Consider the following 72089-nt stretch of genomic DNA (forward strand, 5'->3'; position numbering starts at 1 on the left):
AACACCCCACCACCTTATCTATACATAACCACGCCATATGTCCTCCAACTGTACTAACAATGGCAAAACAGCCAACAAATAATTTAAGGGACCACTTAGTCACCAAAAAAATATTTAGGACCTTATGGATTACAAGTTTACAAAACGAGATTTACTGGTCAATTTTCATTTTTTTTAAAGCAAAATAGAAATAAAAGTAACAAAAAAATTAACACTAATGGAGCACCCATATGAAAAAAAAAAAAAAGAGAGTAAATTTTTAAGGGGTTATTATATGACAATAGTGTGAGGAAAGATAAGATGCAATTTTTTTGAAAAATTTAATTATTAATATTTATAATTTTTTTATTATTTTTTTAACATTCCAATTGATGTATATTTTCCCATTTTTTAATTTCTGCCTTTTCGTTACGGTTATCAGGGCCCTGATGATTAACTATCCTCATGTGATTCCACGATTTCAAGCAACGATGGTGAGGGGTTTGGGGGTAAGGTGAAATAACTTTCATTTCATATTTCATTTTTTATATTTTATTTATAAGTTTTAATTCGAACCTGCATTGATAATTTGGATTGTCTATTTTATAGGTCTGACGATGAAGATTATTCATACAAAAAATTAATTTCATCTGACAATTATAAACATAGAAACAAATTATATTTTATTTTATAAAATAGACGATTAAATTTAATTATATTTATCATTTATTTTATAAAACAAAATGCGACGTATTCTTGTATTTATAATTGTCTAATGAAATTATTATTTTTCATAAATAATCTTTATTGTGAAATCTACGAGATAAATGGTTCAAATCATTAATACCAGTACAAATTGAAGATCAAAAAAGATTGGTAGCTCGAATTCTGTGGCTCGAACATGTCCTGACTTTTATACCCACCCACATATCTTTGTGCACCTCCGTTTGTTATTCATCTCAGTTTTACGTTTCATTTCAAATAAAAAAAAAAAAGAAGATAAGCAGAGGAGAGAGAGAGAGAGAGAGAGAGAGAGAGAGAAAGAGAAGACCCATATTGCGACCCATATCGTCGATTTCTGTGTGTGCCAATGAGGCTGGTGCTGGTTCTGTGTGTGTCGACGGTGCTTCCGCTACTACTCTATGTGCTTCCGCTGCTGCTCTGTGTGCCGACAGAGGAGAGCGAACCATGACGGGGGACAAACGACGAACTGAGACAGCGAACGACGGATGACGATTTACAGATTTGAACAACTCGTGAACCTACCGCAGCAGCCTAATCATCATTATCTCTGAGGTAAACCTAAAATCGAAAAACTAGGGTTGGATTTTGAATGTTTCGGGTTCAATTTCTGTACAAAATTGTCGATTGTGACTGTTTGTGGTTGGATTTTGCTTTCAATTTGTGTTATGGTTTGGGATTTGGCTTCAATTTGTGATGTGTTTGCTGCCTTGGTGTGTCATTATCTCTAACGTAAACCTAAAATCGAAAAAGTAGGGTTAGCTTTTGACTGTTTGGGGTTCAATTTCTATAGAAATTAGTCGATTGTGACTGTTTGGGGTTGGATTTTGCTTTCAATTTGTGTTATGGTTTCGGATTTGCCTTTAATTTGTGATGTGTTTGTTGTCCTTGGTTTGGGATTTGCCTTTAATTTTGCTTTCCTTTTATGGCAGTGACATTGTGAAAAGCAGAGTACCACTATTTTACCATTTGATTCACCATTTGGGATTTGATTCTCATTCCTTATTTGATTTACCATTTGCCAATCATTTGATTCACCCAAGTTCAATACAAACCAGAAATGAAATGAGAGAGAGAATATTGATAAATACCAAATAATGTGGGGGGAGTAATCTATTAAGCTAGAATTTGTTTCCTTTAATAACTGAAATATAGAGAGATAAATAGACATACAAATACTTTGCTTGACTCATGCAACTTTGCCCTCTCTCATGTTTGTTAGGATTTCAACAATGTTTGCTTATATTTGCTTTGCTTCTTAATGATAATAATCTTTGCTTTTATGGGCACATCCGATCCAAACCATTCATCAGGAATGTGGAGGCTTATAAATGCTTACTATGCTTGGATTGTTTGTCAATGTAGAAATTCTGGGCAGGATTGCTGCATAATGATTATATTGACTGTGGTTGTGGTTGTTATGAAATACAAAGATATTCCATGAACAATATTAAACTAATTTTCACTTCTATAACTCCAAATATTCAAGGATTGTAGAGTGTATGAAACCTCAATTATCTTATGTTATGGATTTCCTAACTGGAAAAACAGGAAAATGTTTTATGTTTTTATAATAATTTTTTTATCCTTTACATATTTAATTCTTCTCTTTGTTTTAGAGAACTATGGCTTCTTCTTCTACTAATAATAACAACATAAGATTAAAACCAAGATTGTGTGCTTGTGGGAGAACTGCGGCGATGTATATTGTACGCACGAATGACAATGGAAACCAAGAACGTTTGTTCTTTGTTTGCCCATTGAAATATGTAAGTATCTATTATATAATTAGATCTATCTCTGTGATTTGATTAACTAATTGTTATTTCTGTGATTTGATTAACTAATTGTTGTGCATTGTAGAGTCATAAGGAACACTGTAATTACTTCAAATTCGTAAATAAGGATGATGATAACACTAGCTCCACAATCCGTTCCAATGTTGGACCTCGGAAAGCTGTAAGAACAGAAGAATTAAACGATCTACTGACAAGGCTTTGTGAGATGGACATAAGGCTTTAAAGGATGGAGAAGAAGTGGAAGACAATGATTGTTGTCATTGTTTTTTTTTTTTTTTTGTGTTTTGGCACTTTATCATGTAAATGACTTTCTTTTGTATCTTTTTGTGTCTTTTTGTACTTTAATCTCTGTACTCAATGTAGCACGCAATGTTCTCTCAACCCCATCTTGCAATTTCCTGTCTGTGTCTTTGTTTATTTATAGTCTTCCTGTATTTCATCCCTTTGATGGACCATCAAGAAGTAAAATTTCCTATCTTTGTGGAATATTTGGATTGTATGCATTTCTTTTTTCCATTTTGAACCACTAATTGAGCATAGCCTATAAAAGTTCAGAATTTTACAAATTGGTGAAGAGAAACAATTCTGGAAGGTAATTTTTTTATAATAAAAAATAAAAAATCTTTGAAAACCAAGTGTTGGTGTTGTTGTTGTTGTTGAAGAAGGGATATAGGTTGTAAGTGGAGCATAAATGCACACAGTTTTGTATTGCAGTCAATCTGAAAACCAAGTTATTTCATATACCAAAGCCCCAAATGCTGAAATTCAAGAAATTGCACGTCTGGATTGGATCCTTCTTTGTTAAAACTTAAAAATCAACAGATAAAACCTCTTCTTACCGTAGATATATTCCTGATAAATGAATCATCAGTAATATATAATATTCCAAATTCATATCTTTATAAGAAGCAAGCAACAAAGAATTACTAAATGAAATTGATTAGAGAGAAAAGTGAGGCAATACTTAACTTAGATGTGTAGATGAAGAAAGTGATTGGAGAGACATTTATGGGTACTGAATGGATTTTCCCAAACAAATTCAATTTTTTTGACTAGCCATTTTCACAATGAATTACCCCATTTCACAATAATCTATCCAACTGACTTAATGTAATAACCCCGACCTCCAATTAATGCTAAACCATGATTATTTATGCCTAACAGTAATTTAGAAGGAATCTAGAATTATATGTATTGCATTATTTTTGTGTTTCTATCTGTTTGCGATAAAATGATCTGTTCATGCCTTTGACTTTAACTGCGAATTGAAAGCCTTATCGACGACCGATTCAGAAATTGATTAGTGTGTTATACTAGTTAGATTTTATGTGATTTTATGGTAGGCTTAATTAAAATTTGATTTGGTTTGATTAAATTAGATTAAATAACATTAAATTACATTAGTTAAGTTTATTACCAAATTACCATTGAGTGGCCCATTACCTAAGGCAACCTTGAGATTGATTCATACATTTGCTGCATCTTTTCATCATCCATTGAGAGACCAAATCGTGGGAGAGAGTAGGAGATAGGGGAAAAACTTAGTTTCAACAAGATTTTGCTTGGAAATTGGAGGACTTGTAGAAGAATTGCATAATTGAGCCTTTATACTTGGAATTGAAGACCTAAAGGTAGAGAATTCATCCTTTTAATTAGGAATGTGAGTTGTTCTTGCTAGGTTCATGGTGAAATTGGTATTTAAAGTCAAGATTTAGCTCTAAGTGTGGTTTTGAGAGTCCGTCTATGCATGCATGCATAAATTTCCATGCTTTGAGTTTGAATTCTAAGATTTCTTCCATGCATGTGTTATTTTCACTCACATTATGGTCATTCATCTTGTTGTCCATCAAATTATCAAGTTTGATGATGTTTTGGAGGGTTTTGATTCAATGAGATTCTTGCATGTTGTATTAATGGCATGTTCTTAGAGGTCATGTTGATTTTGCACAAATTGGGTTGCTCTTGGGCCATGATTTCTTGAAATGATTTTTAATACATGTTGTTTTATGAGTTATTTTTTGTTTTCTCAAATATTGGCCAAGAAAAATGAGTTTTAAAGGCTTAAAGGTTGAGTTTCATGCTTGGAGGTCAATCTGGATTTTCCAGAAATTTGACCCACGCTCGAGCGGGTACTTTCACGCTCAAGCGTGAATCCTGAGTACATGCACTTCCGCTCAAGCGTCTATAGTTACGCTTGAGCGTGAAATGCGTATACCCAGAAGTTTGTGTGTTTTGCAGTCCGCTCGAGCGGGGGAATCCACGCTCGAGCGAGACTCTAAGTCTCACGCTCGAGCGGGGGTCGAGCGCCCGTCGAGCGTGAAAATCTTACATCTAGTACTTTTGTCGATTTTACAGTCCGCTCAAGCGTATAAGTTCATGCTCGAGCGGAGCTTCAACATCTGCATGTCCACTTGAGCGGGGTAATCCACGCTCGAGCATGAACCTTATCTTCAGCAAAATTTAGGAAATGGTTTTCAAGGCATGTTTGCATCCTCATTCCATCCTAGGCATTCGTAGGCCATGTTTAAGGCCCTTTAATGAGGATTAAAGGTTAGAAACACACTAAGAGCCATCGACGTAAGTTTTGTACAATTAGAACGTGTGTTTCAAGTGTGTATTTGTTATGTGTTATGTAGGTCACGTGCCGCGTTCTGTCTGAGTAATCTGCTCCGTCTATTTGTCTCAAGGCCAACTGTGAGTAATAACTTAGTAAAATTATGTTCAACTGTACTTATTTTCTGTGTGACAAAATGAGATTTGTTTTCTGAAATGATAGGTTCTGTACAATGAATGATTGTCCAATTTCTGATATCTATTCATGACATCCTTAGCATCATGTGATATCTGTTAGCTGTTACCCGGTATCGGAGGTTCCTTTATGGAACTTATTTCTGTCTATACTCTGTTACCCGTACCGGAGGCCCTGTCACGGGGGCTCAGCTTCTGTTCTGTTGCCCGGATCCGGAGGTTCCTTTATGAAACTGGTTATTCGTAACCTCACGTGTATACGTTCTGTTCTATTCTGTTAATGCTAATGGATGTATCACGTAAACTTAATCATGACTTATGATTTCTGTCTGTATATGATCTGGACAAATGATGAATTTGATACAAATCTGAATTATGATTTCTGAATCTGTACGCACTCATTCATTGAAACCCTTTACTCTATTATTATTCACTGGGCTTTCGCTCACAGTTTATATTATGTATATAGGTGAGCCGGCACATGACCAGGGCTAGAGTTGACGGCCTTCTGTTCTGTTTTTGTCAGCCAATTGTTGTGCCTCCCGAGGAGGTTCTGAACGAAGCCTAATGCCACGGCTGTTTTTGTATACATGCTAGTCTTTGTGTATGCTCTGTAAAGTCAGGTCTTGGGAAGTACATTCTGTAAATACCTTATAAATATTGTGTATCTGGACTAGCATGTTTAAGTATATCTATATATAAGTTTTGAAATGTTCTGTCCCATGTACGTTATCACAGCTCATTGGACCTTGTCTATTTTGTATTATTGCTTCCGCAGCCTCATATTATTTGCTAATCTGAGGCCTTTGGTAATCCACGGATTACTGGCCAGTTACGGTGCTAAACTTACAAGGACGGGTTTGGGTCGTGACACTTAAAAACAAATTCAATTTTTTGACTAGTCCCTTTCACAATAGAATTATCCCCATCATCCAAATGGACCCTTACAGGCTTCACATCACTTATGAATGCATTATCCTCTGTATTAAACTTAACACATCATATCCCAAGTAAAATGTTGTCAAACATTGCCACAAAATGAGCCAACAAAAACATTGCCACAAAATGAACCCTACTGTCATTTTTCACAAAAATAACCAAACAAAAAATGAACTCTTTTCAAACATTGGCAGAACATCGAGCCAACACAAACATTGCCACAAAATGTATCCAAACGAAATAAAACCAAACTATCCAAAGTTCACATATACAAATGCCATATAATTACTAGTACGAAACTAAAAAAAAAAAATGGGACATTTGGCCCCCATCTATATTCAAGTCAACAAATTTTGATGCTACTGTCGAACTTTGACTGTTTATATTGTTGACCATTCCTGATTGAGTATGAGATATGCTTCCAATATTGTCCGCCATTTGCATTGTGCTAACCCGTGCCTATAAAAATAAAGTAAATATTATTTGGCACTGTCCACAAACATTTTCAGCAATCTAAAATTTAATTGATCAATAAAATATGTATACTCATATATTAAACACGTACTAGTACATACATACTGTCTTGTATGCCATCCATGCAAGGAAAATAGTAAGGTTCATCTTGCGGCACCTTAACATCATTTAGTAACAAAATTTCATTAGTAATTTCAAGCATTAAAATAAAAACCCACAACAAAGAAAGTTCAATATACAAAGTCCTGTGAACACATACTGGTATATATATATTGTCTTGTGTGCCATCCATAGAAGGAAAATAGTAAGATTGATTTTGCAGCCCCTTATGATCAAATAGTAACACACTTCATTAAAATAAATATCCACAAAAACCATACAAACACAACCTTTATATTTTAACACGTACTGGTTCATCCATAGTATGTTGCACGCCACCTGTACAAGGAAAGTTTAACTTACGAGGTTTACCTTGACACACCTTGTGACCCTAAAGTAATAAACATTGGTGAATGTGTTAAGATTAACAAATTCTGAAATTAACATATGTAGTGGGAAATAAAATATTTACCTGTACAGGAGTAGCCTTCTTATTATTTCGTTTCAACCACTTCACTATTGTATCAACTTTGTTAACCTTCCGTTTCATACATGGATGGCCTCGTCGGCGAGCAACCAAAGGATAAAGTACCTTGCGAGTGATGCTTTCTTTTATAGTATTGTGAGCAAACGAACTTTTCGGTGAAGTATGGGAAGGTGGTAAAGTACTTGTAGAAGTTGGTACAGTATTAGTACATGGCAAATTACTCGTACTACTCGATTGAACTGGTCTCACTCTATCCTTGATTTCTATCAACCCAAGTTGAATCACTTCGTGTTTACCATCATCATTGGTAGTAAGTTCTAGGATCTCATCCAATGTCTTGTGATAGTTATCATGTAACTTTGGATTTAGAGCAGCCCCAAATATAGTATATGTGGTTGGAATGCATGTATATTCTCTTTCCACGTCTTTTCTCCATCTCGGAATAATGTATTTATTTGGCACCTCATATATGGACCTCTCAATGAACACACAAAGTGAATGGGCATACATAATACCTCTAAACTCAAACAACCGACACATACATTAGAGGTCACATTCAGTTGAATTACAGTGCACAACAAATTCCACTTTCTTCATCCCCTCACCCAGAAGAACAGCCTCCTTCACATGATAGGTACAAATTGCTCTCTCCTTATTGATAAGATTTGCACGACAATACACTAGACGCTTCAATTCTACTTGAACTTCTTTAAATTTTGAATTAGTGTAAGCTGCACGAAATTGCTTCTCAAAACGATACACCGTTAAGCAATCATGCAATTTGTTACAGGACTTAAAAATCTACTCTTGTCTTATTCTCTACCTTACTTCTCAAGGCATTGTCATATTGCTCAACAAATTACTTTAAGCTTGTCTTGGAGTTCACATATCCATCAAAAAATACATTTATGCTCTTACTTCGTTGTGTAGTTGACATACCACCCCAAAATATGTCTTTCACATAGGCAGGAATCTATCTATGTCGCTCACGGTATAATACCCCTAACCACTCATTATCATTCAAATTGAATTTTGCAATCATTGCTTTCCAGTATTCATCAAATTCATCTTATGTAAATGAATCATAAACTGCATTACTCAAAGTAGCCTTGATGGATTCATATTGCGAATATCCTCTCAATTTCTCTGGAATTTTTTTCATTACGGGCCATAAACACCAACGATGTCGAGCATGTGGGAAGACAATTTCTATGGCATTTTGCATAACTCTGCACTGGTCAGTTATTATAGCTTTTGGGGGAGCATCTGACATGCAACTTAACCATTCTTTGAATAGCCAAACAAATGTCTCACTGTTCTCATTACATAATAACCCATGACCAAACAAAATTGACTGTCCATGGTGATTAACTCTTACAAACGGAGCAAACGACATATCATATTTGTTTGTCAAATAGGTTGTGTCAAAGGAGACAACATCCCCAAATGCTTTATAAGCAGCCCTACTCCTTGCATCTGCCCAAACCAAGTTTCGCATGCGACCATCTTCATCAAGGTCAATTGCCGAATAGAAGTTCGAATTTTGTTGTTGCATTTTATGAAAATAAAGTGTAATTGATTTCGCGTCTCCTACTCCAAGTCTCAATCTTCTAGCATTCTGAATATAATTTCTTGCATCTCGTTCATCAAATGTTAATGCCTTATATCCCTCGGCTTCAACAACTATGGAATGAAAATTCCTAGCCACCCCAATCCCTGCTGCATCATTAACTTTTAGTCTCCTCTTCACCGGAGTAAGAATCCTCTTATTCATTGCAAAATATCGTGAGTCAGTAGGAATCAAATCATAAGTGTGCTCAAGCGCAACTGTGGTTAACTTATAGCTTCCATCCTTTTGTAGATTGGCTCTTACCCTTGTTTTACAATCAATTTTTGATGACAAAGATGGTTCTAGGGGATTTACTTCTGATCTTTTTGTTCTATTCCGTGCCTTAGTACATTCAATTCCAAAGTACTTCACTCCCCCATCCGTTGTTACATTTTGTGTTCTATAAGCTATAACAAATCCGAGTTGTTTCGCATATTTTGCATAAAATGCGTACACTTCTTGCTTTGAGGTAAAATACATCGCCTTCTTTGATTCTTCAACTTCACTACTCTCATTAAATTCAAGATTGTTACCATGTTCTTTAATTTCCTCACTCACATTGAATGAATTATTGTTTGACTCAATATCCATTGTAGCTTCAAAGTGAAATAAAATAGATATTTAGAGAGAAACTCAATCTAAGTTTAACAGTACAAATACAAAGCTTCAAAGTGAAATAAAATAGATATTTAGAGAGAAACTCAATTTAAGTTTAACAGTACAAATACAAATTCTTCAAACCAACAATAACATGAAGAAACTCAATTCACTGGTACACATGATCATGATACATTTACTTGAAACAGTAAACAAAGCAAGTTCAATTCAAATTCAACATCATGTTGTCCCTGTTCATTTTCAAATGTGGGGTCTGTTTTAAATCAATGTCAATGTTTAAATGTGGGTCTGTTTTAAATCAATGTCCAAAACACTTCCTTCCAAAAAACTTAAAAACAAGCCAAATTCCACAAAATCCACTCAAACATCAACATATGTTTGTAAGCACACATGATCAAATAGCTAGAGGCATAATTCCTTACAGGCAGAATCCCTCACAGCAGAGTACCTCCAATGCCTAAAAACTTGTTCATAAAAATTGCCCATATTGTTCCTTACAATACTCAATACTTGTTCATAAACTACCAATCAAAACATAAACATAAACGGTGATCAATTCAAAACGTAAACAACTTTAAACAAAATCAAATCAAATACTTGTTCATTTTTTCTGAGCAATACTTGTTCTCAAATAAAAATCAAATACTTGTTCTCAATACTTGTTCATTTTGTTCTGAGCAAAATCAAATCAAACACTAATAAAACCTAAATTTAAAACAAAACCAACTAAGAGCATGGATAATACACCCACCTGTAAGAGCAGCCACACCCTTCAGACACACAGCAGCAACGTCGCACCCTTTGGACACACAGCAGCAGCGTCGCCACGCACAGCAGCAGTGGCAACCCATTGGCACACAAAGCAGCAGCGGAAGCACCGTCGGCACACACAGAACCAGCACGACCCTCATCGGCGGCAACACCAACCTCGTTTGCACACAGAAATTCGCGATATGGCTTTCCTCTCCCTCTCTCTCTACTCTGTTTATCTTTTTTATTTTATTTTATTTGAAATGAAATGTAAAACTGAAATGAATAACAAACGGGGGTGTACAAAGATATGTGGGTGGGTATAAAAGTCGGGCTATGTTCGAGTCACAGAATTCGAGCTATTAATTTTTTTTTGTAAAAAGATATAGAGATGTGAAATATGAAAAGGACCTTATTCCGAAAGTCTGAGTGATTTTTTGAAAAGTTGATAAAAAATTGGCTTCTTGACTTGGCTAAAAAAGTTAATTTTTTTGTGACTTCTTTTGGATAAAAAAAATTAAAAAGTCATAAAAAAAATTAACTTTTTCCCAAATTTCCAAATTGCCCCCGGATCTGAACCTTTGAGAAATTGATTAATCTAGCTGTCGAGATTGACTGTTAGAAAGGTGATCATACCCATTCTTTAGAGCATTTATAACCCAACATTTTCAATTAAATATATTTTTTTATTCAAAAAATAAATATAAAGTATCTCATTATTTATACAAACTTTAATCTTCTTTAAAAATTTCCTCCTAAAATATTTTATCAAAAAGTCAATCACTTTATTTGGTTTTAATTTTTAAAAATTTATTTGTTAGAAAATTTAACTTTTTCATTTTTCGTATTGTTTTGTTCTTACTATTTTTTTAAAAATATTATAAGCAATTTTTTTTTAATTATTAAACACATCTAACGTAAATATACTTAAAAAGTATAATATTTATAAAAAAATATTTAAAAAATTCACTAAATATCAAAAATATAAAAAAAATTACGAAAATTTAGTACATTTTTCATATTTTTGTGTATTTATTAATTTTTTAAAATATTTTTTTCACAAATATTTTACTGTTTAGATACATTTAAGTAATGTACATCTAACAAAGTAAAAAAAAAAATTGCTTGAAATTTTAAAAATATTCACTAAAAATAAAAAATACGAAAAACAAAAAATTCAATTTTCAAAAACTGAAACCAAACATACTAAATAATTTTTGTTCATAAACAAATATTTAATTTCTATTTTTTATTAAATATATTTAATATTACATTCATCGTAAAAGTATAATTTCACTTGATACTAATTTTATAAAAATTAAATTTACATAATATTAAAAGTTTTTTTTGGTAATATAATTAAAAATATTAAATGAATGGGTAAATCACACTAACACTCATGAGGTTTCTATTTAATAAAGATTCTTCCCTAATGTTTGAAAAATTACACTTACTTCATGTCAGATTAAAATAACATATTTGACCCTTAATTTTTTTACATATAAAAAAATAAAATAATATTGATATTTTATTCATTTTTTTTCTTGAAATAACAATAATCTTTTTTGGTTTAACTCACACAAAAAAATAATTTTTTTATTTTTAAGTTTTTATTTTTAATTTTTTTATTGATTTGTTTAATATTTTAAATAATTTTTTAGATACACCTAATGTAGATATACTTAAGAAGTATAATATTTTGTGTTTTTTTTTTAAATTCGCCAAATGTACAAAAAAAAAATACAAAAATATAAAAATTCAATAATGTAGTAATAAATGTGAATAACGGTGTTTGGTAATACTGTAATAAATGTGAGTGAATAGACGAGAAAGAAAAATGATGGTAGAAATAAACATGAAAAATTCTATTTGTATATAAAAATTTATTATAAAAATATTGTGATAGCGATGTTGTTGTAAATACAAATCGTGTTTATGAATATTTTATTTTAAAGTGAAAGGTCATCATTAAGCAATATCGTTGTGTTTGAAAATTTTATATAAAATTTATTTTTGTATATTATCACTAAATAAAAAAATATATATGTAGAATTTAATGATAAAAAATTTTAAAATGTAATCACGATGACATGAAGAATAAATAGTAGAAAAAATAGCAAAATAATTATTTAAAAATTTTTAAAATATGACATCAACTCTTTAGGAGATAATTTATAATGAAATTATAAATCTTAGCGAAAGAAATGTAATTTTTGAAATGTAAAAGGAAAATTTGTATAACACAGGAAAAGGCAGGGGGGTGTTATTGTAATTTACCCTAAATGAGTAATGTGTGAGAGGTTTGGAAGTGAAAACCCTGTAAAAATAAAGAAATGGCGGATGTGTTAGAGATGCATTTAATTGAAGAATTATAGAGCTCACAAATTTGAGAAGAGCTTCTCTCTCTCTGCCTGTCTCTCCAATTTGGATCTTCTGATTTTCTTTCAACGTTCAAGATTCGTCCATCTGAGCTGATGATCAGCTGATCTTCTCTGATTTAAAAATTCTTTGTTTTTGGGGGAGTTATGTCTTCAACAGACATGGAAGGGAAGCTTCTTCCGATTTCTAGGCATTTCTTCAAGGTCATGGTGCCTGGTTTTCTCACGAAGCTTGTATGTCCTGTCTCTCTCTTTCTATTTTGCTTTTTCGGAGCAAGTTCACCTTTGCATTACTTAATAAAATTTCACACAAGTGTTATGGAAGTACCCTAGTTTGTAGAATGTTTTGGAATTTGATGCTTACTTTAATAATGAAATCACCTAGTTGACTTGCAAGCGGCTGTATTTGGTTCATGGATTTAGGGAGTTATTTGAAAAGAGAAAGGAAAAATGTAAGTGAAATGTGTCACTCACGTTTCACACACTTTTTTTTTCTTTCCCTTTTTAAATTGTTTCCTAAATCCATTAGGGTCTATATTTCTTTGATGATATAAGGTAGTGCTAAATTTTTAGTCAAAAGTTTAGCTAACCATTGTAGAGCTCAAGATTGAGTTTTTTTTTTTTTTTGGTGACAACAATAGCAAGCCAAAAAAAGTGATTTGAAATTAAATTTTGCACAATTGTAGAAAGGTTTGCTATAGAGGTAAATTGATAATTTTAAAGTGAAGAATTTAATAGAGGTGAATATTTTGTTAAGATCCTTTTACAAGTGGAATTCTTTGTAAAAGAATTTGAAATACTCTATTGTCCATGTTTTTTCAAATCCATCAAATTTAAATTTCAGTTTTATTTTTGAAACCTAGATGTAAAACATTACGTTGAATTGAAGGCTATACTAAACAACATATATGGCTCGTTCTTTGTGTTGGATATATAGGCTCTTTGTTGTGTTGTTGGGCAGACATATAGATATGTGTTGTTAGACTATAATTGTGTAAGTTTGGTATAATTTACATGCTATTTGTAAATAATCTCTTACCGATTGAAAAACTTGAGTTTTTGTTGTGTCTAATATATGACTTTGCATGTGTTGCAGTCTTTACCACCTGCTTTCTGTAGAAAGGTTAGTGGGGAAAAATCAGAGGAAGCTGTTTTAACTAGTTCTCAAGGGACATGGCATGTCAAAACTGGCAAGTGCAGCAAAGGATTGATTTGTTTCAATGAGGGATGGGATAAGTTTGTCGGCTACCATGGCCTGAACCTTGGAGACTTTGTTGTGTTTGAGCACAGGGCAGACTTGCATTTCAATGTTTCTGTGTTTGATTCTAGCGCTTGCGAGAAAGATTTTCCTGCTAGTGATCAAGTATTTGTTCCAAGCATTTCCGAGAGAGAATTCCCTGCCAAGTTGGGTAATGATCAGAGAAAAAGAGCACATGGTGATCAAGTGTTTGATCCAAGCACTTGCAAGAAAGAAATTTCTGCAAAGTTGGATAATGATCAGATAAAAAGAGCTACTGGTGTTCAAGTGCCTGGAAAGAAAGAATATCCTGCTAAGTTAGGTAATGACCAGAGAAAAAGCACACGTGGAGATCAAGTGTTTGATCCAAGCACTTGTGAGAATGAAATTCATGCGAAGTTAGGTAATGATCAGAGAAAAAGACCACATTGTGATCAAATGTTTGATCCAAGCACTTGCGAGAGAGAATTTATTGCAAAGTTGGCTAATGATCAGAGAAGAAGAGAACCTAGTGATCCAGCGTTTGATCCAAGTGCTTGTGAGAAAGAATTTCCTGCGAAGTTGGGTTATGATCAGAGAAAAAGAGGACCTGGTGATCAAATAAACATCCATGAACATGGCAAGCACATTAAGAGTAAGTTGGTTTAATTTTAGCCTGTCTTAGTGATAATAACATGCATCTTCCATGAGACTGAAAATGTTATGTGCTTCTGTTTACTTTTTTCAGAAGTAATGGAAAATTGGAATCCAGTATTCAATAATAGAAGTCTTTCTTCAGACCACAAGAGGTTTTGCAGTTATGGCGGTGTTAATGATAGCAACAATGCTATACTCATCATCTTTATCATCTTTTTTTAATCACATAAAGTGGCATGGATTATCTATCCTCAAAATTCATGTACCCAGTCTTGAATACATTTTCAACCCGCACAATTGTACCTGAAGATTTTCTCATTGTTAGCGGGAGCGACATGGATTTTTGGGCAGAGGATCTCTATCCACAAAATGTGTCATATTTACAATTTTTTTAGATATTAGTGAAACTCGTGGAATTTACTGCTACAACAGTTGTGAATGTCCTGCATATGGTAAAAAATTGATTGAAGAGTGCAACATTATTGTAATGACAGTGTTATATTATTAGTGTTATTTTACTTTTGTGTATATTAGTATTCCCAAATTATTAACATGCAATATCAGTAGGTCTACTAACACAACATTTTTTTTCTCTTGTAGACGGAACACTGCATTCATCCTCCACACCCCATATAGGGTTCTTAAACCTTTTTTTTTTTTTGCAATGTTGTGCCTAGCTGATGTATTGTTTTATGTTGCACTTGCACACATAGGAAAAAGCCCACTTGAGGAGGCTGCAACTTACATCCCTGGGGGTCCCCATTTCATAACAACCATGTCTTATGGCCATGGGACCAGTCATTATCCTAAAGTGGCAAGTTTTGAGTCCTTTCCTTCCTTTCTCTTGTCTTTCTTTTTTCTCAAAAGGATGATAATTGAACTAATTTTTGTGTATTTGTGCTTGTGATTTTGCAAATTACAGTATATCCCAGTGAAATTTTTGAAAGAGAGTGACCTCAGTGAAAATGGCAGCCTCACTCTTAGAGATCCTTCAGGAAAACCTTGGCCTGTGAAACTTCATTTCAGTAGGAGCGGTTTTTCACGAAAAAGCTTACAAGTATATATGACAAAGGGTTGGTATGAGTTTTACACATCCAACAAGCTTAAGGATGGAGATGTCTGCCTCTTTGAGCTCAACCGAACCGTCACCAGAGGAAGGCCTGTCATGATGGATGTACGAATATTTCCTCTGCAAACATAAGCAATCCTTGGTTCTTGTTTAGTGTTGATCTATTGTTCGATTTTGGGGTTTTATTTATTTATTTATTATTTTTATTATTATTATTTTTTTCGATTCCTTTGCTTTGAAGTTGTTTTTGCTTGTTACTAGATATTGCTCATGCTAATCTTTTGTAAGATGCGAATGTTAGTCATCCATGTTAATACAAGTGAACCACGATGTAGATCATGTATGCTTGGCCTTCTTGTTAATGATAGAATGTTAATGATAGAATGTTTTTCTTGAATTGGTAGGAACTTATTAAGTGTAAATATAAAAAAAATTATATCAAATTGGACAATTATAGTCAAACCCATCTTACACATGGAGGAGTATTTTCAAAGCAAGGCCTTTGTCGGTGGAAGGATTACGGTGGCAGATTGGGGATGGGAGGAGTGTTCAGGTGTGGGGGGACAGATGGTTGAATCGTCCTAGTGCCTTCAAGGTAATCTCTCCTTGCTTGAGTGGGTTAACAGACTTGACGGTCCACTCCCTTATTGATACGGATAGGTGATCTGCCTATCCTGGGATTTGACGAAGTTGAGAGAGGTCTTCTTGGAGATGGATGTGGAGCCAATTTTACAAATACCGTTAAGTCCGAGGCTTCCGCCAGATTCATTGGTTTGGCATTATTTGAAGAGTGGCGTTTTCTGTGTGTGTTCGGCTTTCCATCTTCACATGAGTCTGAATGAAACTCAAGAGCAGGTTGGTACATCTAATGGAAATCAATAGTTGAGGTGGTTTTGGGGAAAGATTTGGAGTTTGCGTATTCCAAACAAAATTAAGATTTTTGTGTTCGAATATTCTACCTACTCAGGCAAACTTAAAGCCATGTCGAGTTTTAATGGAAGATGTTTGTGAGGTCTGCGTAGGGATGGCAATGGATAACCTAGCCTGTGGGTATTCATGGAGATCCAACCCAAATACATGGGTTTTTTCTTTTTTTTTCTTATCCATTGGGTAGGGTAGGTGATATTCTTTAAATATCCATAGGGGATGGGTTGGGGATGGGTACCCACTAATTTCCCCAAATTTTTTTTTTTTTTTTAAAGATTCACAACTAAAACTAAATATATATTCAATCTTTTTTATTTTATTTATTTATTTATTCAAGTTCACAATCAACTTTTTTTTTTTTTTTTTTTTTAAAGATCCACAGGATTAAACTACAGGATCATAGAACTCTTTAAATGCTCTCTTCTTCTTCTTTTTTTTTTTTTTTTTCATTTTTTGTTTTTGTTTTTATTTTTGTTTTTGTTATTGAACTGCCTTTAAATGCCGTTGAATTTCCACGTTATTTAAGGACACGTATCATTTTGTTAGTGGACAACGGTAAATCAAGAGTTCACGGTTGTGCTGAGAATAACTTATTCTCTTTCATTTTAAAATAAAATGATTGAATTTTTCTCAAATTTAAATATAAACTTAATTATTATATTTGGGTTTGTTGTAGGGGTGAACAAATCTTAGGATGGACTCAGTTTGGGTCGAAGTTGGGTGATTCTATTTACATTTAAAAAATTATTTACCATGTTTAACTAAAATTTTAAAATTTTATTTTTTATTATATTCTATTATAAATTTATTAATAACGATAATATACATTAAATCTTAAAATGAAATTTTATTTTTTTTGTCACTATACACTCTAATTACTTATACGTATTCTTTATATTTAAGTCTCTTCATCTTCTTCTCAAGTTTTAATTATTTTTTATTTTCATCTTTTTACTCACTCCAAAACTCAAGTCCATTCCATCAAAATTCACTATTATTATTAGCATTATTGTTTCTTATTGTGTTATTATTTGTAAATAGAAAAAAGTTTGAATAAAATCAAATAATAAATAAGAATAATAATCAAAAATGTTTTTCTAAAGGTTTTGAGATTTTTTTTTTTAAAATTTTTTTTTATCGGGACAGTTATGAATTTGAATGATTGAACTATCGTCCATTATATGATGCATCAGCCAGAAACATTATAGGAAAAAGGTCATTTGAATGATCGAACTATCGTCCATTGTATGAATTTGAATGTATATTTAGTTTTTTTTGTGAATTTTAAAAAAAATAAAAAATAAAATAAAAAAATAAGTTGTTAATATTAAATATATTAAAAAAGAAAGAAAAAAAGATTGAAGGTATATTTAGCTAAAACCTTAAAGCAAAAAAAAAAAAAAGAAAAAAAAAAGTTGTTAACATTAAATATATTTAAAAAGAAAGAAAAAAGATTGAAGGTATATTTAGCTTTTGTTGTGAACCTTAAAAAAAAAGGAAAAAAAAAAGAAAAAACAAAAGAAGAAGTTGTTAACATTAAATATATTAAAAAAAAAAAAAAAAAAAAAAAAAGATTGAAGGTATATTTAGCTAAAACCTAAAAAAAAAAAAAAAAAAATTGTTAACATTAAATATATTAAAAAAGAAAGAAAAAAGATTGAAGGTATATTTAGTTTTTGTTGTGAACCTTAAAAAAAAAAAAAAGATTGAAGGTATATTTAGCTAAAACCTTTAAAAAAAAAAAATAAATTTAACATTAAATACATTAAAAAAGAAAAAAAAAAGATTGAAGGTATATTTAGCTTTTGTTGTGAACATTTAAAAAAAAAAATGTTGTTAACATTAAATATAAAAAATAAAAATAAAATAAAAATGGGGATTAAAGTGGGTTGGGGAAAATCCAAACCCATTAGGAAATGGGGAGGGTGGTACCCATGGGTAATAGGGAATGGAGAATAGAAAAAATTTATTATAGGAGAATGGAAATGGGGAATTAATATCCACCTCATTAACCCCATGGCCATCCATAGGTCTGCGAGGATGTTCCGGAGACTGTTACCCATTGTTTGCAGGACTGTAAGGCGGCAAAACAGTGTTGGGAGGAGAATCCACTTCACTCATTTCTTCAAAGGGGCTCTGCTCAGGAATTTGATGTTGCTGTATTTAATGAAATAAATCAATTTTATTTGTGTACTTAATAATAAACGGAATATAGAAAAAGAATAATGTTTGAAGGTCACAAAAATTGTGACCCTCTACCATTGCCCATAGAAAAAATAAAGGATAAGAGAGAGATCGTTTGATTACAAAAATCAAATCAGAAAATAAAATAAAATAAATAAAATAGATTTTTTATTTTGTTACAAAAACAAAATGAAATCTAAAACAGAAAAATAATAAAACAGAAAATAAATTAATTTTTTGAACAAATTTCTGATCAAGTCCAGTGTTTAACACCGTATTTTTAAGACAGATTCGTCATCTTCACGGTGCTTTTAGATTGTGGAGGTCTATCTGCCAAGATAAAATAATCAATAACAAACAATAGCAGCACTACAAATTGTTTACACAACGAACACACGTTGTGTTTACACTCTTTCTCACAAGAAAATAATGTAGCAAAATGTAGAGAGAAATTGCAAAATATCTTGGACGAAAATTGAAGTAAAAACATCAAATGAGGGGCTGCTTATTTATAAATAGAGTAGTGGCTATTTAATTTGAATTAAACAGGTACAGATTTGAATGAACAAGAATGGTACCTATTTGGTTTGAATAAACAGATACAAATCTGTTGGGTTCAAATTTTGAACAGATAAAACCTTTATTGAACAGATTTGAATATGTCTGGGTGGGGAAAATAAAACCGGAGCCAATTTTTGAAATTAATTTTCGAAATTCAAATTCCAAAAAATTAGAATTTAATTTTAGAAAATAAAATTCAAATGTTTTTAGCCTAAAAAGATAGGTATTGGGCCAGACAAGCCCAACCACACCACACATCACGTACCCGTGCCCAAGCCCAGCCCAGTCCGCTCGACCGATCGAACGAACGGCGGCGACGCGCACGTATGTGTTTATTTTGGGTCAAATGGGTCTAGCCCACTTTGCCTTTAACCTTCCTCTCTACAAAACTTGGGTGCCCCTTGGGGCCTACCCTAAGTTCTAACCCCAAGCCTTATAAATCCACTCAAAGTTTCCCACCAAATCAATGTGGGACAAGCCTTTATTTAAACTTTCAGAAATTTCACCAAAAACACCCTTTCCATGGAGCTCTCTTTGACTTCAATTTCCCATTCACCCGATAATGGTTCTGAGGAACCAAATATACCACATGAATCACAATGCGGCATAGAATGCGTTACCACTTAAACCCGCCAACTTTGGCGCGTGGGTCCCACCTAAAAATTAGACCAAAGTAAAGGAAAATTTTGATTTTTTCAAAACTTCCAAAACCATTTCTAACAATCCCCTACATGAATGAAATTTAATGACAACGGAAATGCAACAATATGCAGAATTTGTCGAAAGAGTATAAATTGAAAATATCTTGCATCAAGATAGGTAGCTTTCAGCCTTGAACCTTCTCTAATGATAACCTATCAGACTTACTAGCTAACCAATGGACACGATGCCTTGAATTGTTTAGCCGTTTGTGCAAGCCAAGACAATAGATTTCATACAAAATATCTTCTGACACATTGTGGTTCTCACGGTTGTGTTCATTTTGGCCTTGAACACTCCTGGTTGTTCATGAGTGCTTCTAGAGAATTTAGCCTCTTCATTCTCATAGAACCGACCCTAGTTCGACACTCATATAGATGATTCTTATTGTGAGTATCTCTTATACTCATCTTGATTTTATGCCTAAATCAAGATATAAGTAATCATTAAAAACTAAGTTTATCCTTAAACCCCTACATACAACACATGTTGCAGATATCACTCTCACCGTAGGAATGGGTAGGGAATTTTAATCCCTTGGTGATATATGGCGAGCTACACATAACTTAGTTGTCCCTTTGAACTTAGTTCTTGGGATCTCCAGTCATATAAGTAGGGTTACTATTATGATGACTTTTATGTAATAGGCTTTAATCCCATCTCCTTCGATGAGCTATACACTTGCTCTTTTGTCAAACCTTTTGTTAACGGATCTGCAATATTCTTTTTAGATTTTACATAATCTATTAAGATTATTTCATTTGAGAGCAATTGCCTTACGGTATTATGTCGACGACGAATATATCGTGACTTACTATTATACATATGATTCTATGCCCTGCCTATTGCAGATTGACTATCACAACAAATGCAGATAGCTGGCACAAGTTTTGGCCATATTGGAATGTCTTTTAAGAAGTGACGAAGCAATTCTACTTCTTCTCCTGCTTTGTCTAAAGCAATGAACTCAGATTCCATTGTGGAACGTGCGATGCATGTTTGTTTCATGGATTTCCAAGAAACAGCAGCGCCTCCCAGAGTAAAGATTTATTCGCTAGTGGATTTTGAATCTTTAGTATCTAATATCCAATTGGCATCACAATAACCTTCGAGTACTGCTGGATATCGAGTAAAGTTCAAACCATGATCACGGGTAAATCTTAGATATCTAAGAACCCGAATGATCGTTTTCCAATGGTCTTTTCGAGGTTACTAGTGTACCTACTCAATTTACTGGCAGCATAAGATATATTAGGACGAGTACAATTCATTAGATACATTAGGCTTCCGATGATTTGGGAGTATTTTAATTGAGACATCGCATCATCTTTATTTTTTGATAAATAAAGACTGATGTCTACAGGTGTTCTAGCTACATTCATATTATCCTTGATAAATTTACCAAGAATTTTCTTAATATAATGTGATTGAGATAATGCATATCCGTAAAATGTTTTAGTAATTTTCATTCATAATATTACATCTGCGACCACTATATCTTTCATATCAAAGCTTTTGTTATGCATTTGCTTAGTTGATTTGATCATGTTTTGACTGCTTCCAATAATAAGCATGTCATCTTCACATAAAGACAAACGATGACATAACCTTTGTCTGTGTTTTTAACATAGACGCACTTGTCATATTCGTTTATCTTAAATTCATTAGTAAGCATAGCATGATCAAATTTTTCATGCCATTGCTTAGGTGCTTGTTTTAATCCATAAAGAGATTTTACAAACTGACAAACTTTCTTTCCTTGCCCTGGCACTACAACCCCTTCGAGTTGCTCTATATAGATCTCTTTATTTAGATCACCGTTCAAGAAAGCTATCTTAACATTCATTTGATGTATCTCTAAATTATACAACGTTGTTATGGAAATAAGCATGCGGATAGATGTTATTCTTGTCACAGAAGAATATGTGTCAAAATAGTCCAAACCTTCCTTTTGTCTGTAACATTTTACTACAAGTCTTACTTTATACTTGTCTATTGAACCATATGCTTTCATTTTTCTCTTGAATATCCATTTATATCCAAGAGGTTTAGAACCAGGTGGATAATCCACCAATTCCCAAGTATGATTTTGCATAATGAATTCAATTTCATTATTAACAGCTTCCACAAAGGTGCTTCAGGACTTGTCATTGCTTCCTAAAGCTTTGAGGTTCATTTTCTAATAGGTATGTCAGAAAATCTAGACCAAAGGATTTTGATGTTCTTGCTCTTTTACTTCGTCTTAATTCATCAACAGTTAAATTCTATTGGTTGAGACCATTACTAGTCTCTTATGTTTGATTGTCATTAATCTCTTGACTTTGTGTACAATCATAAGTTCTTTTTTGTGAACTTAATTTTTGTAAGGAAAAACATGTTCAAAAAACACAGTATTCCTTAACTCTATAATAGTGTTCACATTTATATAAGGTATTTTTGATTTATAAGTCAGAAACTGATATGCACTACTATTCTGAGCATAATCAATAAACACACAATCCACTGTTTTTTGTCCTATCTTAGTCTTTTTAGGAAAGGAACTTCTATCTTTGCCAAACACCCCACACTTTTAAGTATTTATAGGAAGGTGGTCGACCTTTCCATAATACATAAGGAGTGCTGTTGGTTTTCTTTGTGGGGTATTCTGTTAAGAATGTAATTAGCAGACACTATTGCTTCCCCCCACAAGTTATGCGGTAAGCCTGAACTTAGTAATATGGCATTCATCATTTCTTTAAGGGTTTTATTCTTCCTTTCAGCAATTCTATTTTGTTGTGGAGAATAGGGTGCTGTAGTTTGGTGAATAATGCCATGTTGTGCACAAAATTCATTTAATGGTGCATCATATTCCCCACCTCTATCACTTCTAACCATTTTAATGGTTTTTCTAAGTTGATTTTCAACTTTAATTTTGTAAAGTTTAAACATTTCTAAGGCTTCATTTTTATTTTTAAGTAAGTATACATAACAATATCTTATGTAACCATCGATAAATATTATGAAATACTTTTTGCCTCATCTAGTTTGAACAAATTTAAAATCACATACATCTGTATGAATTAATTTTAGAGGTTCAGTTTTTCTTTCAATCGATTTAAATGGAGCCTTAGTTAGTTTAGCTTATACACAAATCTCACATTTGTGATTAAGATCAATTTCAAATTTTGGTATATAATTTAAACCAATTAATCTACGCAAAGCATCAAAATTTACATGTCGTAATCTACCATGCCATAAATTCGACTCAAGAATATAAACAAAAGATGTATTATTCTCATTAATAGTAAGTTTTGGTACAACTGTTATTACATTCAACTTGAAGAGACTATCACTCATGTATCCCTTATCAACATACATACCACTCTTTGTTAATACCAATTTATCAGACTCAAATACAAGCCTAAAACCATTTTTACTTAACAAAGGTGTAGAAACTAAATTCTTTCGGATGTCTGGTACATGCAGTGCGTTGTTGAGGGTAAGTTCCTTTCCTGATGTCATCTTCAAGATCACTTTTTCTTGTCCAGCCACAGTGGAAGTAGAAGAATTTTTCATGAAAAGTTGTTCACCATTTGCAGCCTCATTGTAGGTAGGTAGTGAGCATATTCTTGTCCGCACAAATGTGACGAGTTGCTCCAGTGTCAACCTACTATTTCTTGGGATTTCTAACCAAATTAGCCATAGACACCACATCAGAGAGATTGACGTCATTTACCCTGTCAGAGATGTAATCTAATTTTGTTACATTGGCTTGATTGGTGGTCTTCTTGCTTGTATTTCCGCAATCTTTTTTAGGGCGGCGGCAATCAAAAGCTAAATGTCCGGTCTTGCCACAGTTAAAGCATTTACCTTTGAACTTTTTATTGTCATTGTTGTTGTCTTGTTTAGGACCATCTCCGGTAAACTTCCTCTTTTTATTATGTGATTTGTGCACTTGTTCAACTACATTAGTCTTAAATTCAATGAGATTTTTACTATTTCTCTTTTCACTTTTTCGGTTATCTTCCTCAATTCTCAATCTTACAATCAATTCATTCATGGTCATCTCCTTGCGTTTATGTTTTAAATAATTTTTAAAATCTTTCAAAGCTGGTGGTAACTTTTTCACTAAAGCAGCGACTTGAAAAGACTCGCTAAGAGATGTACCTTCAGAATGAATATTATGCAAAATTACTTGAAAATTTTGAACTTGAGAAATTACCATTTGGGAGTCTACCATAATGAAGTTTAGAAATTTGCCAACAACAAATTTCTTTGTACCAGCATCCTTTGTCTTGTATTTTTTCTCTAAAGAATCTCATAATTCTTTTATTGTTTTCAGAAGGCTGTAAACATTATATAGTATGTTGTTAAGGCCATTGAGGATGTAGTTTCTGCACAGGAAATCAGATGTTTCCAAGCGTCCACAGTGGTAACAACTTACCGATCACTTTCACCATCTTTAAGCGCTGGACCTCTTCACGGATAAACCGGGCCAGAAATCGGGTAAGATAAAACACCATTTTCTACTGCCATCTCTTAAACTCAGTATCATTAAATTTTTTCGATTTTTCTCCATGATTTATTAGAACTTGAACATGGTTTCGGATAGGGACCAGAGTCAGTGTAACAATTGGAGTACCACTCCCAGTTGCAGTTTCAGTTGCAGTAGCCGTAATATCTGATTACAAAAATCAGAAAAAATTCAAAATACAAATTAATTTTCTGGTTACTAAAACCAGAAAATAAATTATAACATAAAATAATCTTACTTTTCTTGTTACTAAAACTAGAAAAATAAAATATCACAATAATTTTCTGTTACACAAATTAATATTCTGCAATTGTTAATGATACCAGTATATTACTACTAGTTGTTAAAGAAAATAAATAGTATGTTACTACTATTTGTCAGACAGTATATTACTACTATTTGTATTTTTCAACCAGAATATCACTTTGTGAAAGCACAGAAAAATAAATACAATGAACACCCCAAAAATTAATCTGTCTTAAGATTGTTAGACAATTTTCATTGTATTTAATGAAATAAAAACAAACGGAATATAGAAAAAATAAAGGATAAGAGAGAGATCGTTTGATTACAAAAATCAAACCAGAAAATAAAATAAAATAATTAAAAGAAATTTTTTATTTTGTTATAAAAACAAAATGAAAATCTGAAACAGAAAAATAATAAAACAGAAAATAAATTAATTACTTACCAAATTAATTTCTTGAACATATTTTCTGATCAAGTCTAGTGTTTAACACTGTACCCTTAAGGCAGATTCGTCCTCTCCACGGTGCTTTCAGATTGTGGACGTCTATCTCCCAGAATAAAATGATCAACAACAAACAATAGCAATACTACAAATTGTTTGTACAACGAACACACTCTGTGTTTACACTCTTTCTCACAAGAAAATAACATAGCAAAATGTAGAGAGAAATTGCAGAATATTGTGGACGAAAATTGAAATAAAAATATCAAATGAGAGGCTACCTATTTATTCAAACTTTTAGGAAATTTCACAAAAAACACCATTTCTATAGAGCTATCTTTGACTTTAATTTTCTATTCACCTGATAATGATTTTGAGCAACCAAATATATCACGTGAATCACAACGCGACATAAAATGCGTTACTATTTAGACCCGCCAACTTTGACACATAATTTCCACTTAAAAATTAGATCAAAGTAAAGGAAAAATCTGATTTTTTCAAAACTTTCAAAACCATTTCTAACATTTGTTATGTGGGTGGGCAAATCCTTGTGGCATGTTTGATTGGGTGGATTAGAGAATGGGATTGAGATTATTAATCCGTAAGCCCAATTATCCTATATTTGTTTTAACATTTTGGTTTAGGATTATTAATTCAATAAATAATTAATCCAACAAATTTGTAGGATTATTAGTAATGGGGTAGTGGTAGGATTATTAATCCAATGGATATTAATCTAATTGGATAATGAATACCACATTAATTTAATAGGATTATTAATACTTCACTATTAATCTTGTGAATCAAATATGATCTTGAAGGATAACCCGGTGAAGGATATAGTGCAATCTGCGTTTGATCTTCTTCGTGATTTCACTTCAGTTACTGAACGGGTTTTAGGGGTGGGGCAGAGGTTTGGTTTGGCCACATGGAAGGCTCCAGCAGCGGGTATTTATAAGCTGAATTTTGATGGTGCGGTGTTTGATTGTCAACAGTCGATTGGAATTGGTGTGGTTGTTGGGGACTCCAATGGGGATGTTATTGCAGCTTTGTCCGAACAGAGGACTTTTTGGGTAGGGGCTGATTGTGCTGAAGCATATGTGGCTGCTCGGACGGTTAGTTTTGTTCAAGAACTAGCTCTTCAGGATGTGCAATTTGAAGGGGACTCTATGACACTCTACGATAGTGGCGCAAACTTTACAGAGGCAAAATTCTTCGCTTTCTGCTATTGGAATTGTTCTCCATGGAGTGATGGAGGAGTGTTTGGCCTTTCGTTCTTGGAGTGTGACTCATGTTCGGCGTACTAGCAGTGAGGTTGCTCATTGGTTGGCACGGATGGCAGGGTTGGTGCATGGCATTGGGCTTCGGGTTTGGATGACTGAGGTGCCATCAGAGGTAGTTTCTATTGTAGCTGCGGAAGCTATCAATTCTGGGCTTTCTTAGCCTCCGTTTGGGAAGTGGGTTGGTTTTTTGGCTTTTTGACTTTTTTGGCTATTTTAGCCTGGGCTTAAAAGCTTGGTTTGGGAAGGGCTTTTTGACTTTTTGGTTTTTTTGAGTTTTTTTGTGAGAGGAGAATGTAATGATTATGGGTTGGATGTGATGTTTTGTTTGTTATGGCTAAAATAGTCTATTTTGTTTTTTGTGGCTAAAATAACTAAAAAAAACCTGCAAACCCACTTGCCAAACACAGGCTTAGTTTAATCTGTTAACTATCTTAAAAAAAAAAAGAAATACAAAATAGTTCATAATTAGAAGAACTCTCAAAATAGCGGATAAATAATCAATCTCTATTTTTCACTAGGATTGACTCATTCACATTCCGGTTATATATATACATGGATGACTGTTGAATTAGCTCGTTTGGTTTGATAGAATGTGGGGGCATAATTTGAGATACACCTAGGGGTGTGCATAATACCGCCGAAACCGCCGAAACCGCCAAAACCGCACCGAACCGCACCGCCAAGGCAAATTCGTTATTATTTGTCAATCGAACCGCCGGTTTTTGGTAAGAAAAATGGCAAATTCTAGTGACACTTTTATCAATCCGCCGGTTTCTATTTTTCTTCCAAACCGCACCAACCCGCACCGCTATTAAATCATGTTTTATAGGATTCTAAAAATTCTTTTTTACTTAAGTTTACTTGTTGTTCTATACCTTAGAATATAATATTACATTACTGCTCAAGGGGAATTTTATATATTGCATTTGATCACTGTAGCTTCCACAGATGCTTGTAATGAACTGATGGCATAGTCGTTGATATTATCATGTTGTTGCTACACTTGCTGCATAAGAAGAAAGCTTCGCAAGATGCTTAACATCACGATATCTCTAGTATTTTTTTTACTCTTTGATTTAAGTTTTGTAATTTGAATTATATTTTTTATAAACCGCCAACCCGCCCGAACCGCCAAGGCAAATCCGCCATTATTTGCCAACCGAACCGCCGGTTTTTGATAAGGAAAATGGCAAATTCTAGTGACACTTTTATCAATCCGCCACCCGCCATACGGTTTCTATTTTTCTCTCAAACCGCACCGACCCGCACCGCGCACACCCCTAGATACACCTTTCTCATTTGATCTTGGACCAGTTTATCTCTTATTATTAAAAAGTATATAAATTCTATTACACTGTCATGTAATTTAGAAATAAAGGTTGCGTTTAGTAGAATTTTAAAATTATGATTTGAGAATATAATTGTATTTTGAGTTTGTGAGTTTTGAAATTATAATTTGAGTGTGAAATATTTATTTGGTTATGAATTTTAAAAAGAGTTTGAATTGAGTGATGTTACATATAATATTAAAAAGTTAGTGTTTTAAAAAGTGTTTTGAAAAGTGGGTGTAGAATTAATTTTTTAAAACTGTAACCAAACAACACATTCAAACTAATGGCAAGAATTAAATTTCAAAAACTCTACCAAAGAGTGTTTCCAAAAAAGTCAATATAATTATTCATATATTTTTTAAAAAGAAAACTATATGCAAGTGGGAGTTGGGGATAAAATTACAAACACATGGAGAGTGCAAGTGTGTGGATATAAATGAAAGGTTGTGGGGATGGATGCAAGTTCCATGTGTTGATAATTTTTTTTTTTAATTCTCACCTGTATGTAATTTTCTCTTTTTAAAACAAAACAAAATCAAAATAACAAAAATTAGCACTAATGGAACGCCATTATGGAAAAATTGGGTGCTTTGCAAGTTGTGCTTGTTCAATTCATCAACAGCTTATATGAAATTTTTACCTAGTCAAATTTACATTTTTATACCTGAAGGTCATATTTAAAAAGAGGGAGAGAGAGAAAAAAAAAAAAATCCCCTAGACTTACCCAGATCTCTTCATTTGAAAAATAATTACAGATTTATGAAAAAAAATTAATATTTTAATTATTAATATTTATAAAATTTGTTATTAATTTTTAATAAATTTAGAGTAATGCTAGGGACCCCAAATATTTTATCAAATGTCTCATATGGGTGTGGTAGGACCCACATGAGACCCATATGATGTGAATTCCATAGACATTTGGTAAAATATTTAGGTCCCTAACATTTTTTATAAATTTATTAAAATATGTGATATTTTTTCAATTATTTATTTAAATGTTATAAAATGAATTGTTGGACTCAAGTGAATAGACCCGGAATAGGCTCCAGCAAGACATAGAGTAGGCCCACCCGCTTAAACCGGGTGGGTCGGATTCGAAAGATGACAAGTTGATCCAATTACCCAGTAAAGATCCACCAAATCTGCTTATACTCCCTCCGTCCCATAATATTAGTCCCTTATTCCATTTTTCATTGTCCCAAAATATTAGTCCCTCTTCAAAAATCAAGTACAAAAATAATATAAATTTTCCATTTTGCCCTTCTTTTAAATTCATAAATAATATAAAAAGTACAATTATGACATTGATATTCCCAAAAAAGTGTACTATCAAAGGGTAATTTTGGAAAACCAACTTTTTAAAAGTACAATAATTGTACTACCAAAAAAAAGTTGGATTCCCCAAAAGGGACCTTTATTTTGGGACGGAGGGAGTATCTATTTTAAGTACATTGTCAGTGCTGTTATCACGCGCTCTGAAGTAGCGTGCTAAACGCAACCTTCTCCTCTTGACATTGGACTAAAAAATTAAAATAATAAAATAAAATAAAATAGATTAAAAAATTAATAAAGTAAACTATTACATTAAAATTATAATTATTTAACTATTTTTCTCATAAAATTTACAAAAATAAAAAAAACTCAACTCAAACAAGATTTTTTAATCTAAATTAAATAGTTAAAAAATAAAAAACTAGCCCAAGTTCAAAATAAAGCCTTAACTTCTTTTACTTTCTCTTCGATCGCGTAACCTACACGCCTCCACTCTTCAAGTGGAGTTGAATCTGCCACACAGGGGTATTATCGGTATTCCCTGCCAAATAGCTGGGGCAGTCTACATCCTCATGGACCCACTATTCAAGCGCAGGTTAGAAATCCAACGGCGCAAATTAATTAATAAATGCCCTCTCTCCTTCTCCCTATCTCTCTCTCTCTCCACAGTTTTCTTATGTTATTTTCCTTCTTTCCAATCACTCCCTCTCTCTCTCTCTCTCTCTCTCTCTGGCACAAACTAAATGCTCGCTTTCTCTCTCCTCCCAAATTTCCTTTTCCTTCTTTCCAGTCCTCTCTCTCTCTCTCTCTCTCTCTCTCTGTCTCAATCTCCCTTTTGTTATGCCCGTCGAAATTAATTGGTGTTGATGAATGGCTTTGAAGAGTAATTAGTGCTTACATCTCTCGAGATGTGATTCAGGGGAGAGAAAAAAATATGATTGATTTTTCTTGGGTTGTTGTTAGGGTTTTGTTGTTGCACAAAATCAGTTGAGTGGAAAGAGTGTTGTTGTTAGCGAGAGAGAGAGAGAGGGGGAGAGAGATGTTGAATGCGAAGAGGCCTCACTTCTTCGAGGGTTTTAACCCTACTACGAGCTCTGAACGACTGGTAATATTTTAATTTCTTCTGTTTAGTCACTTTCTAGATGTATTTAAATATGTTGTTAATTTTTGTAGGAACATGTTTTTAGGGTTCTTTTGCAGAAATTGTTTTTGATTTTTATTTGCATGCGTTATTGGCAAAAAATTATGGTATGATTGTGAATGGATACTAATCTCTGGTTTATTATCATTGTAATTTATTAATTATGTAGAGTTGCAGAGAAACTAGCCAAAGAAAATACAAAAATAGGAAAAAAAAAAAATTGTAATTTGTATGGCTCTAACTCAAAATTGTTAATTGCTATTTTGATAATGCATTTAATTATAAGCTAGAAAAGTTTGTGTGGTATGATTATTTTGTTGTGGTTTTGGAGACAAATATTTCTATTTGGACCTTTGTAGAAAATATAGGTTGTTGTGAAATCTCAGGAAACTAGGTTGAAAACCATTTGATTTCTGCTATTTCATTGCTTGATGCAATTTCTAGCTTTTTAAATACTTTCTTATAAGAAATGCGGTATACTGCCTAATAGAACTCATATACTAGACTATGTAAGCATTGTTTTTAAATTAACAAAGTGGTCTGGTAGACTATTGTCTGTAACTGGTAAAATTAACTTATGCCGATATGTTGCCCTATTAGGCTGATTGAAATTGGGTTAGATTAGAAATCAATTTCCCTTAAAGTTACATGTAATAATACAATTGTCTTACACGGGTTTGGTTGATGTCTATATGGAAACTAATTTTATGGATTTATACTCTTAGACTCTTTTCTGTTAGTTTCTTGATGGAATTTTATTGCGCTGTTGCACAGTGGCACAATCCTAATGTTTCTCTTACAGAAAATTCCATCTAGATTCATAAAACACTTGGAAGGCAAGACGAATGGAACTGTTTCATTGCTGGGTCCCAGTGGGAATACTTGGCATGTTGACTTGATTCAATACAACGATAATTTATTCTTCCATGATGGGTGGGCAGCGTTTGTGCAAGATCACTTCATGGTACATGGTGATACGATGGTATTCAGATATGACGGTAGTTTGCGTTTCACGGTGCAAGTTTTTGATCATAGTTCCTGTGAGAAAGAAGCTGCATTTAATGCTGAATGCAGTCAAGATCCCAACCAGTTTGATGAACTTATGGGAAGAAAGAGAGACAGGGTAGGTGGAGATTCTTTTCTGGATGGTATTTTTGAACATGTGCCAAAGAAAATCCGAGGATCTCAAGTCAATTCTGAATACATAGCCAAGAACCAAGAAGGATGGCAACATGATGATGTGGCATCTGCCACTGAAATATGCCCAGCAACCATTTATGCTCATGAAACGGGAAACTACTGCAGCCCATCAAAGAATGCTGTCAGTGTTGCTATGCCTCTTCAATCTATTGTTCCCAAGGGCAACTCAGGTAAAGTGCAAGCTATTAGTCCATCATGATCTAACTTTTCTTCCTGGGAAAGAAGAAAGAAAAAAGAAAAAGAAAAGGAGTTATTCCAAGTTTGTGGTATGCTTAATATTTCGTATTCCAATCTTATCCATAACCTTTCTTGCAATCTGTGAAATAATTTCACTGAACATGTTTACACGAGTTATTCACACATCTTGGAATTCAAAACTAAATTGAGCTTTTGAAAACTTAAACAGAGGCAAGATGCATGCTGACATTGTCAGCATCTGAAGCAGAAGGACTTGCTCGGTCATTTACCTCCTGCTATCCTAATTTCACGAAAACTATGAAAAGGTTCAATGTTAGCGGTTCATATACTCTGGTATGTAGTTACCTTATGTTTCTCTTTGATTTTTGACTTAAGATCTGTCTGGTGTACAACGAACAATATTTTGATTAAATCTATTTCCTTAGAAAACTAGATTGTAGTTGAAAGACAATAAACTTATAAGTGTTAACCAAGTGAAGTTTTTCTGTTGGCTGAGTTTTTCTATGTGCATCCACACGCTTATAGCTCTCCCCTTGTTTCATTTGTTTGGATAGCTGCTTCTTGGAACCATCTACACTCAACTCCATACCAAACGAAGTAACGAACTATGCCTTCATTTGGCATAAAGCCAAACAGGGCTTTTGGCTAAAATAGCCACAAAAAGACAAAGTAAGCTTTTTAGCTCAATAAGATAAAATGTCACATTCAAACTATAATCATTTCATTTTTTCTCTCACAAAAGTCAAAAAAATAAAAAAACTTATTCCAAACGAGATTTTTTAGCCTCAGGCTAAAATAACTAAAAAGCCAACCCATATCCCAAACGAACCCTATGTAGTCCAGTCGTTAAGGGAATGAGAGTGCCTTGTAGAGGTCCCATCTAGGAATCTCGCACCGTTTTCCATTTGTCATGGTTTGCAAAGATGTTCCTCATAGGTTTATTGAAATATGGTGGCAGATAATAGCAAACAAGGTATGTACTGGATTTTTCTCTTTCTTGTGGAACTTCATTTGATATGCAAGCTGAGCTACTTGAGGGGCTCAGTGGTTCTTTCGTTAGGATCACTAAACTTTTTGATTTTTTCTCTCTACTGCTGACAGCTCTTACCATAAACTGTCAATTAATGAATGGTTTTCATGCAGAATATCCCATATCAGTTCTCTATGGCACATTTTCCGAAATGCAAAGTAAAGATTGTGCTTCGTAATCTGAAGGGAGAAAGTTGGACTGTTAATTCGGTCCCAACTATAAAAGTGCACATGTCTCATACTTTCTGTGGAGGATGGATGGCTTTTGTTCGTGATAATAACATCAACATGGGAGACATCTGTATTTTTGAACTAGTGGGAAAGTGTGAATTGTGTGTGTATATTCTTAATGTTGGAAAGGAAGGGCTAGAGTGTCAAAATGGTAAACCAACTTTTAAGGCGTTAATCAATGGGTGTGCTGCTACTCCACATAAAATCTCTGAACGTCTGCCAAAGAAAATGAGAGGGAATGCAAGTAAAGTCTCTCTACAATTGATAACAAGGGTTGAAATGTCTGATAAGAAAGCCTTTAATCGTGAGGACAAAGCAAATGATAGACCATCAAAAAGTTCTGCTTTCTGCTCCCAATTAAAAGCCAGTGGAAAATCGGGTAAGGTTTCTAATACTCCCCCATTGCGCAAATTTTATATGCAAGATTTGTTCTGACACCTTACATTTCTTATCTCAAATGAACATCTGAACTACATAATTGAAACAGCAATCCGGAACAAAATTAGCATAGAAGAGAATCAGGGTTCTTACACAAGAGGTTGCATGTCAATGAAGTCAGCACCTGAAGAAAAAAGAGCGGCTCAATCTTTTGTTTCGAACCTTCCTCACTTTGTCAGAGTCATGAAGAAGTTCAACATTAGTGGTTCATATACTCTGGTGAGTAGTTACCTTTCTGTTTTCAAATAAAACCAAAGTTCAACAAAACAGTCAGTGCATATTATCACTCCATAGACCATAATACCTATGCATCATGTTAGCTAAAATTGATTTGTCACATTGAAGAACCAAAAGATCAAAGAAATCATAACTTAGAAGGAAATGCACAGCGTGTCCCTCCGCGCATTTAACATGGTAAGAAAATTCCCAAAACATGTCCCTTTGTGTCCCCGCTGAGTCCTCCCTTGTGGAGAAAAAAAATTATTAAAAAAATGTACATGCCACGTCGTGTGTTGGACATGTGTCTCCATGTATCTCATAGGCCTACTCAATGGATTTTATTGACGAGGACATGCGGTGAATGGGGATCATATTTTTATTTTAAAGGTGACAATTTATGTGTGCACATTTTTGTATGTATTTCTACAATTATTACTAAAATTTTAGAAGTTTTAAAAACGAAGTTTATGATTAGCAAGTAGAATTCTTTTTAGTTCATTATGGAGCCACATTGTTTTTCCATTAAAAAGTCTGTTAGTAGAGATTTTTATTTTATATATTAGCAAATACTAGAAGATCAAAACAAATACCACACATATTTATTCGGGGCTAAAGGACAGACCTGCTGACACAAGGCAGGGACTTAGTAAGCCCTCAAGTAGTATTCTATTGGAATTTGGAAGTAGAGACCCTTTGATGGGATTATCTCCTAACCTGGTGAATATAATGGTTCGTTCTTCTCCATTTAGTGAACTCAATGTGTTCAGACTTCGGACTATTTTTTATTTTTATGCTATCATCTCTTACTATCCGGTTTCCTGAACTGACTGGTTTTCGCTTTGCAATGTACAGAAAGTCCCATATCAGTTTTCTATGGCACACCTTCCCTCATGCAAAACAGAGATTGTCCTTCGTAATTTAAGAGGGCAATGTTGGACTGTGAACTCAGTTCCATCCACAAGAGTGCAAACATTACATACTTTCTGTGGTGGATGGATGGCCTTTGTTCGTGGCAATGACATTCAGATGGGAGATATCTGCATTTTTGAACTTATTGGCATATGTGAAATGCGGGTCTACATATCAGGGGTTGGGAAGAAAGGGCTAGACTATCAGAGTGGAAAAGTAACTTCTAATGAACTTTAACTGCCACTGGTCATATTGTGGTGAGAATTGTTCAGCCAACCTGATTTTGCTTCTAATAATGGATGCTTTTACATTTTAATTACTGTTTGCTTTCTGCACAAGCATGAATTTTAGTCGTGGCCATTATAGGCTAAAGCCAACAAAACCATACCATATGCTAGCTTTACGCATGACAGTGCCTTTTTGGTCAAATTTGTTTTTCTATTGTTGGTTGAGGATGGCACTATTATGCTGATTTTTTATGTTCTTTCTTTGCAACTGAATTGTGATAAATTTACTGTCTATATAATTTTCTAGCAACTTGCCTCCCTTTTTCTCTTTTCACATTAACAGAGGTCAGTAGGGGTATGGTTGTGGAAATGTGTCAATGACTAATAATTAGGTTCTGGATCAAAAGTGACAATCATTAAGAGAGTTTGACGAGATAAGGTTATTATTGACAAATGCATGACAGCATCTAATACGGCAGGCACATCTCTGCCTCTTAATTATGTTAAATGTGTTCTAATAAATGTTTGAAATGTAGTTGGTTAGATTATTCAAAGATATTTATGTGCATAGTATTATCCTTTCATATTCTATTCCTGATTATGAGTCGACACCAGGGTGGTGTTGGGGCATTGTTATTGGGTGAGGTAAACAATAATCTATGATGGTGGAAGGATATACTTATTATGTCATTTAGTGGTCAAAAGGATATGGAAGCCTTGTAGTCCATCCAGCTTTCTCTCTATTTTACCAACAAATTTCGTAATTTCTGGTTCTTCCATACAGTATAATAGGATTTACATCTTTCACACCAAACAACATTTTGGGGAAACCAACTTTCTTGGGACTTCTTATTTTCTTCCCAACAAAAATGATAGTAAATAAAATGAAATTAACGAACTATACATTAGGAGGGAACAATTCCATTTTGTCAACTAAGGCTGCTTTTCATTATTGTAATGCTAGTAAACTATCTATCTTGTTGAAGGTTTTGCATGGCATGGAATGTTTATTCTCCAATTATATATACTTTATTCCTTTTTTTTTTTTCCGTTGTTGCTATTTTTGTTGTTTATTTTAGTTCCTCATGGACCTAGCCATTGTAAGCTTTGGTGTTGTCCTACTACAACCTTCCTCCTTTCTTTGGGCTTAGGACCGGTTGTGTTAAAGATAAAATAATGAGCGTGTTACAGTAGAATCACTTGAGATGGTATGACCACGTACATCATAGAACAATTTGTCGAGGAATTAGGGAGCCTACAAGCGCACAGCAACACCGACACAATTCATCAGGGAGAAAATCTAGACTCCACAGACACCATATCAAGACCCAACATACATTATTTGGATCTCATACTTACTTAAAAGCTTGAACCTATAAGTGGAGAGCTCATCTAATGTATATTAAGACCCATATTTTTTACTCTTTTATCCGATGTGGGACTCTATCTACACATATGCTCCAACAATCTCCCCCTCATGTGTGAACTAAACATTGGGCCTCGCCTTGCTCCTCTTCGAGTGTGATCTATTATCAACAGGTTTATCATAGATCATACACACTCCCCTTAATCTTGATCTATAACACTCCAACATTGAGTCTAACTTGCGCCACCCGCACACATTCCATCGTGAGTCACCATACTCTATTGAGAGAACCTTGTTGTGGTTCAACCTTGCCATGTGCACCAGGAATTTTTTTCACTCCATCAAGTGTTGTCATGGATTTTTCTTGCTGCATTGAATGTCTTCGGGCAAAACCCAAGGCCAACAACATCAATGTTCCAAGAGAGCCCGCCCATAGATCGTCTGCCATCGGCTCTAATACCAGATGTCAGGGAATCAGGGAGCTCACAAGCGCACAACAATATTGGCCTAATTCATCAGGGAGAAGCTCCAGAGTCCACAAACACCACATCAAGACCCAACATACATTATTTGAAACTCATACCCACTTAAAAGCTTAAACCTATAAATGGAGAGCCCATCTAATGTATATTAAGACCCATATCTTTTACACTTTTATTCAATGTAGGATTCTACCTTCACACATGTTCCAACACAATTAACAAGGAAGGTGTAACTTGATCCATGTGGACATGGTAAAAGAAATAGAGGAAGTTCAAGGAGAAAATGGATGATGGTGAAATGCCTTAGATGGTCTACGGAATGAACACACCACTAGACTTTTCTGGCGGAATTTGATGGCTTTAACTAGTGGCAGTAGCATAAAGGAAGCTGCTACTAAAGTATTTTTGGGGGTGTTTTGGATTGTTGCCATATTCCTAATCTTGAAAACACAACATTGATCTGATTTTTACAAGTATGGGTAGAATCTATTATTCATTATCATTATGGAGTTGGCATAATACTAGTTGCCATCCGTTGAATTTTAATTTTGGTCAACTGAAAGGGAAACCAATGAGAATAGAGTAGTAAGTGTTATAGGCTTTTTATTTTATTTAAATAATTGTAAACGTGGTTGCCTTACCAAAGAGGTCTGGCAGTGGTTTTGTTTAGGACTCTTTGAAAAAATTGGTATTAAGAAGGCAGCGATGGCTCCAAAACAACACCCGATCACCTTTAACTGTTACCTCTGATATATCATTCATTTCTTCAACTGTTCATGCAGAAGTTTAGTTTTATATTTTTCAGTAGGATTAAAAAAGCTTGATCTCTCTGCCTGTGTGCATTTTGGTGAATTAACCTCGTCATGGTAGCATTTTTGTGCAGGGTGGTTTTCATTTTTTGGAGATGACAAGAGAGAAGACTAGCACAGATTTGAGCTCATCGTGGTATAGGAAATTTTGGTGCATCTGTGGAACAATCTGTAAAGGAAATTGATGAAATCATGATGTAATTAGGTTGAAAACATCGGTGGGTGTCTCTGGTTTAGTGTGTTATAGTGGCTTCTGTCATGCATTCTGATGAAAGTATATCTGTGGAAATTTGTGTTTGAATCTTCATCAAGTCAGGATCAATGCTTAGCCCTAATCACTGGAAGTGATACAATGATTTAGGGTGTACCAATTTGGAAAATGTTAAATTGCCTAAGCATTTAAACCTTGATCCTGAACAAGAGTTTCTCTTTTATTTTGTTTATTTCCCCTTCATTTTCTCAGGAAAATTCCCATTTTCCAGCATTGAATAATTCTTGAAAATTGAGTCATGGCCATAACTGTAAGTGAAGCTATAAGAATGTTCAAGGCTTGATACGATCTTGGTATTTAGAAAGGAGAGTTTAGGGTTTGCTTATTTTGACCAAAATCATTGTTTTAGAAGGAAGAAAAGTATAGTTTTTTTTTTTAATTATTTTTTTTTAATTTTTAAATAAATCTTCTAGGAGGATTTTTCTACTTGTTGAATCCCAAGGTTGGTGAATCACTAAAATCTTAACAAACAACTCCAAAGATAGTAAGTTTCGATTTAGCTTAACTCATTTGTTGCTTTAGCATCTTCTGTGAAATCTCATTTGTAGCTTTAGCATCTTATGTGAAATCCCATTATTTCAATATTGGCTTTGTTTGGAAAGTTGGTTATTTGGTTGGAAAGCTGGTTGGTTTTTTTTTTATAGTTGATTTGATGGATAAGAGAGAAAAAGTGAAATAATTATGGATTGGATGTGATATTTTGTTTTATTAGCTATTTTAGTCTATTTTGTCTTTTAGTATATTATTTTAGCCTAATTCTCTTTCCAAATCACTCCTACAGTGTGAGACTGACGAATACAATGTTAACAAACAAGATAGTAAAAATAAGGGTTTTGATTTAGACCACTAAATCAGCAGTACTATTGCTAGGCAATGAAAGACAGAAAGAAATAAAAAAAAAGAAAAAGCTGCATTAGGAGATGGGTCTTACCAATTAGAGTTCTTTTAAAGTTCTTAAATTAGTGACCTTAAGCATTTTTTTTAAAAATAATATGATGTGCAGTGTTATGGATAATTTTTTTCAAAATTTATTAATTTATATTGCATTGGACAATTTCTAATTCTTTATCAAATTTAAATTTTGATAAAAATATAAATTTGGTAAAAATAAAATCCACACAATTCAGCAAATATGCATCAAATTAAATTAAAAAAAAAAAAATCATCAAATGAGAGATGCATGATGCATCAAGACCCTCATCAATTTCAAAGGAGTTGGGTCGCGGGAAGACTTTCTCAAAAGGGTATTTATTTATTTTTACACTTAAATTTGATAAAATTGTTGATGATAAAAAATTGAAGCTTATTTTTTTACCTGAATTGATTAAATGAAGATTTTGGGATAAATTAAGGCCTCGTTTGGGAAGCTATCGGTTTAGCTAAAAAGTGAAAAAGTTATTAAAAAATTCAATAATTCATACCAAAAAGTTAAAGATTCTCTTTTCTCTTTACTTTTTACACATCTTTTCGTAAAAAGTCAATAAGTCATTCTAAACATACTAATTTTTTTTAGCTCATATTTTAGCAAAATAGTCAAAAAATTACTAAATTAGTCTGTTTTCAAATGAGGAAGTATTTTTAAAAACATTTGATTCAAAATTTAATTTTCATTATTAGAATAAGTTTTTTATTTTATTTTTTTATAATAAGTTTATTTTATTTTTCAAAATTTGATTCAAGATTATTATTATTTTTTTAGCAGTAATGATTTAAACCCTTACAAAACATCACCCCTACAATCTCCATTCGCTTGTGATTGGTTTAAGTAAAAAAGAGAAAAATAAAATAAAATAAAATAAAAAAATACAAACACATTATTGGTTCACATCACTGTGAGAGTGGTGGAGTTTTCTCAAAAGAAGATCCCAAACATTTTCTAAGTAATAAAAAGTCAAAAAGTTTTCTTTCGTAAAAAGTTACATTTTGCAGCTTCAAAATACAGCCAACAACTTAGTTTTTTTTGGCTACAAATCATTTGGGAAGGTAGCAAAACACAGCATGTGAAATTACATCAACTACCTTTCAATTGCAAAATGAGTCACATGGGTGAAATTGTAAATTTTTTAAATTGGGTGAGAGATATTTGATCATTTTATTGTGATGTAATATCATAAATAAACATTAACTAAAAAAGTCCAAAGCAGCTTTTTATTCATAAATCACTTTCTAAAAAAACAAAAAAGTTTGATTAAAATCTAAAAGCTAACTTTTAACAATCTTTTCAAAACATACATCTCTTTCTATCTCACTGCCAAGAAATATTAGAGAGAAAAAAAATAAAATAAAAATTCGATACAATATTTTCATAAATGTGAGTCTTACCTATATAAATATTATATAATTTTTTTTGATAATTTTCCTTTGGGAAAATTATATTAATAATTATTATATTTTGGTCTTTTTAATTTTAATTTGATTTTGATCAGAAATATTTAATTTTGTTTCGATTTGATGAAATTAATTATAATTATTAATATTATTTAATAAAAAATACGCACACGAACAATATATTTCATGTTTTTAAGGCAAAAATTGTAAACTCAAATAATTTGGTAAGTTAAATTCAACTAACTCAATGATTATTTTTGGTAAAAAAAATCCTAATAATATTATTAATTTGATCAAATTAATATAAAATTTAAAATTAAAATTAAATTAATTAAAAATATAAAAATTAAAATAATACAAGGATAAAATGTAAAATATATATCGGTAATTCTAACATTAGTCGGAGGAGCGTAAACGACAACTGGCGGGAGGGTGTCGGGAACAGCTCCCAAGTGTAGTTTTGATGGATGCCTCGTGGAAAGGAGTTTGGTTCATCATTCATTTACTTTCTTTCTACATGCAAATAAATTAAATCCAATCAAAATTGCTTACTGCTTATTCATTCATTACTTTACCTTTCCCACCCCTCAATTCTCCTTCTTTCATTCCTTCCTTCCTTCCATCCAATTACTGGGTTTCATTGGGATTTGGGTAACTCTCTCTCTCTCTCTCTCTCTCTGTAATGATTTCTTTCCTTTTCTTTTCTTCAGAAAAGGCATGTGCATTTTGGCTTTGTAAAGAGTTGTAATGAATTAAGAACTTTATTTTAGTTTTTTTCGCTACATCGGAAAGAAAGAACTTTATTAGTATTTCACATGCATGCACAGACTGATAAGTAGTCAGATCTCTTGCACATTTTGAATTTTTTTTTGAAAATCCAAAATTCTTCTCTATGCTGTTCTTTCTTAGTATTTTTTTTTGTTTAATTTCCTAGATAGATTTCAAAGTATTTCTTAATTCGTTTCCTGATACTCTGAAAACCCTTGTTTGTTTGGGGAAAATTTCAGAGGGTAGTGGCAGATTGGGAGAAAGATTAGATGGGAGAAGAGTGCAGAAATTGTAGGAAATGGGAAGAGGATATGTATTGGACCCATTTCCAGTCCATTCTTTTCTGTCAGTTTCTCTCCACCGGTTTCGATCAGCAACTCGTGAGTTCTACAATTATTTCTTATTCCTCTCTCTTTGTTGTTGTGTGTGAAAGAGTGATAGAATTGCTACTTCATAGAATTATTTATGAAAATTGTTTAATTTCAACTTCTCTCAATTTGGAAAAACTGAATTCTAATTTGTGATTTTTTATTTTATTTAATAACATGTTTGTTTTCGGATGAGGTTGATTGGGATTGTGAGTACGGTGGAATTGACTTGACTGATGATGAGATTATTAGTGTTGTGGTTATTAAGTTGGAGATGTAAGGTAAAATGTTTTGTTTGTGCATAATGTAATGATATTAGTTGGTTGGGATTATATGTATTAAATTACTCAAAAAATATCAGTTGGTTGGGATTATAGTTGTCTTTGTTGGTTAAATTGGGGGTTAATATTGTCGTTTCTCCTCCAAATTCTACGATTGGATTAGCAATTCCAACCCCATGCTAATCCCACCTTTGGGCTTTTGGGGGATTGGTATCATGCCAAAATTCTAGGATTGGATTAGCAATCCCAACCCCATGCTAATCCCACCTTTGGGCTTTTAGGGGATTGGTATCATAACATTTTATTACAAGAAAAATGTTTAAAATCGACAAAAAAGGCCCACAATTGTACCTACAATGATGTAATATTACATGTGTGAATTTTTGATTTGTTATACATTTAATAATATAGAGTTCCACCCTCTTGCCACATCATTGTGGATGAATTTGTGAGTTAAAAGTGTGGGTTTGTAATATTACTCTTATTACAAACAAAACAAACATAATTTTGGTGGTGTCACAGATTGTTAAATCAATCTCATCATCTAAGAGGCTAAACAAACATGGCTTCAAATAGTAAACAAAAACACTAGATTGATCCTAATATTCTATTTTTATATGCCTTTTCATTTAGCTCGATGGGATCACATAAGAAATATCACTCAAAACTTATAAATGCATTTTCAATTTGATGGGATCAGCTGACCCCATACTAATACACCTAGCGGCACCCCTGGTTGAGCTCTAGCTCAGCTCATACCTAGAAGGGTTGGTTAAGGTTGATCAAGTTTGAGCTTTACATTGTTGAATCTTGATATTTAATTTAGTCAAGTCTCATGCCAAAGTAGTTATAGTTTTTCGCCTGTCCCATCCCATTGAATTGACCATTATGACTTATGACTAATAGCTATTGCCATATATGATGCTAAAAAAATTTGGAAGTCATTTATGAAATCTTAGGTGCCCATATTTTGGAATTGTTGCTGAGATAAACAGAGAAATCTATTAAGTGTACCCAACTTTACCATGACTCCATTTGCGAACTCTTTAGGCCACCATTTCTCTGCATTTGTGGGCTGAGTCATAGAACTTTGGGGTGAAATCATATCATCATTTCACTTGCAATGCGTTTGGCACCATAGAATCTAAGCTTGGAATTGTAACAGGAATTGAACTAAGTTGGCCTCCAATTCCATGATGCCAAACACAACATTAGATTAAGTATTTGCTTAATAAACAATTATCAGTGACATGTTTGTAGATGTGTTCCCTAAATCGTACTATTTCATCTGATATAAAATCTCTTGGAACTTGCAAACAATGGGATAAACAATATCATGGGTAATAAGAGTAGTGCTCAAAGTTTGTCATATCCTTTGGTGCTTTGATCAAAACTTGCATTTCTTCTTTTGTAAATCTGATTCAGTGAAACTTGGCTATTTAAGCATTGGCATATCATCTGTTGATCATGTTTCTTTTTAATATCAGGCTTTCATTATATTTTCAACCATATGAAGTTGTTGGTTCATCTGTCCTCTTGGTCAGGACAGTAGAAAACTAGGACAGTGCTACTTCTGGTTATGATATTTTCCTCGGAGTTGGGATCCTCTAGAGTGATTTTTTTTAGAGTGATCAACTTTGGTAGAATTAAATCTCAGCCATCCAAACAATCATTCTAGAGGATCCTCACTCCTTTCGTCATAGTTCTTGCTGTTAGGCATTCTAGTTAGATTCTGTTTTATACAGTGGTCATTTGTGCTTTTGGTTAAGTGGGTTTCAATTCCCTTGTCTTGCTTAGAACATAATATTATTATTAATAATTTTTTATAAGATCAGGACATAGTATTGTAGTAAATACCTATAATGTTTTTGAAAGTTTTGAACTGGAAAGTAATTCTTTAAAATTTTTGCAGGCTATCCCCCAAAAGTTTGCCAACAATTTGAAAGAGAAATTACCAGAAAATGTAACCCTTAAAGGTCCAAGTGGTGCCAAGTGGAATGTAGGACTAATCACAAGTGGGGACACCTTGTTTTTCAAACATGGTTGGAAGACATTTGTGGAGAATCATTCTCTTGAAGAAGATGATGTCTTGATCTTTAAATACAACGGGGACTCAGGATTTGATGTTTTAATATTTGATGGACGGAGCTTATGTGAGAGGGAAGCTTCGTATTTTGTCCGAAAATGCGGACATACAGAGCTAGATGGTGGATGCCGGACAAAGAAAAACATGAGAGAGAGTTCTGTTGAAGTTATGCATGACTCTTCACATTATGTTGTGGACCGCACTCCATCAAAAAGACTGAGAAAGGATGACAATCTTATGCCAGTGCTATCGCGATTTCGTGGAAGAACTAGGAAGGGAGATAATTCTAGTAGACCTCATCATTCCAAGTGGGACATGAGAAGTAGAGAACCTTCTACATCTGCTGTGGGACCAAAGGTTAATCCCGGTAAGCTTCTCATTTTCAGTAACCTTATGCTTATCTTCAAATTTTATTTCAAAATTCTTTTGCATAATCATGTGGCCATCTAGTGGTTGGAGTCTGTTGCATGGACTCATGTACAGGTTTGGGTGTGGATGTAGAGGTCGGACCCATCAAATCTCACATTTAAGGGTATGCTGGGTCATATATATATATTTTTAATCTATTATGTGAGAAAAAATTATATTATATATAACATATTGTCAAAAAGGCATTTTACTCATTTTATAGCAATTATATGACAATATATTCATATAATGGTAGTGTTAAATATAAATATATAAGAAGTATGATGAAAGTATTGGACATATATCCCACACCTTTGTCCAAGTGTTGGGTTTGACATGAGTATTTGATTTATTTTGAAGAGTTTATGTAACATAAGTTGGAGTCCCTTGCTGAGAACTTGGAATTGCATTTTGCTTTCAATTTGTTCTGTTGTTTGTTTTGGAGGGTAAGCATGTTTTGTTTGGTTGTTTGATTTATGAATGATTTGGATGCACAAAAAAAAGGAACTGTAGGGGCCTATCCTCTGCAATATGTATCGAGCAGAAGAAGTATAACTGAGGAGGAGAAAGACAAAGCGTTACAAATGGCGCACGCATCATCAACCAAAGACAGCTTCATTGTAGTTATGCGACCCTCACATGTGTACAAGGGATTCTACATGGTAACGTCTCATTTGGTACCGAATTTGGTCATTATCTTAGATGTTCCAGTGCTTTTCCCTTTTTTTTTTTTTTTTTTTTTTTTTTTTTTTTTTAATCCAAAAGTTTTCAACTGCGATAGCAGTTTGCTAGAAAATGTCTTGACTGAGTGCCATATGTGCAATATTGTTTGATGCAGTCAATTCCTTCTGAATGGGCGACTTCCCATCTCCCTCGCAAGAGCCAAGAGGTGATTCTCCGTGTCAAAGAGAACACATGTGTTAAAGAGAACACATGGCATGCCAGATTTTATTACCGAGTTTATGGTGGTGGACTGACTGGCGGTTGGAGGAATTTTGCTGTAGAAAACAACTTGGAAGAATTTGATGTGTGTCTGTTTGAGCTTGCCAGTGGAACCAATGATACGATTTCCATGAACGTCAGTATCTACAGAGTTATTGAAGAGATACGTCCACTGACCCGCATGACCCCTCCCTCCTCGACCCGTGGAAAGAACTCAAAATATCTGAGGAGAAAACGTAACTAAGGGCACTGGTGTATGCGCTCTAGTTTGCCCTTCTTGTTTTGTGTTCAGTGGGTTCTGAAAAATGTTGCATATTTTGGCAAGTTTTTGGTCTGTTATTTGGAAGGACACATAATGTGCTCTTTTTTTTTTTTTTTTTAATTATTATTATTTTTATATTAGATTTTATCGCCACTTTGCCAGGCTTTATGGCCTTGCAACTGTTAAGTTTGGGGTATGTTATCGTCTTTGTTATTTCTTTGCTCTCTTAAAATGGCATCGCTTTTACCCCATCTGGAAAAGATTTTGTGATGTGTTTGTTCTATCAAATTATTCTAGCAACTGTTAAGTTTGGGGTGTGTGAAAATGTTTCTGAAATTAGTGAAAAATGTTTAAAATAACAAAGACCAAGAGATGGAAGACTGAAGAACCCTTCATGTTGCGACACAATAATGCAAAATTTTCCCATTGCTTACAAATTGATGAATGGAGAATAAGACTACCTACCTCCAATTACAATCAAAATCTCAAATAGATTAACGGAGTTTTTCAACACTGAAGACCGTATTTGATTTTTATAAATGTTAAAAAAAAAAAAGATCACACAATCAAATCTAGACTTCGGCATATTCTACAACAGTTGCCTCTACGTGACTCAGACTGAAACAGTGTCCCAAGAAGTAGGTTCGCTCACCATTAGGGATGATATCGGGGTTTACTCAGGCTGATGGTTTCTGACATGCGGAAAAGAGCTGCCAGCTAATGAAAGCCATTACCAGAGAGGTGAATAGTTCGAAGCCTACCACCTTTGGAAAGTGCCATCCCAGGCCACGCCTCAGATAGCTGCAAATATAAATGAGAAAAAACAATACGTTTTAGCTACAATAGCTGGAGAAAATATTAGAAACTACTATTATTCATTACTTAAACAAATGACAGTGACCCAATGTTGAAACAGACCTTGTGATTGAGGGCATTGTAGCCACTATCCCTGCACATGCATATATTATGGGAATCAAAGTCTTGGGTTTGTTTTTCCGAAGCCACATCAAGGATCCCAATGCAGCAAGAGATATACTCAACACCTGGATCATGGAAACAAAAACAAATCAACCAAGAAAGGACATTTTTGTTTTATACGGGGAAAAAAAAATCTCCACATCAGCAAGACTGATTCAACTCTATGTACCTTAGTATCAACTGAAAATATGAAAGAAGTCGTACCAGATTTGCATTCGCTTCAAGGCCTTGTAGAATGTAGTCCCAAGTAAATTCTAATCCTCTAGCACCCACCCAAAGGGGTGCCAACCGATGCAGAACCGAGTCGGCAAAAGCCCACCCTGCCAAAATAAAAACAATGGTTCCATACTGTCAATGAAGATAAAAATATAGAGTAACTATGTCCATTGAACAAAAGAACTACAGAATGGATTTCAATAGAAATTCACCAACTCAATTTCACAACAAACACAGCATACTAGCGTGAATTAAATTACAAATTAAAAATAAGGATACTACACATACATATGCAAATCACTGAGACACTATAACCTCTAGCACCCACCATGCCAAGAAAACTACTCCCCATCTTCTCAGTATATGATAATATGACTAAAAACAGTAACAACCATCACTATTTTATATTTTTTTAATAATAAATATAAGAGAAATAGAAATGAGCATTGTCAAATATTCTTAATAGGTGTCAAAACAAGTTTCGTTGAGTTTCCGTGTGTTTTGGTGTAGTGGAGGCATTGGAATTTCAGTATTCCACTAATGTTTCATTTTGGTTTCCTAAGAAATTAAAATGCTTCGGCCATTTCGATGGAAAACAAACAAAAATTTATTTCTTGATGTAATGAGCTGCCAAAATTAATCTTCCCTGTTAAAACCTACCATCACCTACTCCACCTACTACACCTACCACCACCTACTACCACCTACTACACACCTACCACTACCACCTACTACCACCTACTCCACTACATCTCCTATATAAGGAGCCCCTCACCATTTGTAATATATAACATTCAATCAATCAATAATACAATTAATATCTATACAATTCTCTATTTTTCTTTATACATTAAATTTCTACATGGTATCAGAGCAGGTTTAGAACCTAATATTTTCGCTTCCCCGGCGGGCGGCAACCTCACCTTAGCCGCACGCCGGACCTCAACCTAGTCCGCAAAAAATTTCCTACACATACCTTGAAATTTCTTCTAGTCCACCACCTTCATGCCCAACTCCTTCGAGTTGCTGTCCTCGACTCACCCAGTCAACCTATCGCCACCAATTTTCTTCCTTGAAGCTTCCTCTTTTCTCCGCACTCTGTTTCACTCTCATTCTCTCCCGAAGCTTGCCAGTGGATTCCAGAGCTACACTCCTTGATGTCTCAGCTTCGATCCAGAAAACTACAGAGCTCAGCACAAGGATTACAAGTTACTGACCTTAGCTCGACTCGAGCGTGACTCAGCCCGTGTGAAATCGCTCCAGACCAGGTTAGATCTGGCGATTCGCGGCATTACTCAGTCGGCTCAGTGGAAAGCAACTTTCTCTCCAACCAAACAGCGGCAACCTCTCTCTGTTGTCGGTCGTTGTAGTTTGAATCTGAATCTTTGAAATTGTTGGTGAAAGACAACATACGTAGTTGCAGGTGGAAGCAAAGATGCCCAAACAAGCTGGAAATCGAAAAAAGGAAAGAATCGTTCTTGACTCGGTCGGTCAACTCAGTTTTCGCCTTCGTTCGATTCGCCTTCGTTCGAGATCCTCTTCGTTCTCTTCTTCCTTGTAGCTTTTATCATCTTCAAGGATCTGACAGCTAGACCGGAATATAATCAGATCCTTGTGAAAAAGCCCGGTGGACCTGATTGGTGGTTTGACTAGGGCTAAGGCAGGCCTCAAATGGAGAATTGTCTCATCTCATCTTATGTCTGTGGGAGAGATCAAAGTGCCTTCAGTGATGAGAAATCCACCGGCTGTTGATCTCTGAACGTAATACTTAACTAGGGCTTCCCCTGGAATCTCATTCAGTGCTCTGCATCTAGTCATTGGTGCCAGCACCACCCTGTGAGAGAGCTTGAACTTTCCCATCTTGAAAGGAGAGAAGAGTTTTGCACAGACCCATTTTACTTTTCTTCTTTTATTATTTTTTCTTTTCATCCATTTACACCAAACACAACACCACACAGCTTCCAATACTATTATAAAATATTATCCCAAAAACATCCACCAGATCCCCTTTCATCATATCCACCACTATTCTTTTCTTTATCACCTATCTTTATATTATTCTTATTATTATTATTATTATTATTCATAAAAAAAAAAAAAGAAATTCCAAACACCATTACTGTTTTGTTACGAATCCGTGTGATAAAGATTTGCACACCAAACCTTACCTTCTTTTATTCATCTCAGGGATCAACCCCGATCAGCATTTTACACCAAAAAAAAAAAAAAAAAAAAAAAAACACACACAAAACAACCACATCCACAGGCAGGATTTTTTCTTCTCTACTCTGCCGCCGGTCTCTTTTTCTTGCCTCCGTCCTGAGCGGCCCTTACCGGTGCTGCCTCCATGTTTCCCACTCCACTGGGCACGATCACTACTCCCTGCTCCTCCACTACAGCATATGGCGGACCTCCAAATCGGAACATCACGGTGGCCTTCCGCTTCAGCTCCTTATTTTCCGCCTTTAGCACACTTATCTCTGCTCGCGCATCCTTATACATGCGCTGGAGCAGAGCCAGTTGGGCGTTTAACTGCTGCACCTCATTTGTCCTACTCTGCAGCCGGTGCGACAGGTTTGTGACCGCCGTCATGGTCTCCACACATGACTTCAAAGTATACTGATTTGCCTCAATATCCGTTTGCACCGCCATTTTTTGCTCCACCGACCGCATCGGAAAGTTCAACGGAGCAAAACCAGAGGCGCTTGGTTGAGGTTCACTGGCCACCGCACCAGTTATCTCTCTTGTTGACTCGTTGAGGTCGGGAAAGAGAGTGAGCAGACCACGGGACGAAGAGGCCATATTCTGGGTAGCTGAACGGGAAGACGAGGCCATGTTATGGGTTGTTGAATGTTTCAGAGAAGGGTTGGTTACAGAGTGTTTACAGAGTGTTTCAAGATTTGCAGCTCTTAGCGACAAGCTCTCAGAGAACGAAGAGGTTTCAACTGGTTTGTTATGCTTCCAAGCCTCAGCCTCCGCTTCGGTTTATAAAGACCATGATGAAAAGGCAGACACGCGCATCATGCGCCTCTCGGTGCTCGCCGACAACTTGGGCGTGCCTTTTGATGGCACGTCTTTTGATGGCACGCCTTTTTATGGATTGGGCACGCCTTTTGATGGCACACCTTTTGAGGGTGCGACTTTTTATGGGTCCGACAAGACTCTGTAAACTGTCCCGACATTGATTCCGGTTAGCTCCTTCATGGGTCCGACAAGACTCTGTAAACTGTCCCGACATTGATTCCGGTTAGCTCCTTCATGGGTCCGACAAGACTCTGTAAACTGTCCCGACATTGATTCCGGTTAGTTTTTACAAGGGTCCAGCAAGACTCCGTAAACTGTCACAACAACTGTCACAACATTGTCTGCTACAACGGTCTGACATGACCCCATAAACTGTCTTCTACATCGGTCCAACACGAGCCAGTGTCTTCTACATCGGTCTGCCATAACCATACAGTCTTCTACAACGGTCTGACACGACCATACAGTGTCTCCTATCCATTTTTTATTTTTCAGATTATTTTCTTGTTTTGTTACTCTCTCCAAACTCAAGTTGGTTAGTTCCTATCCCCCTTGAGTTTGCGGGGGGCTGTTAAAACCTACCATCACCTACTCAACCTACTACACCTACCACCACCTACTACCACCTACTCCACTACATCTCCTATATAAGGAGCCCCTCACCATTTGTAATATATAACATTCAATCAATCAATAATACAATTAATATCTATACAATTCTCTATTTTTCTTCATACATTAAATTTCTACATTCCCGTTAGCCAAAAAATTACTTTCTTACCACATGTAAGAGCTTGTACCAAAACAGATTACAAGAGTTTTTAGATTGGAATTGCTATTGAGCATTAATTGAAAGAGAACACAATATAGAGTTTTGTTATATGATGATTATATTGTCCATGCTACTATCTCTAATTCAGTAGAGTTACATTTCTTAATGGCAATATAACCACTTGGGAAACAACGTAAATATTACTAAACAGGAGATGAGAAAGTGCCTATCAAGGTATCAACTATGATGAAGCATCCACACTTAAAACGGGTAAGGAACTCATCAACTGTGAGCAACTCTGGTTTTCTATATTTGGATGAGATTAAGAGAGTATATCACTAGTTATTTGCCAAGAAAACTACGAATGAAAATGTCAATGTCACAACAGCTAGGCTAAATTGACCTAACACATAAAAGTCCAGGAACTTATTGATTTAATTTAATGGGGGGTAAAAGACCAGAGATGTGAGCAACCTAACAACCAAAAATCTTTGTCCACATAGGAGTTTACTCACCAAGTCCTACCGCTTGGAACTTATGATTTTGAGAGATGTTCCTGTGAGTCAACTGGGTCAATGCAAAGTAAAGCCCAGCAACGTCTATAAAGCCAATCAGAGCTTTCAATAGTTCCTGAAAATGAAAACAGAATAGTACTTTATAACACAGGTGAATAAACAATTTATCCTTAATGCCGTATTTATTTATTTTTTGTTTGAGAAATTAAATTTTGCAAATCACAAGCTATATCATATATTTTCACACTTTTACTTCAATATTATTTGGTCCCCACTAAAATGTGAATTTAGGTTAAGATGGAATAATTCATACATAGTCACAGTTCAACACTTCAAAAGAATCAGTCAGCTTAGAATCTTAAAGTTGGTACTATACTAAACATTTCATGTCAATGCAGAAGCAACAATACATGAGATAAACATAAGACACTTTCTCTTCATACAACTTGTAAGTGACGTGATGCAACTTTGAGATGTAAACACTAGCACAATCTAAAATTAACTTACTCTTTCAATTTCATCCATTTTAATACAGATCATGAGAGAGAAGAAATTCCTCAATTCTCACATAGATGGGAGATAGAGTTGAGTACTGGAAGGATCAATGAACAAGTACCAAATAATCTCCTCTATACATCAGTGTTTTTTTCTTATTAATTGCAAAATAATGACTGAACAACTGAAGTCCCGATCTTCAAAGATAAAGTTAATAGAAAAGATAATAGAGGAATAAAAAAAAAATCCAGAAAGTACCTGATATGGATCAAAGCTGTCATTTTCAGACACCTTAAGAAAGGTTGCCAGGCAAACAAGCTGTTGCAGGGGAAACAAAGTGTTAACAGAAATTAAAAGTATGAAGCTGGAGATGAGAAGTATATCCATTTCGAGAAGATTAGACGTAAATCAGAGATACAAAAATGAATCAAATGAAAGGTCAAGCAGCAGCGTGAAATAGCATCAACCAACCTTCACTAATGCTGTTCCAAGATAAACAACAGCAGCTTTAACAGAAGTACCAAGAGTATCATACTCCGATCTGTAAACAAATACTTATTAATGCAAATGCAATTCATACAACGATAGCAAGTAAAACTAGACAAGAATTAATGCAACAAATTAATGGCCACAAAATAATTTATTTCACTGGATATAATTCATGAGGATTTAGAAGCGAAAAAAAAAATCCATAATCAAAATTATAAGTGAATAGAAGTTGCAGCATAGCTAAACATAGCAACAATAATCACTAATGTTAACAATTCATCTATATTTGTAACAGATCATAATACGCAACATAAATGCCATGCTACTCCTTCAAGTATTATAAAAATCAAGGGGAAAGCATCAAATACTATGAGTGCTAAAAAATATTGAATTGAAGCTCATTTAAAAAAAAAATAAAAAATAAAATAATAATAATAATTTACCATTACACATAAACACTTACACTTAACTAATAAAACTGAAAAATTAAAACACCTTGCGTTATCAACATATTCTCGTAATAAATTTGCCTATAATATTGCATCAATTAAGATACAAAATCGAGTATATTGAACAATTGCAAACAAAAAACGAAGAAAACGCATCACTCTTCTCCAAATAATACACATCGTGTCTCTAATTGAGAATCAATGAAAGACCAAAATTAATGTCGAATTAGAAAGACTGCGAGAGATGTGAAAACAGATTCACACTTGGATCGAGAACAGATCTGAATATAATTACTGAAGAAACAAAGCAAAACTGGAGAGAGATAGTAGAGGACTTACAGTGGGGTCGCAGAGTAGTAAACGGCGTGAGGGCCGAAAGTGAGAATTGCGCAGTTGAAGAAGTGGAACACCGTCATTCTCTTCTTTTTTTTCTCTCTAGAAGCGACGGTGACAACAAGAGATCCAAACAGAGAAATAAATCGAACGTAGCACAAGTTCTTCCTTCCTTCGCTATAACTGACGGATCGATCGATATACATACGATTGATGAGGGTGACCGCACTGTAGTGTTTCTTAGGGCATTAATTGGGCTTTCTTTCGTCTGAGATATGGGCCTTAAGTGTGCCCAGAAACAAAGCCCAGATCCAGAAAAAAAAGAGAATGAAAGTCTGGCCCAATCCAGTAGTTTGCCCACGGGATAGGTTTTCAAGTCTTGCCCAGTTCGTTGCATTGTACATCGATGTGCCATAATCCTGCTAAATCGGGAACTTTGGCCTTGTTTGACTAATAGCATTAATAGTGAAAAGATTAATAATTTCATCAAATTAGTATAAGATTAATTATTTAATTAAATTAGTAAGATACTCATTTATTATGTATTCATTTTATTTTTTTTCCTTTCATACTTGAAATTATGATTCCCAACTTCTCTTAATATTTAAAATTTGCCAAATTCATCAAATTGAATGTCTGTTATACATGTAATCTAATTAGTAAAACTTGTAATTAAATTTGAGATTGTGAGTTCATAAACTAACAATCTTAATTTAATATTATAAACTTACTAATCAAACATGTCCTTTGGAATTAGCCACGACTAGGCTGCTAGGGTGAATTTCGTGGAATTGAAGTCTATCCAAACAATTTGAAGAGTGGAGAAATTTGAGCCTGAGCCCGGGAACTTGTTGGTCCAAACCTATTTCCAAATTTAACTCAAATAATTGAGGCTAAGTTCCAATAATGCAAATTCAAACATAAAAAAATTGTTATAAAATGTATTATAGCTATGAAATCCTTTCTTTCACCATTTTTTTTAAAAAAAGGAACTAATTTATTGCAAAAAGAAAATTAAAAAAGAAATATAATAAAAAATAATATTAATTTATATATATTAACAACAGGCTTCAAGTTGTTTAGATTGTGAAAACTCCTATCCAATCCAGTCTAAATTTAATTTAAGTTATCAATTTTCAGCTGAGGCCATTGAAAAAAAAATGTAGAGAGAAAAGTAAAGTTCTGTATGTGTTATTGTATTAAATCAAGTACAATGACTCCTATATTTATAGGAGGAGAGAATGTACACTAATTAGGAAGGTGCATCACTAAGCAGGAAGGTGTATCAATCACACACTAAATATAGCAGGTACAATAATCACTATCAATTAACAATATATGACTATATATATATACACTAATAACCCCTTGCAAACTCAAGGTGGATAGACATCAACCAACATGAGTTTGGAAATTAAATCACTAAAACGACCAAGGAGATGAACCTTGGTGAAGATATCAACAGACTGATCAGGAGAGGCAATAGAATGGAGATGGACTGTGCCATGAACCACGTGCTGGCGGAGAAATGGCAGTCGATATCAATATGTTTAGTGCGATTGTGGAAAACATCATTACGAGCAATTTGAATGGCACTTTGGTTGTCACAGTAGAGAGAGGTAGTATCAGTAGAAACGACACCCATGTCAGCAAGGAGCCATCAGAGCCATAGAAGTTCTTGGGTAGTATCTGCAAGAGCTTGATATTCAGTCTCAGTATTAGAGTGAATAGTGAGAGTCTGTTTCTTGCTGCGCCAAGAAATAAGTGAATCCCCTAGAAAGAAGCAAAAGCCAGTAGTGAAGCGACGATCAGTGGGATCCCCAGCCCAATCAGCATTAGAATAAATACGAAGCTTGAGAGAAGATAGAGAGGAATAGTGAAGACCATGAAATAAAGTGCCCTTGAGATAGCGAAGAATGCGAAGTAGGGCATCATAATGAGGTGCGCGAGGAGCCAACATATGCTGACTGACAATGTGGACAGCATATGAAAGATCAGGACGAGTAACTGTAAGGTAGATAAGACTGCTTACCAACTGCCGGTAGAGGGTAGCTTCGGGAAGAAGAGTGCCATCAAGAGAAGTAAGACGAGTCTGAGGATCACTTGGAGTACAAGCAGTTTTGTAATCAGTAAGTACAGCTTGAGCGAGAAGATTAGAAGCATATTTGGCCTGAGAGAGAAAATAGCCAAATGAGTCACGAGAGATTTCAAGACCCAAGAAATAATTGAGAGTACCAAGATCCTTCATCTCAAAGTGGCAGCTAAGAAACTGTTTGAGGCGAAGAATACCAGCCTCATCATCTCCGGTGATAATCATATCATTCACATAAAGAAGAAGGAGAGTGGTGCCTTGAGCAGTGATGCGAATAAATAAAGCCGAGTCAGAGGAGCTAGAAGTGAAGCCAAAGTCATGTATAGTAGCACTGAACTTAGCAAACTAAGCACGAAGAGCTTGCTTGAGTCCATATAAGGCTCGTTGTAGTTTGCAGACTTTATGGGCTGGAACAGTAGACCCAAGAGGGGCTTGCATATAGACTTCCTCAAGAAGATCACCATTGAGGAAGGCATTTTTCACATCCATCTGAAAAAAGCCCTAATTACGAGTAGCAGCAATAGCAATCAAGCTATCACTACAAGAATTTTCACTTTTGGTAACTAAATTTTTAGTCGCCGAATGGTTTTAGCGACTAAATTATTTGGTCGCAAAAGTAATCGCCAAAAAATTGTCGATAAAGGTAATTAGAGACTAAAATTATTTTAGTCGCCAAATGTATACAATTCCCGACTAAAATTTTAATCGCTAAAAAGTTGGACATTAAATTAAATTAGACCTTTTTCGGCGACCAAACTTTTAGTCGCTTAAAGTCCCATATTTTTAGCTACTAAAATTTTAGTCGGTAAAGAGTTCTTCTTTTGGCTGCTAAAAATTTAGTCGTCGAAAGTCCCACATCTTTGGCTACTAAATTTTTAGTCGGCAAAGAGTTCCTCTTTTGGCTACTAAATATTTGGTCGCCTAAAGTTCTACATTTTTGGCTACTAAAATTTTAGTCAGCAAAAGTGTTTTTATCCTTTAGTTTTTTGTTTTTAGTTACGAAATATTTTAGTCGCCAAATGTTTGATTTTCTTTTGGCTACTAAACTTTTAATCGCCAAATGTCTATTAATTTTTTTTTGCTACAAAACTTTTAGTCGCCAAATGTCTTTTCCCAATTTCTTTTTAGCTACAAATTGTTTAGTCGCCAAAAACATGATATTATGTTTTAACGCAAAATTATCCACAACCTGTCTATATTCAATGCAACCTGTAATACGTATATAAACAAAATGATACATACTATCAATCATTCCACAATCTGCATCTGTATACCAAAAATAAGGTCTTGTTTGGGGTACTCTAAAAAGTCAAAAAGTCAAAAAGTCACTATCCTATTGAATTCACATCATCTTATTTAATTCACATCATCTTTTTACCACATCACTTCAAACCCAACTCATTCCCAACCCATATTTTACAAAAAGTCAAAAAGTTCACTTATTTAGATCATCCCAAACCACTCCTAAATAACTTTAAATGTCAAAGTCCATACAAATCAACTATTGTCCAAACTAAAATAATAATTCCATATAAAATATATCATACAAAAATCAAAGCCCTCCGTACAAAAAATACATTTACTACCAAGCGAAATTACCATTTGGCATGGTACAAATTACCATCGTAATCTGTACGACGACAAAAGGTGATATATGTACCATGACAAAAGTTTTCTATAGACTATAACAAAACGTTCTATATGTACGCCGACAAATGGTATATATGTACCACGACAGTCATTATCTATTGATTGCCAAAAGTTTTCTATATTAGTAATAATGAACTACACAAAAGCTGAGGACAACAAATGTATTATATTAGTTCTACACAAAAGTGAATTTTTTTCTCCATACACCAATATGGATTATCCACAAGTCCATGTAACAAAGCCATCTACAAAGAAAAACAAAAAACGAAACATTAGAATTGGTTACAAAATATCAATTCAGTCAGCTATATGGAACATGTTCTAACATGCATTTAAGGTAGAACAATCGAGAAATGTCTTCTTGGATATAAAAGAAAGTATATATATATATATATATGTATGTATCATGCAATATTTATTCCAACCAACTGCACAAACAATGTAATATGTAATTTCTTCGTCCTATAAATATATAAAGGCAATTATTAGAATATATAGATGTTATTTTCATAAAGTTTTCACTTTTTAAACTAAGTGTTGCGAGTTTTTCGACTAAGTGTAAGGCGTATTCGGGGGCTGTTATGAATTTTCGCCCTCGGAAAACTCTTTTTCGAGTAAGTTTAGGGCGTATTTAGCTCTAACTCCCAACCTACGGATTCAAATTACGTTCCGTCAGTTCTCACAAGTCTTATTTGTCATGGTGAAGCTATCTATGTGAGCCACACGGTCGTTTGGGGGTTGTTTTGAATTTTCGCCCCCGAAACGCCCTTTTTCGACTAAGTTTAGGACATATTCGACTCTAACTCCCAACCTACAAGTTTGAATTACGTTTCGCCAGTTCTCATAAGTCTTATTTGTCATTGCGAAGCTATCCATGTGAGCCACACGGTCATTCGGGGGCTGTTTTGAATTTTCGCCCCCGAAATGCCCTTTTTCGACTAAGTTTAGGGCGTATTCAGCTTTAACTCCCAACCTACGGGTTTAGATTACATTCTGTCAGTTGTCACAAGTCCTATTTGTCATGAGGGAACTGTCCATGTGAGTCACACGATGGTTCGGGGGCTGTTTAGAATTTTCGCCCCCGAAATGTCATTTTTCGACTAAGTTTAGGATTACGCGGCTTTAACTCTCTACCTATCGGTCCGAATTACATTCCGTCAGTTGTCACAAGTCCTATTTGTCATGGGGAAGCTTTTCGTGGGAGTCACACGGTCATTCGGGGGTTGTTTAGAATTTTCGCTCCTGAAACGCCATTTTTCGACTAAGTTTAGGATGTATTCAGCTCTAACTCTCTACCTATGGGTCTGAATTACGTTCCGTCAGTTGTCACAAGTCCTATTTGTCATGGGCGAACTGTTCGTGTGAGTCACACGGTGGTTCGTGGGCTGTTTAGAATTTTCGCCCCCTAAACACCATTTTTCAACTAAGTTTAGGACGTATTCGGGTCTAACTCTCTACCTATGGCTCCGAATTACGTTCTGTCAGTTGTCACAAGTCCTATTTGTCATGGGGAAACTGTCCGTGAGAGTCACACGGTCGTTCGGGGACTGTTTAGAATTTTCACCCCTGAAACGCCCTTTTTCGACTAAGTTTAGGACGTATTCGACTCTAACTCTCTACCTGTGGGTCTGAATTACGTTCCGTCAGTTGTCACAAGTCCTATTTGTCATAGGGAAGCTGTCCGTGAGAGTCACATGGTCGTTCGGGGGCTGTTTAGAATTTTCACCCCTGAAACGCCCTTTTTTGACTAAGTTTGGGACGTATTTGGCTCTAACTCCCTACCTATGGGTCCGAATTACGTTCCGTCAGTTGTCACAAGTCCTATTTGTCATGGGGAAGCTGTCTGTGACAGTCACATAGTCGTTCGGGGGTTGTTTAGAATTTTCACACCCGAAATGCCATTTTTCGACTAAGTTTAGGGCGTATTCAGCTCTAACTCTCTACTTATGGGTTCGAATTACGTTTTGTTAGTTGTCACAAGTCCTATTTGTCATGGGAAAGCTATCCATGAGAGTCACATGATGGTTCGGTTGCTGTTCAGAATTTTTTCCCCCTTAATGCCCTTTTTCGATTAAGTTTAAAGCGTTTTCGGCTCTAACTCCCAACCTACACGTGCTAATTACATTCCGTCTACGGTCACAAGTCCTATTTGTCATGAGGAAGCTGGTTGTGACATCCATACGGTGGTTTCGGGGTTGTTTTAACGCCTTTTTTTCGGTTAAGTTAAAGTCATTTTCAGCTCTAACCCCCAACCTACACGTGCTAATTATATTCCGTCTGTTGTCACAGGTCCTATTTGTCATGGGGAAGCTGGTTGTGATATCCGTATGGTGGTTCGGAGGCTGTTTTGCATTTTCACCTCCTTAACGCCATTGTTTGAATTAATTTTAATAAAGAAAGCTATGTAGGCTTGTTTCTAGGTATCCAATTCCTTTAATTTAACCTAGTATCTAAGTACATTGCAAAATATTCCTATTTCTTAACAAATTTCATTTATTTTCTAGAATAGAATGGTGTGCACAATATGCCATAAAGCCATAAAGGTGTGCACAATATCCCATGCTGAAGTCTTGTTACAAAGTTCTATAAATCTGTGAGTTGCTAAATTGATCAACTTCTGTAGATCCTAACAAGGAGGAAATGAAATTTAAGATTTGATTGATCAGAGGAACTTACTAGTGTTATCTCAAACTGTTCACTAGAGTTCCCCAAGACCATAATAAATACAATTACCTCAAATACAAAAAAAAAAAATTGCCTACGTTAAGACTCTTTGGCCATGCATGCAAGAAATGGACATCATTTTCTTGATCGAACTTGAGTTCTTGCATCAAGGCAATTGACAAGATCATTAGGATACAAGTTAGGCAAATCAAACGATCCTAATAAAGAGGTAGTGACAACAGACCAACAGATCTAACAAAGATCACAGCAGAAGACACCGATATAATATGAAACAGTAAAGTGCAAAATGACACTCTTACTGTCACTTGATCTGAAGACACATGCATATCACGTACTATTTTTTGACACTATGTACTAAAGGGTAACCCAATGTATGAGACTTCCACTAAGACAAGGTCTATTAAGAGCAAGATGTATGTAGCCTTAACCCCATTGCTGGCAACAATCTCCAAGGATCCAAGACAGAACAAGAGACTAAGGTTTCTACTTTCCCAATTACAACCACACAATCATCATATAACAGCCTGAAGTTCAAAAGAAATAAATATGAATATAAGGTGAATTTTCATCAATGAAGGGTAAAGGTAAACATCCCAATAATACGCAGAACCAAGTCTTCAAGCCACAGTAAGATCCTTAAGAAAGAAAAATGATAGAGTTCAAATATGGTTAAGGGGGTAAACTTTGTCAAGAAATTAAGGTATTTGCAAACATGCTTACACAAGAAATGTGGATAGCAGGAAGCTCTAGTTGAGTTCTAGAGGTGTTTCTGTAGACCGCCCGGAACTTCACTCCGCGCGCGAAGGCGCGAATCGTTTTTCTTAGCTACTACAGTTCGGACTCGGGTCACGGTTCTGAATCTAATCTCACAAAGTGCAATGTGAGATTGATAAATCACCAAAGAGTCCAAATCCGGCAAATCGTTTTGAAAAACTGATTTTTATCAAGAAGTGCCAAACATGGACTGCTTTGCCAGATTTCAGAGTCGCCACCTAAATATTTTGTTTTGAGAAATTTAGGAAGTCCTGACTCATGCCTAAGGCCACGTGTCTGTCATCGCCAAAGTTGCCTCGGCTCGGGAACTTGGGTACGAAGGGGAAGGTCATAAAATGAGCACCCCCGCTCACCCGATCAAAGGATCAGCCTCCACTAACAGGATATGTTGTTTTTGAAAACACCTGTGTTCTTATTCCAGTTTATTAGCTAGCTTACTATGTGATGCGCACAACATACAAGTATAGACTCAATCACGCGGATTGGAACAAAACAACTCATGTTTGTTTTTGAAAGTGGTTTGAAGGTGCTACTCGCAAATAGGCTAAGACGCAGATTTGCCACCCTCAAGTGGGCTTAGAAAAATATGATTTTGCCAATTCAAGTGGGCTTTAAAACTCACAATCATCGAGTTGTTCCAATTCAGGCAATCAAACCTCCATCCACAGGCATTCAAGCAGTTATAGCAGTTAAGAACATAGCCTCATGGCAAGCATGCTAAACATGGCAACACTTACACACATGCAAGGATGCTAAAGCGTAAAAGCTTATGTAGTACTCTGAGCTAAAAAAGAAGCTAGTTAACTGCTATAACTGCTTGAATGCCTAATGCAACACATGCAAAATGCATGATCATAGCTATGGCAGGAATGCCTAATGCAACACATGCAAAATGCAACTAAGATAGGCTCGGCTATTCTAAGATGTCATGTGAAATGCAACTGGATAACATGTATTCAAATTAGTATTGAAATACAATACAGTTAGTATGATGCGTCGAGCCTGGTGCATGCAAGACGAATGAATGAATGCAAACATGCTATCAGAAGGATGCTAATTCAAACATGCCCTAAAACTAACCATCAAAAGCTGATAAGTAAAAGGGAGAAAGAAATGGGGGTTGGAAGACATGCATCACACACACGCACCCTTATTTACAAAATTGTGCCCTCTCGACGGAGGGTCCGAATAATAAGCTAACTAGCTAATCTAAGCTAATTAAACTAATTATTACAAAACGAAACTAATTAACTAATCCTAGTTAACTAATTATTACAAAACAATGAATGGCTAAACACATTAACTAATTAAGTACAAAACCATTAACCTAGCTAATTAGGCAAAGCAACTAAATAAAGCAGTAAGAAGAAGTCCTTAGTGCAAGAAGTGCATGCATGCTCGGTCGCCTCGTTCAGAAATCCATCACGATGCCCTAACTTGCCTCTGTTTGCATTTGACTTCAGAACACTACAAGAGTCTCCAGATAGCTTCTACTCTATCATGGAGACTCCCAGGAAGGCTGCTGACCACTTTTTGGTGGTGTAGATCACCTGCAGACCAGCCAAGTTTGCTGCAGACTAAAAAAACTGGTCGGCCAGCCACTTTTACTGGTCGGCCGACCAGAAAATTCTGCACACTTCTCCATTTTGCTGCAACAGAGAACAAGAAAGGGCGTGACAGTGTATTTGCAAGATATGTGTGTACAACCACTTTTCCTATCATTTCATGAGCTCAAGGGAGTGCGGTTCTCGACTCTCGGGCCACCAACTGAGCATCGGAATGCACGATGGCCGAGAAGTCGAGGTTGCACAGTTCAATTTCAATGAATGCACACATAACACATAAATGCCTTAAACTCTATCATGCTTGATCAAGAGCATCAGCGACCGAGAATTGAGGCACGTTTTATCACTTCAAGTATGAAATGTCCCTCGTTTCTCATGTTTGGATTAACCCAATCCAAACACAATGCAATGCAAGGCATGCATACACAATGCAATGCGACAATCATGCAAATATTATGGAATGCAACAAGCATGCAATAACATGCAAAATGGACTTAAACTGAATATGGACAGACCCCAATCATGCCCAAAACAGTGGCTAAAACTCAACAAAACCTAGGCACAAAGAGCAAGGAATGCACATTTAACTCATGGCTCGCAAGTAAGGCATAAAGGCACAACTTTCAAGCACATTGAAGAGTGACATGCATGAGAATATGGCAATGCTATATGCTCTGAAATGAATTGTTAAATGATGCCAAATCATCCTAACAACACAAATGAGGCATGCTAGAAGGCCTAGAGCATAAGACTAGTTAAGAGCAATACACAAGGAGCATGCAATACTAAGCTTAAACCACTAAACTAGCTCTGGACAGAGCTTAACCATGCCAAGTTAAGGGACAAGAGCATGCTGAAATGGAGCTCAAGAGCTTAGGCAAACGTGCATGCACATTGGCTCACAAACAAGGCATAAAGACACAACTTTCAAACACCTTGAAGGAGTGAAAAATGTGAGAGTATGGCAATGAAATGTGCTCTGAAATCATGTGAGAACTGAGGCTAAATCATGCAAACATCACATTCCAAACATGCTAAAGACTTCGAAACTCAAAGCTAAAGAGCAAGATTGCACCATGGCTATACAAAGCGAGGCATGCATGACCAAAAATACTTAAAATAGAGCTTAAGCATGGAAAAACATGGACAAAATCATGCTGGAGTGTAGTCAAAATAGGCTAGAATGATGGTCCAAAGTATAGAGCATGTTATGCTAGCAATGTAGAATTACATTACAAGTGTATGAAGCACTCAAGAGACAACCAAACCAGCCAAAAACAAAGTCATATCAGGTCCAAAAAGTCACAAAAACAAGCTTAAACAAAGCCACAAAGGAGTGTAAAAACATGCTCATGTGATAGGCCCTCTATGCATACAAACAAGACAAGAGGAGAGAGGACCACCCCCTCTCATATTAGGCCTCAAAATCACATTTTTACCACTGAAAATCCACTGGATTTCAGTGGTTAAAAGGCCAAGAGAAGGTGATCTCAAAGGCTTAAAGAGGTGGCTCAAAACAAGGCAAAATAAGGCATAAAAGGGGGTGGACCAACCCTAACACTAAAGAGGCCTTAAACAAACATTTCAAACACAGAAAAATAAAGCTTTTTGCAGTTGAAAGCTAAGCCCAAAAAAGCATGCAAAGATGGCTCAAAGAGTAACCAAAACAAAGCTTAAAAAGGGAAAAAAGGGGTTACCCTTGAAGCACTGCAACAACAGCACCTTCTTCAGCCCAAAACCAGCTTTTATGACCCAAATACCACCTCCAAGGATCTCAGCTTAGAGATGGTGATGTATGGCTAGGAGTTGTGGTGGTAAAGTGAAGAAACAACTCACTTTAAGGCACAAATATATATATATATATATAGAGAGAGAGGAATATAGAGAGGGAGATATATCTATAGCTCCAATGGAGTTTTTTTTGAACCTGGAAGAGGGAGAGAGAGCCTCCCTCTTATAGAACTCTAAGCTTCAAGCTTCTTGGAGAAGCTAGAAGCTTGGTTAAATCCCTCCATACAAACTCTGCAAAAACTGCAGGAAAGCTGTTGACCACTTGAAGTGGTCTGCCAGCTACTTACACTGGTCGGTCGACCAGTGAAAGTGGTCTCCCAGAAAGAAAAGTGGTCGGCCAAGGGGAGGAGTGGTCTGCACCATGAAAGCAAGCTGGTGGTGTGGTGGGAGACCACTTTTGATGGTTCAAAGACCAAAAAGACCAGTTGGCCGACCAGAAAACTGGCTGGCGGGAAGAAAAGTGATTTTCAGGGAGAGAAACTGGTCTCCCACCCTTATTCTACCATCCAAGCAAGGAAAACAAGGTTTGTGCCAAAAACAAACCAAAAAGGATACAAGACAAGAGTTCGGGGGTTAAGGCGCGCAGCCGGAAGCCCCGAAAACTAGTCTACGGGCACCAAAAGTGGTTTTCGACCACAAAAAGTGGTCTCCAAGACCTTTGTGTCCCTCTAGACCAAGGCAACAAGGTGTGGTCCGAAAACCAGGCCAAAAGGAGAACGTTAAGCGGTCTCGAGACAAGGCGCGCGGCCAAAGGCTCTGAAAATCGAAAACTGGTCTACCAGAGGAAAAAGTGGTCTACGGACCTCTCTCTCCCTCCAGGAAAGGTCAACAAGGCTTGGTCCACAAACCGAGCCAAAACACAAAGAGTTCAGAGGCCCGGAGGCAAGGCACTTAGCCGAAAATCTCGGAAACTTGAAACGTGCACAAACACGCGCAATCACCGAGTGCTCAATCGATGACGTCTGAGTCTTAAGGCCGGTCAAAAATGGGGTTTCTACAGCTTCCTTTTCAGAAATTAATGGAATTTCTAAGCCTCATGATGAACAAAAATGCTATACACTATCCATTATACAAGACAACAGATAAGAAAAAGCAATGGTGTTAATTACGATACAAGAGGACATTATCAGTCCAACTGCCAAAGGTATCCACAGCAAGACGGGAACATATGAGTCCCACGACTCACACCAGAAGGACCAACTAAGTCAACTATAATTTATTTTTACAACATGATCCTAGTGTTTAAGGAAATTACTAGGAATATTGTTTACCAAAACAGAGGTGAATCCACTATTAGGTAACATTAATAGTGTTAGTAATAGTGTTACCTGCAAATTTGGTCTATTTGCCTAATATATAGTATAGGTAACAGTAATACTAATAATGATGCTTACAGACCAAAATCAATTAACCAATTATTACTGGGTAATAGAAATTTAGAGGGAGAAAAGATGCTAAAAGTTTTAATTCAATCAAACCAGATATATAATATAAAAATGAGACTTTTACTCATTACTTAATTAAAGACCAATGAGATGCCTGCTGTGTATATTCATGTACCTGATCCACACTATATTTCAATAATGTAGTATAAGTCGCTTCAGAGTGCAAATTTCCTTCTAGAATGTCCTTCATGGACTTTAACTCTTGCATTAGCTTCATTGAGAGACGTTCAATACCATGCATTTGCCTTTCTGAGAATGCATAAAACGAAAATCAAACACTAAAATCAAACCCATATTAGGTATGAAAGCAATGCTAGCTAAATCACATCAAATGAATTTCACAAGTTAAGATACCCACCCCTTGTCTAAAAATGAATCCTTTAGTGATCCTCCAGGCTTTTTAATAATCTGAATGGCCTCCAAGTTTGTGCTGCCCTGCCATTTCCATGAAATGATCAGCACAACAACAAAGGATAAAATAATATTTCATATGACCAGTAGTGTACAACAACAGAAGCTGTCTGAATGTACAAAGGAGATTGTAAATTACTAATCAAAGCATTATCAACTTCACAATTTCATTTAACTTCTTTTTATTCAAATGATGTTTGAAGTAGAGAGTATTATCTCAATTAGCAATGTTCCATATCAATGATATCAATCTGTTAAGGGAAAGGGAAAGTATGGATTGGAATGTTCCATATCATATCAATATGTTAATCAATCTTTCACTCAAATTTGATGAAAAAAAAAAAGAAAAAAAGAGAAAGAGAGAGATAGTAAAGATTGAATTTTCTACAATCACGGTCTCATAATATAGCCATGCAAACAGAAATATGTAAAACTTATTCTTTAATCAGAAGCCAATCAAGCAATATCATGTTGATAGGGGCATGAAATTAAGAAAGAAACAATTCTAGAAACAACGTAGTTCATGATAGATCTAGAGCATATTACACAACCAAAATTAAAACAAAGGCAAAAAGTAAATTTAATAGTTCATTATAACTAGCGCAAGGCTTTTCTTTTTCACAAATTTCTTTTTTTGAAAAACAGATATATCTTATGCCAGACCAGTTTGGTAATCGATACCAGGGTGTAGAAGTTAATCCAGAGAAGAATTTAGCTGAAAGTATGAGTCACAGAAGTATTTGAATTTGAGGCCATTCTACCAATAACCTATTAGACCCTTAGGTTCCATCAATAGATAAAGAACAAAAATAGTTCTCAACTCATGTTCAAAACTACTTCAAATTTGGGTGAATTGATTCAATACGAGCAAGTGAGATCACTAATTTCTCCATTTTTATTCCTCTTTAAAGAAATTATTATAAAATCTATTGACAAAATGATAATTTTTTCACACTTTAAACTTTTAACTATACTTTTTATTCTTGTACAAATGCCTAAATGAATGATTTAATAATAACTGAACTAACATTAACACCTTAAATATGGTATTTGAAAGTCATTGACATGCTACAGTATTTGTGTTGCTTGGGTGGTTGGTGTTGGTGGTGTAGTTGAAACTTGGAGTTGTTGTCAATGTCCATCTCTACAGTGTTCTCCACTGCAGTGGCTCCCATTGGGAATAATCAAACCTTTCGTAAAGGAAAATTATTGAAGATAATATAGCAAATAAGATTGATAAAGTAATAAAATAAACTCAGAAATTACAAGAAAATTACAATTCAAGAAGGGAGATCAATAGCATATGATCACTGCATCAGATTGCTATCATTAAAACAAATATTCCATTTTGCTTTAATCTTATAAATTTCTTCTCTGTCAAACCCATAAAACGAAAATCAAACCTATAAAACTAAAATCAAACCCATTTTCGACATGAAGAATATCATAATTCATAGAAATCAAACACTTTAACCAAACCCATTAACGAAATCAACACAAAATTAAACTAAAAAAAATCATATAAACCCTAGATGAAGTGTGAGAAATGGGGAAATAGGGGAATGGAGAAAGAGAGAGAGAGAGAGGGAACCAGAGAGATGGCTCGACAGAGAGAGAGAGACCTAGATCGACAACAGGGAGAGGACCGAGCGCGACAGAGACAAACCTGTGATTTGCGGCAGTGTTGGTGGTGATTTCAGCGATGGAGGTGGCGACATGCAACGGTAGGGACAGACGGTGGCCAACGACGGTGAGAGAGGAAGGGGAGAGGAGCAGCGGAGAGGGAGAGGTAGAGAGAGAGAGAAGCAGAGGGAGAAACGCTAAAAAGAGAGAGAGATGAAGCGCTGGTTTGTGGTTTGAAAACCAAATATATATATATATATATTACACCATTAGTGACTAAAATTTTTTAGTTACTGAAACAATTTTATAAATCCCTCCAAAGTATTTGAAATATCTCCCTCCAATAATTTTAGTTCTTTGGAGACCAAAAATATTTTTCGTCTTTGAAAATAAACTTTTGGCGACTAAAATTTTGGTCGCCAAAGGTAAAAAATAATTTTTTATTTTTCAATCGGCGACTAAATCGTTTTAGTAGCCAAAGCTCAATATACGGTGACCAAAAATATTTTTCATCGCTGAAAATAAACTTTTGGCGACTAAAATTTTGGTCGCCAAAGGTAAAAAAGAATTTTTTATTTTCTAATCGGCGACTAAATCATTTTAGTAGCCAAAACTCAATATACGGCGACTAAATTTTTTTTTTTGTCGCCAATTTTGGCATTTTTGGTAACTAAGGCCCCGTTTGAGGACTTACCTTTTTAGCCAAAAAGCCAACAATTTATACCAAAAAGTCAAAGATTCTCTTTTTTCTTTACTTTTTGCACATCTTTTCGTAATTAGCCAAAAAGTCATCCCAAACATATAAGTTTTTTTTACCTACTTTTTTAGCCAAATAGCCAAAAAATTACTAAATTAGCCTGTTCCCAAACGAGGCCTAATTTTTTTTTAGTCACCAATAACCAATATATCTCGACTAAAAAAAATTAGCAGCTAAATATTTTACTTTTTTCGACTAAAAAAAATTTTGGTCGCCATTTCTACAATTTTTGGCGACTAAATCTTTTTTAGTCGCCAATTTTGGTCGCCGAATGTGCATTTTGTTGTAGTGTACGGACATAAGTGAAATGAGCAACAGGGCCAAAAGTCTTCTCATAATCAATACCATATTCTTGAGTGAAACTCCGAGCAACCAAATGAGCTTTGTAGCGCTCAATAGATCCATCAAAATGAGTTTTGATTTTCTAGACCCATTTACACTCGATCGCAGTCTTACCAAGGTAAAGATCAACAACATTCCAAGTATGAGTTTTGTCTAATGCCTGTAATTCATCAGTCATAGCTTGCTGCCAAAGAGGGTTAGAACAGGCCTCACGATTGGAGGAAGGCTCATAAGTAAAAAAGGCAGTAGAACCAACAATGTAATTAAGAAGACGAACATCAGGTTGTGTTACCCTTTGTGGACGACCAGAAAAATGAGGTTGAATAGCAGAGGGTGAAGACTCATGAAAAGGCGATGGAGCCAAAGAGACATCATGAGAACCATTCAAGGAGAATAGGCTTGATGGGATCAGGCATAAACAATGGCGTGTCTGGAGAAGGAAGACCTACATCAAAATTATCAGGAAATAAATCTATAGAGGGATCAGTAAAGTGGAGAGTGGAAGCTTGAGAAGATAAGTAAAAGGAAGAAAGGGAGGCAAACATTTTATGTTCCCAAAAGACTACGTGGCGAGAGATACGAAGACGCTTAGAAATGGGATCCCAGCACCGATAACCTTTATGTTCAATGCCATATCCAAGAAAAAACCACAGACGAGAACGAGGTACTAGTTTGGTGTTTTCATGAGGTTGGAGAAGAACAAAACATGTAGACCTAAAGACCCGAAGAACAGTGTAAGAGGGAAAGGTACCATACAATCGCTCGTAGGGTGTGTGATTATAAAGGACTGAGGTTGGAACATAATTGATGGTGTAAACAGCAATAAGGGTAGCTTCCCCCTAAAAAGTTTTAGGACAAGATGGAGAAATGAGAAGAGCCCGACTAGTATCAAGAATATGCCGATGTTTTTGTTCAGCACATCTATTTTGTTGGGACGTGCCATCACAAGAACGATGAGGCTGAGTACCATGACTCTGAAGAAAAAGAAAAAAATTCAGAATCCCTGTATTCCAGAGCATTATCAGAACGGAAGATTTTTATAGTTTTGGAAAATTGGGTTTGAACCATTTTGGCAAAATTGTAATAAAGTTGTTTGAGTTAAGAACGATGTTTCATAAGAAATATCCAAGTATAATGAGAAAAATTATCAACAAAAATAACAAAATAGTGTGCTCCCCCCATGGTGGATGTAGGAGATGGGCCCCAAATATCAGAATATATAAGATCAAAAGGAGCACAAGAAATAGAAGTACTTTTATTAAAGGACAAAGCCGGTTGTTTGGCAAGTTGACAAGAAAAACAATCCAAATTATCTGAAGAGACATGACCTAATTGACCATTAGAAATTAAAGATTTCAATCGATTAATAGAAATATGACCTAACTGACAATGCCAAAGATGAAAATGTGATAATGTAAAGACAAAGGAAATAGATATAGGAGCAGCCAATGGAGTAGAGACTGGAATATGAAGATGAATGAGCTCATAGAGACGTCCATGCTTACGACCGATCCGAAGGGTCTGTCCCGTCTGAGGGTCTTACACTAAACAACCATTAGCAGAAAAGGTGACAGTCAGACCATGTTCACATAATTGACTAATGGAAATAAGGTTTAAAGTGAGAGCAAGAATAAGATAGACATGTGATAAGGACAAGTGAGATGTAGATACAGAACCAATATGACTCACAGATATAAGAGAACCATCAGCAGTATGTATGGAAGGATTATGAAGAGAAGAAAATGTAGAAGAAAAAATAGTATAGTCAGAAGTCATATGGTTACAACATGCAGAATCAAAGTACCAAGGAGATATACTTGAGGTGATAGACAAAGCAGTAGAAGGAGGAGTACTAGAAGTGGAGAGAAGCTGTTAATTAGGGTTTCAACATCTGTTTGAGAGAAGACCGTAGTGGAAGGATCCAAAGGGTCAAAAGAAGAGAAGTCCTCAGAAGAAGTAGCAGCAGTGCAATGAGCAGGCATAGACCAAGACTGATTCATGGAATGGTGAGAACGTCCTAGTGAGTGAGATCCACAAGAGGATTGTCCAATAGAGGATGCATGTGATGGATTGCGAAAATAATCTTGCTGGAAATGGCCAGGGGTAGTTTTGTTGCAGTAGTAGCAAGACCGAACTGAACAATGAACCAGAAGATGAGTAGAGGGGAACTCGCGATTCTGATAATAACTGCACTAAGGAGTTTGTGCAAGAGAAGAGGAACTTCGTATCTGAGGAGTGGCTAGAACGGAGTCCGTATGTGGAGTAAAGGACAGACCAAGATGAGTTTCCTCAGATAAAAGCTCAGATATAGCTTGCTTAGGAGAAGATAAGGGAGTGCGATGCAGGAAAGATGCATGTACCGGCTCAAAATGAAGGGTGAGAGCCATGAGAAACTGAACCAACTGTTGTTGATTGCGATACTCAATAAATAAAGCAGCATCTTCAGAATGAGGCCAGGTAGGTTCAGAAAGAGCAAGTTGATCCTAGATAGAATATATTTGATACAAAAAATCATTAATAGACTAACTAGGCTCCTGTCGCACAAGATAAAGGTGACTCTGAAGCTGATACTGATGTGCAAGTCCAGTAGTTTGATACCGTTCTTTGAGAAAGTCCCAAATATCTTTAGCAGGGGTAGCAACTGAGTCAAGTTAAAAGTGACCGAACTAAAGACTGATAGATGTGACAGAGATATTGCGGAACCAAGTGATGATCTGATAATTTTTGCTGTCCCAGTCTTCCAAGCGATTGGCAAAATTGGCTACAGTTTCCTCAGCTCCCTTTGTAGGTTTAGGCACATCCCCAGTTATGATGCGCCATAATTTTTGGCTTTTGAGAAATCCAAACATGACTTGGGCCCAAAGAACATAATTAGATCCATCAAGAATTACAGAAATAGGATGAGTAGAGTCGGATCAATCCATGATGGTGTGGAATTCTCTAAAAATAATAAAATTAAATAAAAACAACACTCTGGTAGCAAAATTGACAAAAATAGAGTGTTCCAGTGAGTTGGAAAGGTCGAAAATAAGTGGAAAGGTGACCAAACCAATCAAAACATAGCCTAAAAATGAGTGAAAACAGCCCAAAACAAGAAATGCGCCAAACTAAAACTAACGTCAGGAGCAGAGGGCGGGCTGACGTTAGCAGAAGGGGCAGCGTGCATCAGCAAGGCGCGGTGCACAATAGCGGGCAGAGGTGCAGTGCATAGTGGTAAGGGTGCGCGGCGTAGGTTAGCAAAAGGATGGAGACAATCAGCTTAGTCGACTTGGGGTGGAGTGGCGACTAAAGGCTGACGTCAGTGATCACAGAAACGCACGTAGAGGCGCGTTGGGGAGTGGCAAGGAAGACAGGAACACGCGGCGATGGAGGCGGCGCGTGAGGGCGGGTGAGAGGCCCTTTGACGATGGGTGTGGTGGCATTGGAATTGTAACGAGATTCTGAGCAAGATGATGGTATGGTTGGAGGAAAAATATTGAACAGGATAGCCATATAGTGTGTACTCAGTGCCCAAAATGAAGAACCAGAAATAACATGATGCATTCTGGTGATGAACAAAAGAAAAGAGTGAAGAGAAAATTTATTGCTCTGATACCGTAAAAAAATAATGTAGAGAGAAAAGTAAAACTCTGTATGTGTTATTGTATTAAATCAAGTACAATGACTCATATATTTATAGGAGAGAATGTACACTAAGTAGGAAGGTTACACTAATTAGGAAGGTGTATCACTAAGTAGGAAGGTGTATCAATCACACACACTAAATACAACAGGTATAATAATCACTATCGATTAACAATATATAACTATATATATATACACTAACAACCATAGTCAAATTTGAAATTAAATTGCTAAATTTTTTTAAGACTAGACACACAAATAATGGCTTCTACTCAATAATTTTTAGTGCTAGCCAGGGGGCAAATGAAGGGGGCACAATTACTCAAGCCTACTTATATGGAACCTCGTTGGAGTGGACGAAGGTCCCCACTCCGTACTCAAGCCTATTTGTATGGAACCTCGTTGGACTGGACGAAGGTCCCTATTCTGTACTCAAGCCTATTTGTATGGAACCTCGTTGGACTGGACGAAGGTCTCCACTCCGTACTCAAGCCTTTTTGTATGGAATCTCGTTGGACTTGACGAAGGTCCCCACTCCGTACTCAAGCCTATTTGTATGGAGCCTTGTTGGACTGGACGAAGGTCTCCACTCCGAAGTGGGCTCTCTCTCTTTACTCTATGATGGGCCAAGCTAAGGGATCAGTCTTGGCCCACTCCCCACTCCGAAGAGGGGAAGACCATGGGCCTGGCCCTAGTACCACTCCCCACTTCGAAGTGGGTAAGTCCATAACTTGGGCTTCAAGGCTCCCATTCCACGACACATGAGTGCTAACAGATCAATCAATACCATGTAAAGTAAAAGGTACGTGGTGCTCGCGAATGACGGAACTTGCTCCCCTTTATTAAGGGATGTGCTATCATCACGGCTGAGGACCAGGCGGAGAATGAGGGAGCTTGATGAATAAGTCATACAATCCTTATAAAAGGTAACCTTACTCTCTTTGAAAGGGGCGATCTCTTAACTCTAGAAACACACTGGTCTTCTTTATCTTGTCTCTACCAAACTCTGGTACTGACTCGACCGTTGGAGGGGTTTCCGACCAACCCTCGGTCGGGCAGCCTAACT

At 35.4% G+C, this 72089-nt stretch overlaps 4 protein-coding genes across 16 annotated transcripts; 2 read left to right on the forward strand and 2 right to left on the reverse strand.

Moving 5' to 3' along the window:
• Positions 1 to 6322: 6322 nt before the first annotated feature.
• Positions 6323 to 10526, reverse strand: LOC114264558 (uncharacterized). 12 transcript variants are annotated; one of them, XM_082922118.1, is made up of 5 exons: positions 10245 to 10512; positions 7090 to 7118; positions 6940 to 7005; positions 6772 to 6837; positions 6323 to 6665 (listed from the first exon to the last, which is right to left on the reverse strand). In XM_082922118.1, exons 1-5 carry the CDS (start codon positions 10402 to 10404, stop codon positions 6495 to 6497), a joined length of 492 nt encoding a protein of 163 aa, XP_082778244.1. In that variant the 5' UTR covers positions 10405 to 10512; the 3' UTR covers positions 6323 to 6494. The 12 variants fall into 12 exon arrangements, 8 of the variants coding, with proteins under 8 accessions (XP_082778244.1, XP_082778245.1, XP_028061067.2 ...); XM_082922119.1 differs by having other exon boundaries at positions 6782 to 6837; positions 10245 to 10510; XM_028205266.2 differs by lacking the exon at positions 10245 to 10512 and adding an exon at positions 7252 to 7942 and having other exon boundaries at positions 6786 to 6837.
• LOC114264623 (uncharacterized) lies at positions 10237 to 15902 on the forward strand. 2 transcript variants are annotated; one of them, XM_028205300.2, is made up of 5 exons: positions 10237 to 12855; positions 13718 to 14492; positions 14586 to 14654; positions 15208 to 15308; positions 15417 to 15902. In XM_028205300.2, the coding sequence occupies exons 1-5, from the start codon at positions 12769 to 12771 to the stop codon at positions 15693 to 15695; spliced, it is 1311 nt and encodes a 436-aa protein (XP_028061101.2). In that variant the 5' UTR covers positions 10237 to 12768; the 3' UTR covers positions 15696 to 15902. The 2 variants fall into 2 exon arrangements, with proteins under 2 accessions (XP_028061101.2, XP_028061110.2); XM_028205309.2 differs by lacking the exon at positions 14586 to 14654 and having other exon boundaries at positions 12499 to 12855.
• Positions 15903 to 29665: 13763 nt separating this feature from the next.
• LOC114264638 (B3 domain-containing protein Os12g0591400) lies at positions 29666 to 45244 on the forward strand. The gene is made up of 10 exons (XM_082918799.1): positions 29666 to 30135; positions 30946 to 31541; positions 31778 to 31902; positions 32713 to 33208; positions 33317 to 33486; positions 34339 to 34629; positions 40916 to 41026; positions 43208 to 43748; positions 44294 to 44451; positions 44628 to 45244. Exons 1-10 carry the CDS (start codon positions 30077 to 30079, stop codon positions 44973 to 44975), a joined length of 2895 nt encoding a protein of 964 aa, XP_082774925.1. The 5' UTR covers positions 29666 to 30076; the 3' UTR covers positions 44976 to 45244.
• Positions 45245 to 45390: 146 nt separating this feature from the next.
• LOC114264660 (seven transmembrane domain protein) lies at positions 45391 to 52480 on the reverse strand. Its single transcript, XM_028205355.2, has 7 exons — positions 52271 to 52480; positions 51465 to 51534; positions 51252 to 51311; positions 50499 to 50613; positions 46176 to 46291; positions 45912 to 46036; positions 45391 to 45794 (listed from the first exon to the last, which is right to left on the reverse strand). Exons 1-7 carry the CDS (start codon positions 52468 to 52470, stop codon positions 45671 to 45673), a joined length of 810 nt encoding a protein of 269 aa, XP_028061156.2. The 5' UTR covers positions 52471 to 52480; the 3' UTR covers positions 45391 to 45670.
• Between the last annotated feature and the right edge of the window lie 19609 nt (positions 52481 to 72089).

This window comes from Camellia sinensis, chromosome 3, assembly GCF_055761805.1.
Source record: "Camellia sinensis isolate YWXY chromosome 3, ASM5576180v1, whole genome shotgun sequence".
NCBI lineage: Eukaryota > Viridiplantae > Streptophyta > Magnoliopsida > Ericales > Theaceae > Camellia > Camellia sinensis.

Bases quoted from the DNA above. Each gene is read 5' to 3' on its own strand.
- LOC114264638 (XM_082918799.1), top strand. From the start codon at position 30,077: ATGCGAAGAGGCCTCACTTCTTCGAGGGTTTTAACCCTACTACGAGCT. The intron at 30,136-30,945 runs GTAATATTTTAA...GCTGTTGCACAG, and splicing joins CTACGAGCTCTGAACGACTG to TGGCACAATCCTAATGTTTC. The intron at 44,452-44,627 runs GTAACGTCTCAT...TGTTTGATGCAG, and splicing joins TGTACAAGGGATTCTACATG to TCAATTCCTTCTGAATGGGC.
- LOC114264660 (XM_028205355.2), bottom strand. From the start codon at position 52,470: ATGTATATCGATCGATCCGTCAGTTATAGCGAAGGAAGGAAGAACTTG. The intron at 46,292-50,498 runs GTGAGTAAACTC...TTATTTTGGCAG, and splicing joins GTTCCAAGCGGTAGGACTTG to GGTGGGCTTTTGCCGACTCG. The intron at 45,795-45,911 runs GTCTGTTTCAAC...TTATATTTGCAG, and splicing joins ACAATGCCCTCAATCACAAG to CTATCTGAGGCGTGGCCTGG.
- LOC114264558 (XM_082922116.1), bottom strand. From the start codon at position 7,806: ATGTGTCGGTTGTTTGAGTTTAGAGGTATTATGTATGCCCATTCACTT. The intron at 6,838-6,939 runs GTATGTGTTCAC...AATGATGTTAAG, and splicing joins AAGACAATATATATATACCA to GTGCCGCAAGATGAACCTTA. The intron at 6,666-6,785 runs GTATGTATGTAC...TTATTTTTATAG, and splicing joins CATGGATGGCATACAAGACA to GCACGGGTTAGCACAATGCA.
- LOC114264623 (XM_028205300.2), top strand. From the start codon at position 12,769: ATGTCTTCAACAGACATGGAAGGGAAGCTTCTTCCGATTTCTAGGCAT. The intron at 12,856-13,717 runs GTATGTCCTGTC...CATGTGTTGCAG, and splicing joins CTGGTTTTCTCACGAAGCTT to TCTTTACCACCTGCTTTCTG. The intron at 14,493-14,585 runs GTAAGTTGGTTT...TACTTTTTTCAG, and splicing joins ACATGGCAAGCACATTAAGA to AAGTAATGGAAAATTGGAAT.